At 37.4% G+C, this 58,289-nt stretch overlaps 8 protein-coding genes and 3 pseudogenes across 8 annotated transcripts; 4 read left to right on the forward strand and 7 right to left on the reverse strand.

The window, feature by feature from the left end:
* Positions 1 to 2,730: 2,730 nt before the first annotated feature.
* On the reverse strand, positions 2,731 to 5,875 carry LOC125207896 (heat shock cognate 70 kDa protein-like). The gene is made up of 2 exons (XM_048107409.2): positions 5,568 to 5,875; positions 2,731 to 4,411 (listed from the first exon to the last, which is right to left on the reverse strand). The coding sequence occupies exons 1-2, from the start codon at positions 5,779 to 5,781 to the stop codon at positions 2,784 to 2,786; spliced, it is 1,842 nt and encodes a 613-aa protein (XP_047963366.2). The 5' UTR covers positions 5,782 to 5,875; the 3' UTR covers positions 2,731 to 2,783.
* A 4,738-nt stretch (positions 5,876 to 10,613) lies between these two features.
* Positions 10,614 to 12,987, reverse strand: LOC125204106 (heat shock cognate 70 kDa protein-like). Its single transcript, XM_089064141.1, has 2 exons — positions 12,706 to 12,987; positions 10,614 to 12,491 (listed from the first exon to the last, which is right to left on the reverse strand). Exons 1-2 carry the CDS (start codon positions 12,917 to 12,919, stop codon positions 10,819 to 10,821), a joined length of 1,887 nt encoding a protein of 628 aa, XP_088920267.1. The 5' UTR covers positions 12,920 to 12,987; the 3' UTR covers positions 10,614 to 10,818.
* Positions 12,988 to 15,222: 2,235 nt separating this feature from the next.
* On the forward strand, positions 15,223 to 17,433 carry LOC148931430 (uncharacterized). Its single transcript, XM_089064782.1, has one exon. It carries the CDS (start codon positions 15,412 to 15,414, stop codon positions 17,431 to 17,433), a length of 2,022 nt encoding a protein of 673 aa, XP_088920908.1. The 5' UTR covers positions 15,223 to 15,411.
* An 804-nt stretch (positions 17,434 to 18,237) lies between these two features.
* LOC148931431 (heat shock cognate 70 kDa protein-like) lies at positions 18,238 to 19,573 on the reverse strand (annotated as a pseudogene).
* Positions 19,572 to 20,090, forward strand: LOC148931432 (heat shock 70 kDa protein 5-like). The gene has a single exon (XM_089064783.1). It carries the CDS (start codon positions 19,572 to 19,574, stop codon positions 20,088 to 20,090), a length of 519 nt encoding a protein of 172 aa, XP_088920909.1.
* A 1,211-nt stretch (positions 20,091 to 21,301) lies between these two features.
* Positions 21,302 to 23,457, reverse strand: LOC148931433 (heat shock cognate 70 kDa protein-like). Its single transcript, XM_089064000.1, has 2 exons — positions 23,206 to 23,457; positions 21,302 to 23,061 (listed from the first exon to the last, which is right to left on the reverse strand). Exons 1-2 carry the CDS (start codon positions 23,423 to 23,425, stop codon positions 21,386 to 21,388), a joined length of 1,896 nt encoding a protein of 631 aa, XP_088920126.1. The 5' UTR covers positions 23,426 to 23,457; the 3' UTR covers positions 21,302 to 21,385.
* A 7,880-nt stretch (positions 23,458 to 31,337) lies between these two features.
* On the forward strand, positions 31,338 to 47,498 carry LOC148931434 (heat shock cognate 70 kDa protein-like). Its single transcript, XM_089064784.1, has 3 exons — positions 31,338 to 31,551; positions 31,623 to 32,564; positions 46,735 to 47,498. Exons 1-3 carry the CDS (start codon positions 31,338 to 31,340, stop codon positions 47,496 to 47,498), a joined length of 1,920 nt encoding a protein of 639 aa, XP_088920910.1.
* Positions 32,968 to 34,549, reverse strand: LOC148931435 (uncharacterized). Its single transcript, XM_089064049.1, has 2 exons — positions 33,645 to 34,549; positions 32,968 to 33,563 (listed from the first exon to the last, which is right to left on the reverse strand). The coding sequence occupies exons 1-2, from the start codon at positions 34,404 to 34,406 to the stop codon at positions 33,021 to 33,023; spliced, it is 1,305 nt and encodes a 434-aa protein (XP_088920175.1). The 5' UTR covers positions 34,407 to 34,549; the 3' UTR covers positions 32,968 to 33,020.
* On the reverse strand, positions 38,464 to 40,442 carry LOC148931436 (heat shock cognate 70 kDa protein pseudogene; annotated as a pseudogene).
* LOC125224434 (heat shock cognate 70 kDa protein pseudogene) lies at positions 42,048 to 44,194 on the reverse strand (annotated as a pseudogene).
* A 77-nt stretch (positions 47,499 to 47,575) lies between the features above and the next one.
* LOC148931437 (heat shock cognate 70 kDa protein 1-like) lies at positions 47,576 to 53,386 on the forward strand. Its single transcript, XM_089064785.1, has 5 exons — positions 47,576 to 47,579; positions 48,721 to 48,942; positions 51,654 to 52,168; positions 52,406 to 52,426; positions 52,958 to 53,386. Exons 1-5 carry the CDS (start codon positions 47,576 to 47,578, stop codon positions 53,282 to 53,284), a joined length of 1,089 nt encoding a protein of 362 aa, XP_088920911.1. The 3' UTR covers positions 53,285 to 53,386.
* The last annotated feature ends 4,903 nt before the right edge of the window (positions 53,387 to 58,289 follow it).

A 58,289-nucleotide genomic window follows, 5' to 3' on the forward strand; every position in this document is an offset into this window, starting at 1 on the left:
GTTTTATATTATATGATTGAGAAATGGCTAAAGTATTTCAGTGAGATTCCAACAGTGTTCTTGATTGCAAAGATTTTGGATCCGAAATGGAAATTAGCCGGTACCTCCAAGATTTTAGATTTTTATTATAACAATTTGAGTTCTATTGATCTTACTCCACTTCAAGCCCTCCAAAATGATACCAATGACTCATTCGGAGTAAACCTATCCGAAACATTTCAAATAAACCTCCCGAACCGAGCTCTTATCCAACATAGCTTCGAATATAACTTGCAAGCTCTCTACACCGAATATGAAGCCAAGTATAACGCCACCCACCAAGTCAGATCTAGACCTACCTCTCATTCTCAACATCGCGATTTTGGATTCGGATTTCATTATGATGACCCCGATGCCCAATCCCAATTAGCCGATCTATACAGCTACAGCACCGGCGGAAGGAGCTCGAGTACGGTAAGTGAGTTAGATTTGTATTATGATTCACGCTTTTCCTTTAATGATGAAGGAATTCCTACTGCCGCCGCCGCCCAAATCGATGTCCTCGATTGGTGGGGAACACATGAAAAAGATTTTCCAATACTTGCATCAATGGCCAAGGAGATTTTTGCCGTTCCGGCTTCCACTGTCGCCGTCGAATCCGCTTTTAGTGTTGGAGCTAATGTGTTGGACAATAAAAGAAGTAGACTCTCCGCGGAAAATATGGAAGCCGTGATGTTACTTGACGATTGGTCCAAAGCTGACTTGAGAGAACAAGAGCCAAATTGGGACGAACGTGTAGAGGAAGCGCATCAAGACTTCACCGATGATGATTGATTAACATTGAACGCGCATGCCGCATAGGCCAACCGTCAATCGCCAAATAGGTAAGTAAGGTAAGAGAACTACGTGGACTTTGATTCCCTAATGCAATTGAGCATTGTGGATACGTAGGCACCTCAACTTAAATTTTAAATTTAAGTTGAGCTCAAGTCCTTTTTTCTTTATTTCTTTTTCTTTTTCACTTATTTCAACTTTAAAAATATACAATACAATTATTTAATTGTATTTGTATATACTCTAGTCGGTGATGAAGACTTCTCTATTAGACTAAATCCGGAAAACTTTTGTCAATTCTACCATAATTGTTGATTGTTAGACTAAACACACTATTTAAGGTTGAATTGTTAAAGGTGTCCTCAATTTAGTTAAGTAGAAACATCTCATTCGCCGACCAAGAGTATATATAATATACTTATAAATTTTTTGTTAAATATTTCTAGTATATTTTAAATTTATTGTGTAAGACTTCAAGTCTTTTGTAAATTGTAATGGTTATAAATAATTAAAAGTTTGTAACTTCTAGTTCTAGTCTAGTCTCGTTGACTCGTTGTAACTTGTAATATTTTGTACATTGTAATTGTTCATATTTATATCAATAAAATTGTAAATTTTATCCTTATTCTTTGAAATTTATTTACACGCCTTTTCAATTTCTATAGAAAAAAAAGCAAAAAAAAAAAAAAAAAAAAAAAAAATCCGAACCGCCGAACTGGACCGGAACCGCCGGTTTGCGCCGAAAACCGGCGGTTTTAAACCGCCGGAAAAACCGCCGGTTTTTTGAACCGGAACCGGAACCGCCGAGACCTTGGCGGGCCGGTTCAGGTTCACCAAAATCTTGAACCGTGAACCACCGGTTCCGAACCGGAACCGGCGGTTCCTGAACCGTGTGCACGTTTATTTAACGCAATGGAAGTTGTACCAAATAAATAATTCTCGATCTCGGCCATTTAACGCAATGGAAGTTGTACCAATTAATTTTTCTTATCTCTTTTTTAAATAGCCCGTCTACTCCTGGAGAAAAAATTCCCCAGTCTAGACACATCATTTGTCATAATGAATTGGTATGCCCAACAAATAATTACTATTTGACAAGTAAAACTCTAAAACAAGTTATATTCCAACTATGCATAACTGTACATGAAAATAATGGATGTAAATCTAAATTCAATTATTACTCTAAATTATGGAATTTTCCAAATTATTTTAACTTATGCCAATATACATACTCTCAATCTAATAGGAGTACAAGAGGGAGGGAGGATGAGGAGTATAGGAAGAAGGCTGATGCGAGGAATGCTTTGGAGAGCTACGCCTGTGACATGAGGAAAAACACCAGAGATGCAGCTAGGATTGGAGCAGCTGGCAAGAAGAAGATAGAGAAGGCTTTCGAGTCTACTATGAAATGGTTGAAGTTGAACAGACCGGCAGAGGCTGATACTTTCAAAGAGAAAATGGAGGAGCTTGAGATTATTTATGATCCCATTGTTGCCAAGATGCATCACAGCACTGTGCCCTCTTCTGGTCCCTTGATTATAGAATTGGATTAAGAGCAGTGAGCAGATGTGTAATGGCATGATCCTCTGCGGCGCCTTTTTTCTTTTTTGATGGAGATTGCGTTTTAGGGATGAGCTTTAATGCATGTTTTTATCTATTTATGCTAATCTAACTGCAACATAGAATTTCCTTTTGACAAAATTCACAAAGCAGATGAATTTAGGGAAAGAATTTTGAATTTGGAAGATTTGTTTTTTACTTCCAAGAATCGTAAACACGTGTTTTTATTTCGCATTTTTAATTAAGCTTGTCCGTTGTTCAAATAATAAAAATGTTTAATCACACAAGTAGTTGAAGATGCGATTTACCTGAACTTATATGCTCAAGAAGAATAAGGGAAAAAGAGAGCAAAAAAACTGAAGTCAATAATGTATCTTCATTCATGTTGTCTTTACAATCAATTTTCATCATTAATTCATGTTGGTGATGATGGGATTGAAAACAGCCTGGAGCTCTTTCATCTTGTTTTTAAAAACATCAGCCTCTGCATGTTTGTTGGATTCCAACCACTGTGTGAAAGATTTGAAAGCATCCTCCATCTTCTTCTTGTCATTTGCTTTGAGCTTTGCTGAACTTCTAATGGCGTTTCTCGTGTTGTAGGCATAGTCCTCCACATCACGCCTAGCCTTAACCTTCTTTTTGTGCTCCTCATCCTCCAACTTGTACCTCTTTGCATCCTGAATCATCTTTTCAATTTCTACCTTCGACAGCCTACCCTTTTCGTTTGTGATGGTGATGCTGTTCGTTATTCCAGTGTTTGTGTGCATCGCTGACACATTCAAGATACCATTCTCATCGATGCCGAAGCACACTTTGAATGTAGCAACACCTCTGGGTGCTGCTGGAATGCCTTTTAGCCAGAATTCACCTAGCAGATTGTTGTCTGTCGCCTTGCTTCTTTCACCTTCATATACCGTAAACCTCACACTGGTCTGATTGTCCATCGTTGTTGGAAAGCCATTTTTCTGCCACTTAGTTGGGATAGGTGTGTTCCTCGGAATAATTACACTCATCACATCTCCGTTGCATTCAATACCAAGAGACAAAGGAGTAACATCCAAAAGAACCACATTTTGCACCTTCTCATTGCCTTGTCCATTCAACTTGGCAGCCAACACAGCAGCACCATATGCCACAGCTTCGTCTGGATTAATGGTCTTGCGCACCTTTTTCCCACCAAAAAACTCCTGCAACATCTCCTGCACCTTCGGAATTCTACTCGACCCGCCCACCAGCACCACCTCATCCACACTCCTCCATTGCATCTTTGCATCACTCAGACATTTCTCAACCAGTTCTATACACTTGTTGAACAAATCCATGTTGAGCTCATTAAATTTAGCACGAGTGATAGTCGAAAATAGATCAATCCCCTCAAACAAAGATTCAATCTCAATTGGGGTTTCCTTAGTGTGGGAAAGGATCCTCTTGGCTCTTTCACAAGCACTTTTTAATCTCCTAATAGCTCTTAGATTCCCACTAATATCTTTACCCTTCCTTCTTCTGAACAATTTAATGAAGTACTCCACCATCCTGTTGTCAAAGTCTTGCCCTCCAAGATGAGTATCTCCTGCAATAGCCTTCACTTCAATGATACCAGATTCAATCATGGCCACAGACACATCGAATGTGCCACCACCAAGGTCGAAAATAAGCACGTTCTTAGCCACATTACCCACTTTATCAAGACCGTATGCGATGGCTGCAGAAGTAGGCTCATTGATGATCCTCATAATATTAAGGCCTGCAATGGCTCCGGCGGCTATGGTGGCCTGACGTTGAGAGTCGTTGAAATAAGCAGGCACTGTCACGACAGCGTTCTTCACTGTTGATCCAAGATATGCCTCGGCGATATCCTTCATCTTAGTGAGCACCATCGAAGAGATCTGCTCAGCAGAAAATTGTTTCTCATGTCCTTTGTAGGTTACCACGATCATAGGCCTATCATCAGCGTCAGGAATGACCTTGAATGGCCAAAATGTAATGTCACTCTGAACCGTTGTGTCACTAAATTTGCGACCGATCAATCTCTTAACATCTGTTTCAGAAATAATTCATGACAAAACAGCATGTTGTATACAACTAAAAATACAATATGCTTCCTTTTACATACATATATATCACTAGGGTCGTAAACAATGGCTAACTAATTAACATTCTCAAATTAAGACCATATCTTAGTCATTAAGACAACATTCTCAAATAATGCTACGTGGATTACATTTAAAATTGTAAAATTATTAAATAAACTTAAATGGTATATAAGTCAATTCTTATGTATGATAGTTAAAAATAACCACTTTATCTCTCCCATAATCATCTCAAAACTTGAAATTTACGTAACTCTCTCGATTTAAATTGTTTTATGAAAAAATAATATATCAAATTAAAGCTAATTCCATAAGGATTTTATCAAGATCTCAATTGCATATGTTTTGATGATGATCGTATGTGAAAATTTATATAATTTTTATTTTCAATTTTCGTATATGTTGATAAATAGATTTTATATCAATAAATGCATCAAACAATCTCAATATAATGCATGTACAATATCAATAAAACTGTGTTGATACTTTTTGGTAGTTGTGTTGAGATTCTCATGTTACTATGCTGATATTTGTAATACACAATATTAATATAAAATAAAACCGTGAAAATTATTATGTTATACTCCCTCCGTCCCTCATAATTTGTCACCATTTGACCCGGCACAAGTTTTAAGAAATGTAATAGAAAGTGAGTTGAAAAAGTTAGTGGTATGTGAGTCCTTCTTTTATATATTAGTTTTATAGTAAAATGTGAGTGAGAATGAGTTAGTGAAATATGGGGTCCACTACCAAAAATGATAAAAGTGAAAAGTGAAAACTTTTAGGAACGGACGAAAAAGGAAATAGACGACAAATTTTCAGGGACTGAGGGAGTAACATATTTACTATTTCACTCTTTTGTTAATATTTTATCTACTATTTTTTGAAATATATGATTTTTAATCTCATTCATTCATTTTAAGATCTAATGATGTAGCATTGGTCTTAATTGTGGACTGAATAGCATATGCATTTTAACATGACTCTATACCACACTACATAATAAATATGCAATATTTGAAGTTTACATGTTAATTATGTACACTGACCCTTTACTAGAAACATACGACATGAAGAAGGGGAAAATAAAAAGAGAAAACTAACCATAAACAGTGTTGATGGGATTATTGGCGACTTGATTCTTAGCGGCGTTGCCGATGAGACGCTCGAAGGCGGTGAAAGCTACGTAAGAAGGGGTGGTGCGGTTGCCCTGATCGTTTGCTATAATCTCAATGCGGTCATGCTGCCACGCCCCCACACACGAATACGTCGTACCCAAATCGATCCCAATAGCCCGTCCTTTCCCCCTTCTCGCCATTAATGATGCTAAAACTGCGTTGCAATTAAGAAAACTAAAATGTCAAAACGAATGATACTGAGCTGAGAGAAGCTAGCGGCCAGCTCAATTCAGACAACTTTAAATAATTAAACTGAAACACATATGTGTTCCCTTGACTTATCGATTTTGGCCTTTCACTCATTCTCAGCCGACTCTTCGCTGGCCTCTATAGTTCCCACGCCTTTTTTTTTTTTTTTTAAAGGATCAATAATGAGTCTTACCAACTGAGTTGCACTTCATTGTCTAATTTCTAGACTCTTTCTCTATTCAAAATTTTCATTTTTCAAATTTTTTTTTTATTGATATTTTTATCTTCTCTTAAAATGGAGAATTAAGTTTCCTTGACATTGTTGACCGCAAAATTTTTACTACTTTCTTAGGGTTTTTTATTTTTATTTTTTATCTCTTACTTTAACAATCGTGTATTAATTCTCGTGTTATTTCAAATGTATATATTTTTATGGGACCGAAGGAGTGTAATTTATACATGGCTCTCCTACCGGGCAATTATATCATAGAAAGCGTCACAGAATATAAAGTTTATGATATGTAATTCCATAAAATTAATAAGGACGTCAACTAGACTTTTTAAAAATGAAAAAACAACTAAGTCATGTCGATTATAACTAATACGGCTCTCTTACCTGGCAATTATAATTAATCATTGGAAGCGTCCCAATTGATGCTTTATTATTTGGTCGATCGAGCTTAGAAAAATCAAAGTCTCCCTTATTAGTTCGAAAGTCAAAATCTAAATAAACTCATAATTATTTAAACTTGTGATATGGAAAGGCTAGCTAATATGGAAACCGAAATAGCTAGCTCGATCGTGTTTTATCTTTATAATTCAACTACTAATGTCTTCACTATAAAAGCCTTCTCTAATTTTAATTGCTATACCAATAATAAAGATATTTTTTGACACTTTGGTGGTATATTTAATTTAAAAATACAAATTCATATATTTAATTATATTAAAAAAATATATACTTAACTATTTTTTACTATAATGTATTAAAAAATTACAGTAAAAACAATAATTAATTAATAGTATTATAAAAAATTTTAAAATGAGGATTTGAAGTTTGGATTTGTTACTGCTGAATCATTTTCTTAAATTCAACTTCTGATAAGATACTTTCCTACTTCTCCGGCTCTCCCAATTACTATGACTATGTGCACTAAACTAATTACTGTTAACTCTATTCATCAATAAAATTAAAATGCTTTACTTTAAGGTATCCACTATAGATGGCCGGGCCAAGCCACAAAGTGTGGCCAGGCCACAAAATTGTGGCCGGGCCACCAACTCCCATGTTTTCCACTATAGTGGACATGCCCAAGCCACACAATAATGTATTTTTTCCATTTTGTTTATATTTTAATTTTACTATAATAAAAATTGTTAGACTATAATAATTAAATAAAATGCATAATTTAATGAAAAGTAAATCGAAAACCAAATCTTCGTTGTATTATAGAACGGGGTAAAATTATACAACGAAAATTGTTTTAAAACACTAAAACAAAAACTAAAAAAAACACCGCCATCGCCGACTACTCGGTGTCCTCATCAGAATCCGCCGCTTCTTCTTCACCTGTTGCATCGTCACTGCTAATGCCATCGCCGTCACCACCACCGCCACCGCTCTGAGGTCCCGCCGCCGCCGTGTCCTCCCACCCGAACAATGCCCTCAGCCTCACTATAAGGTCGTAGTACATCATCTTGGTGGGCGGGTCGGTCAACTTCTCATACAAGGACAAGGTGTCCTAGAGTTGCTTCATCATCTGCACCTCTAGGGTGTTGTTCAACGCCGATGCGGCAGGTCCGGGGGCGGATGCAGATGGGCCCGCAGCAGAGTGTTGGGAGGCAGCGGCGGAGGCGGATCTAGCGGCTCGGATTGCGGACTGTTGATCCAGGGGCCATGGACGCCGGGATAGTGACGAGGGGGGCTCCTCCATAACCTCGTCGTTAAGGTCGAAGGTCCTTGAACCGCCGCTACTACTGCTGTAGTTGTTGGCCCTACCCCGTCCTGTACTCCTCGACCCAGAAGCAGACACGTCCTCGTTGATAGCTCTGAATTTTGGGGTCCCGCAGAACGAGGAATTCTGCCCAGTAGGTAAACTTTTTGCCCTCTTGCACATTGAACAACTGCATCAACATCAATTTTACGTCGGCTTCGCTGCAGCCACTCTCAGCAATGCGCATTTGGTTCTCGTATATACCTATGAACTTCCGGAGAGCTGTAGTGATCCTGCCGAACTTCTTCCGGATCTAGTCAGGTGCACGGTCGGCGCTTTCCGGCGGTTTGAATTCATTGTACACCACCAGGACTCGCCGCCAGAAGCATAAGTCGGTCTGATCCGTGCCAACTATGGCATATGTCGTTACCGCGTCCCACCACCTAGCAACAACAATGGACTCCTTCTCTGTGTACAGAACCCCTCGTCGACCACCACCGCCATCGCCTTCTCCGCGACCACGGCGGCCGCCTTGCTGCGTGCCACCACCATCGCGTTCTACGCGATCACCGCAGCCGCCTTGCTGCTCGCCGCCGCCATCTCGCGCGGATCCTTATGCAAATGCTATTGGATCTGTGATGTATTTGATGGTTAGCACTAGGCCTGATATTTCATATGCAGTTTCTTGTCTTAGTAGATATATGTCCAATCCAGGTCCTGTTCATTGGGAAGATCTTAAGTGGCTTCTTAGATACTTGAAGCAAAACATACTGGTTTGTGCTATTCTAAATGTGCTATTCTAAATGTGATGATGGTGTCTTACTAACTGGTTTAGTGGATTCCAATTATGCTAATGACAGAGATAAGAGGAAATCAGCAACCTCCTATGTGTTTACAGTTTGTAGGTCTTGTATAAGTTGGAAATCCCAACTGCAGCATATAGTGGCTTTGTCTACTACTGAGTCAGAGTATATTGCTATCATTGAGGCAATGAAAGAGGTTGTATGGTTGAAGGGAGTACTTTCTGAACTTCAGTTTGTGAAAACTTCTCATGTTGTGTTTTCTGATTCTCAATCTGCTATTCAGTTATGTAAAAATCATGTTTTCCATGATAGAACAAAACATATAGATGTAAGGTTTCATTACATTAGGGATATTGTAGAAAAAGGTCAAGTTTTTCTTCAAAAAGTGCATACAGATAAAAACTCAGCCGACATGGGAACTAAGCCCTTACCATTAGAAAAACTTATTTTCTGCATTAAAATACTTGCACTTTGATCTAGGATAGGTTGCATGTCCCGGAGGAAAGACCTCAGCCACCTTATCAGCTATGGTAAGGGTGGTAGTTGGCTGGAGGCATGAAGTCCTTTAGACTAATGGGAGTCAGCCCCTGTGGTGTCTAAAGGCAACCTGGTGGTTCCCAAAATGCTTGTGGACTTAGTCCTTTGGTGCTGAGGGATATGCGTTGTAGGCTGTGATGATTTTGACCTTAGCTTATAACTAGATTGGTTTCACTGAATAAAGTCCAAGGTGAAGTATGTTGGATATTGATGGACTTTCATTTGGGCTGGTTATTTATTTGGCCCATGTGTTATTGATTTGGGCTGAGCCCATATTACTTACCTCTTGCTCTACCTCTTGCACCAGATGCCGCCACGTGGACTCTCACCTGGATCACGGCCCTGAGCCGTTGGATTGTGGAGTTTGTTAGTTATGTGAGTGGAGAGACTCTTGAATCTCTCATTCAATCGAACCCTACTCTCTCTCTTCTCTCTGCAGATCTAGAACTCTCTCTCTTTGTGTGCCCTTCTTCTCCGATGGATCTTCTGCCATTCATGAGTGATCTTTCACGGTTTCTTCGGTGATTGACTAAGTGTGAGTGGTAGAGAAGGCAACTACTTCGGTTGTTGGGTGTGGTGAAGATCTAGGGTTTAGTGTGTGAGACTTGTCTGGGTGAGTTTGCGTTCGTGGTGTCCAGTCCCTGTGTGGTGGAGTTCTGTGGTGTTGGTATCTGCAGTGAGAGGTTGATCTCTGGTCAGATTTCAATGGTGCTCCCTTGGATTGGTTTCTAGTAGAATAGATCTGGTTATTGGCGGGTTTCTGAGCCATCTTTTGATCTATTCAGTTTCTCTCATGTTTCTTGTGTTAACCGGATTATCTCATTTGATCCGAGAGGATCTTATTTGTTGTTACTAATCCGTTTATCCAGTGTGCAGGTTATTAGGAGAATTTTGCTGATACTTCAAGAACCCTAGATTAGTATATTGGCTATTGTTATAATAGTTGATAGTTCTTTAGTTGTAATCTTGATAACTCAACAAAATCAGTCGCGTAGTTAGAGTTTGACTGAGCTCTCCTAATGAAGAACAAAGAGGTCTTGGTAAATAGTGAATCTGCACCTAATCTGATCCCTACACGCATTACATATGAAATACTACTTGTGCAGAAAGTTGAAAGGAAAACTCCAAATGGGAAAGAAAATACTGAAAAGGAGTTAGAAGAGACGGAGAATTTAACTGGAATTTGGGTTAATATAGATATATTGTTAGGTATTTGAAGCATTAGTATTTACCCAATATAACCTAATTTATCAAAATCAGATAATTGATTTTTTATTAAAAAGCAATCTAGATAGCAAGAAAGTTACTTTCAATTTATTGCTTTTATCCACAACTTCTATTTCTCTCTTAGACTTTATCCATGTTATCTACTCCATTTTCCTTTCATATTTTACTAACTATTTACTCACTTAGATCTGTTATATACTTTAATTAGTACTCCTTTAGTCTCACTCTAAGTGATACATATTTCTTTTATGTCCCATTCTAAATGACAAAATTGCAAAAATAGAAACATCAATCTCTCTTTATTTCTTTTTACTTGACTCATAAAATAACACTATATAAAACCTCGTTTTGAATAAAAATATGTCACTTAGAGTTAAACGGAGGAAGTAATAAGTATTTTACTTACAAAAAGAAGAAAAATAAAATTTCTAAAAACAAAGCTTGAATTAACCAAAACAAAAGGGAAACCAGCCAAACAAATCTTCCCTTAATCCACTTCTTCAATACTGGGACCACCAGAGTGCACGGTACTTTGGTGCATCTTAGCAACAATGCGATTATAAATCAGCTTAAGCTCCTCTAACTTCTCTTTGAAAGCATCAACCTTGGCAAGTTTGTTTGACTCCAACCACTTTATAGTAGACTCGAAGGCCTTCTCTATCTCCTTCTTGTCGCCTGCTTCAATCCCGGTTGCACTTCTGGTGTTGTTCCTCATGTCGTAGGCGTAGTTCTCCAAAGCACTCCTCATACCAGCCTTCTTCCTAAACTCCTTGTCCTCCCTCTTGTACTTCTCCGCATCCTCAATCATCCTCTTGATTTCTTCCTTAGAGAGCCTGCCCTTGTTGTTGGTGATGATGATCTTGTTCTTCAACCAAGTACCAATGAGCTCCGCAGATACACTCATGATACCATTTGCATCAATGTTGATGCACTCTTTGATTTTAGGAACACCTCTGGGCGCCGCTGGAATGCAGAGATTGAATACTCCTAGCAGATTGTTGTCTGTTGCCTTGCTTCTTTCACCCTCATACACCTTAATTACTACACTGGTCTGATTGTCTTTCTCTGTGGTGAAAGTTTTCTCCATCCTTGTTGGTATAGGTGTATTCCTCGGAATAATCACGTGCATCACATCTGCAGTGCCTGCAATACCAAGAGACAAAGGAGTAACATCTGAAAGAACCACATTCTGCACCTTCTCATTGCCTTCACCACTCAACTTGGCAGCCAACACTGCAGCACCATACGCCACGGCTTCGTCTGGATTAATGGTCTTGCACGCCTCTTTCCCATTGAAATACTCCTTCAACAACTCCTGCACCTTCAGAATTCTACTCGACCCGCCCACCAGCACCACCTCATCCACAATACTCTTATCCACGTTTGCGTCACTCAGGCATTTATCAACTAGTTCCATACACTTGTTGAACAAATCCATGTTGAGGTTGTTAAATTTTGCACGACTGATGCTCGAACTCAAATCAATCCCCTCAAATAGCATATCAATCTCAATTGGGGTTTCCAAACAGGAAGAAAGTATCCTCTTGGCTCTTTCACAAGCATTCTTCAATCTCCTTATAGCTCTTGGATTGCCACTAATATCCTTTCCATTCTTGCTTTTAAACTCTTTTACAAAGTGATTCACCATCCTGTTGTCCATGTCCTGGCCTCCAAGATGTGTGTCACCGGTGGTGGCCTTTACTTTAATGCTATCCCCATCAATAGTGGCTATTGTCACATCAAACGTGCCACCACCAAGGTCGAAAATCAGCACATTCTTAGCCATAGAGCTAGTACACCTTTTGTCAAGACCGTATGCGATGGCTGCAGCAGTCGGCTCATTAATGATCCTCATAACATTAAGGCCAGCAATGGCTCCGGCATCCTTGGTGGCCTGGCGCTGAGAGTCGTTGAAATAAGCAGGCACGGTGATGACAGCATCCGTGACCGTTGATCCAAGATACGCTTCGGCAATATCCTTCATCTTTGTGAGCACCATTGACGAGATTTCCTCGGCCGAAAATTGCTTCTCCTCCCCTTTGTAGGTTACCGCGAACATAGGCTTGCCGCCAGCGCCAGGAATGATCATGAACGGATAATATATAATGTCTCTCTGAACCGTTGCATCGCTAAATTTGCAACCAATCAATCTCTTCGCATCTGCACAATTTAACTAGTTGGAATAGGGAGAGAAGAGAACATAACAAAACTAAAGAACAAAACAAACAATGCATTGAATAAGAAAATATACTAGTAATTTGATTTGGTACTCATGACCCAAGATGAAAAGAAGAGAAACAGTATAATGATAGGAAGAGTAACTAAAGTCACCATAAAAGTGTTCAAAAGTATAATGAAGGAAGAGAACACTTACCGAAAACAGTGTTGATGGGATTATTGGTGACTTGATTCTTAGCGGCGTCGCCGATGAGACGCTCCTCGGCTGTGAAAGCTACGTAAGAAGGGGTGGTGCGGTTGCCCTGATCGTTTGCTATAATCTCAATGCGGTCATGCTGCCACGCCCCCACACACGAATACGTCGTACCCAAATCGATCCCAATAGCCCGTCCTTTCCCCCTTCTCGCCATTAATGATGCTAAAACTGCGTTGCAAATAAGAAAACTAAAATGTCAAAACGAATGATACTGAGCTGAAAGAAGCTAGCGGCCAGCTCAATTGAGACAACTTTAAATAATTAAACTGAAACACAAATAATGTTCCCTTGACTTGTCGATTTTGGCCTTTCACTCATTCTCAGCCGACTCTTCGCTGACCTCTATAGTTCCCACGCCCTTTTTTTTTTTTTTTTAAGGATCAACAATGCGTCTTACCAACTGAGTTGCACTTCATGATCTGATTCCCACACTCTTTCTCTATTCAAAATTTTTATTTTTCAAATTTCCTTTATTATTGATATTTTTATCTTCTCTTAAAATGGAGAATTAAGTTTCCTTGACATTGTTGACCGCAAAATTTTTACTACTTTGGTAGGTTTTTAATTTTTTTTTAATCTGTTACTTTATCAATCGTGCATTAATTCTCGTACTATTTCAAATGTGTATATTTTTTTGGGACCGAAGGAGTATAATTTATACATGGCTCTCCTACCGGGCAATTATAATTAATTATAGAAAGCGTCACTGAATATAAAATTTATGATGTCATTCCATAAAATTAATAAAGACGTCAACTAGACCTTTTATAAATGAAAAAACAACTAAGTCATGTCGATTAAAATTAATACGGCTCTCTTACCTGGCAATTATAATTAATCATTGGAAGCGTCCCAATTGATGCTTTATTATTTGGTCGATCGAGCTTAGAAAAATCAAAGTCTCCCTTATTAGTTCGAATGTCAAAATCAGAATAAAATCATACTCCCTCCGTCCCGGATAATTCGTCCCAGTTTTCCATTTCGATTCGTCCCATATAATTTGTCTCATTTCATTTTTACCATTTTTGGTAGTGGACCTCATATTCCACTAACTCATTCCTACTCACATTTTATTATAAAACTAATATATAAAGGTAGGACTCACATTCCATTAACTTTTTCAACCCACTTTTTACTATAATTCTTCAAACCCGTGATCCGAATTATCCAAGACGGAGGGAGTAATTATTTAAATTTGTGACATGGAAAGGCTAGCTAATATGGAAACGGAAATCGCTAGCTCGAACGTGTTTTATCTTTTAATTCAACTACTGATATCATCACTATAAAAACCTTATCAAGGCCTAAAAGTAGAGATAAAAATTACTTGTGTTGAAATTTTTTAATAAATAATCACAATTTATAATGCAAAAGAAAGCCTTCTCTAATTTTAATTACTATACCAATAATAAAGAGATTTTTTGACACTTTGGTTGTATATTTAATTATATTAAAAAAATATCCTTAAATATTTTTTACTATAATGTATTCAAAAAATTATAGTAAAAACAATAATTAATTAATAGTATTATAAATTTTTTTAAAATGAGGATTTGAAGTTTGGATTTGTTACTGCTGAATAGTTTTATTAAATTCAACTTCTGATAAGATATTTTCCTTCTTCTCCGGCTCTCCCAATTACTATGACTATATGCACTAAAATAATTACTAATAACTCTATTCATCAATATCATTAAAATGCTTTAGTTTTACTTCATAATAGAATTTATATATAATGATCAAATCTAATATGATGTTGGCAATAGACTTCACTTTAATGCCTCATTAATTGTGGCGGGCTGGAGGCCATAAACACGTTGAAATAGGGCTCACAAATTTGTACAAGTTCGATTTTTATCAAGTCGACTAGATAACAATCCAATCTAATAAGACCTAGCTTAAATACAACATGTCTCAAATATAAAATTTGCCTGCCATTTTGGTTCTGCTTGTTAATTAAAATCTGTTGTATTCCTCCTTGAAATTTTGTCAAGTACTACCTCCGTCCCTGAAAATTTGATACACATTACTATTTCGGTCCGTCCCTGAAAATTTGATACACTTCACTTTTAGGGTTAATTCTTCTTTTGTTCTAGGGTTTTAATTGCATTCCATTTTAATGAAGGAGAATAAATTTGTTCCCAGTTAGGGAGTGACGCATAAAGGTTATGCGTCACTCTTAATGAAACGCATAAAGGTTATGCGTCTTTAAGCAAAGACGCATAAGGGTTATGCGTCGTTAGGTGAAAACGCAAACAAAATTAGCGTTTTGGAGTGACGCACAACAGTTATGCGTCTAGGTTATGCGTCGCTGCATAGTGACGCATATAGATTATGCGTCTTTGCTTAATGACGCATATATGTTATGCGTCTTTCAGTCGGGTTTTAAGCAGCAGAGAGCGCAAACAGAACAGAAGCAGAAGCAAAAGCGAGGAGTCACGGGTGTTGGCGATTTCCGCCATTTTTCGACGATTTCGGTCGATTTTCATCATTTTCTTCATAAATTCTGGTAATTGTACTTCAATTTAGCTTTATTCATGTTTATTTTGCTTTCATTTGTTAGTTTTACCCAATTTTTTAAATTAGGGCTTATAGGAAAAATGTTCCTAATTGTTGTTTTTGGAAAATGTTATTGATGCAGAAATCATGCAAGTATTTGTGAGTTTGTATTGGGGTGGTAGAGTAGTTCAACTACCCCATATGGGTATTGGTTATGATCCACCTCGTGCGAGGAGCTCCATCGTATTAAATTCGTGTGTTTCCTATTCTGAATTGGTTGCAATGATATGTGATGCGATGAGAATAGATATGAACCAACACACTATTGAATTATTGTGGAGACAATGTATAATCTTTGCTTCCGGTATGAGTTATACATGTTCTGTGATTTGCAATGATGAAAGTGTAATGTTTATGTTCAACAATGCTCAAAATTCAAGTGGGTGTATTGAATTATTTGTTGAGTATTCATCTGTGAGAAGTTCAGAAATCCCACCAGTTGTTGATTGTGGTATTGGATCATCTGCGAGGGTTGAACTTTTGAGCTCAGACTGTGGTATTGGAATATCTGCTAGGGGTGAACATATGAACTTTGATCATAGTATGAATGAGCAGAGAGATGTTGTAGATGCTGTTGATGTTGGTGTTGGATTGAATGATGAGGTAGATGTTGCAGATGTTCTTAATGAGCCAACAGCATTATCTGAGACTGAGCCAGAACCCGATCTCTGTGATGGTGATGGTTCTTCTGATGATGGTGATGGTTCTTCTGATGATGAGATAATACCTTGTAAACCTGTTGTACAAGGTGAACAACCACTTCCAGAGTACAACACTAGGGGGTTGAAATTCTTTCGCAAATTACCAAGTGGTCCTTCTGGAGTATCTGATGATGTTGTTGATAATGAACACAGCAATTTGTATTGGGATGAGAAAGAGCCGCATCGGATTGTGTTGGGAACAAAATTTGATTCCAAGCTTCATGTGAAGACTGCTATAACTATGTGGAGTTTGTGGCAGGAAAAACAGTTTAAGGTCGTCGAGAGCAAATTAAGAAGGTGGCATGCCGTATGCAAATTTCCAGCAGGAACGACAACAACAGGTATAGGCATCATCAGCACCACCGACGCAGAAAAAGCGAGGGAATGTAAGTGGGAGGTTTCAGTTACACAAAGGGCTCATGACGATATGTGGGAAGTTAGAAAGTGGGTGGGTCGACATACTTGTGTAGGCCATCGTGCTAACAGAGATCATGCTAACTTCTCATCGGCAATGATTGCTCTGTGTATTCGACATCATGTGCGACAATGTGCCGATTTCAGGGTCTTCTCAATAATAGCTGATATTCAAGATAGATTTGGTGTGTCAATCAGTTATAAGAAGGCATGGTATGCAAAGAGAAAGGCTATAGAGTTTGTATATGGTGGATGGGAGGAATCATTCAGGCAGTTGCCAAGCTACATGTTTGAACTCCAGTCACAGAATCCGGGCACAATTGTTGAATGGAAGCACAACGAGTTGTTGAGTCAGAGACGTACAAATGTGTTCAACTATGTTTTCTGGGCATTTGGGCCTGCAATACATGCTTTCCAGAAGGCTGCACCGGTGTTAACAATAGATGGGACTCACCTCCGAGGAAGATTTAAAGGTAAGCTGCTAGTTGCTTGTGGTTTTGATGCTAACAAGACATGCTTGCCTATTGCATATGCTGTGGTGGATGAAGAAACCAATGACAGTTGGTCGTGGTTTTTGGATCATGTAAGAACTCATGTGGTGAAATACGAGAGGGAGGTGTGCATTATATCAGATAGGCATAAAGGAATCTTCAAAGCAATGGAGTCTGCAATCATGACAAGGCCCCCGCAGATACACCACAAATTTTGTTTGGTCCATGTGCGAGCAAATGTGTTGAAGAAGCACAAGGGCCCCAGTGTGAAGGCCAAAATCTGGAAGTTGGGGGTCAGTACTCAGGTACGTAAATTTGACAGAAGAAGTCGAGCACTATCTGATGTCAGCCGTGATGCGATGCGAATGCTTGATAGGATTACAAAAGAACGTTGGTCGCTATGCTACGATGGTGGACTTCGATGGGGGGTGGCCACAACAAACATGTCGGAGTGCTACAACAATGTTTTGCGGGGTGTTAGAGAGTTGCCAATTAGAGCCTGAATTCGCCGCCGCTGCCTGAATTAGAGCCGGAATCGCCGCAGGACCGCCTGAATTCGCCGCCGCTGCCTGAATTCGTGAACTGGAAGTGAGTTTGCTGTCTGTTGTGCTGCTTAAAACCCGACTGAAAGACGCATAACATATATGCGTCATTAAGCAAAGACGCATAATCTATATGCGTCACTATGCAGCGACGCATAACCTATATGCGTCACTAATGAGAGACGCATAACTGTTGTGCGTCACTCCAAAACGCTAATTTTGTTTGCGTTTTCACCTAACGACGCATAACCCTTATGCGTCTTTGCTTAAAGACGCATAACCTTTATGCGTTTCATTAAGAGTGACGCATAACCTTTATGCGTCACTCCCTAACTGGGAACAAATTTATTCTCCTTCATTAAAATGGAATGCAATTAAAACCCTAGAACAAAAGAAGAATTAACCCTCACTTTTACCATTTTTGGTAGTGGACCCCATATTCCACTAACTCATTTCTACTCACATTTTATTATAAAACTAATACTTTAAAAGTAGGACCCACATCCCACCAACTTTTTCAACTCACTTTCTATTACATTTTTTAAAACCCGTGTCGGGTCAAAGTGTAGCAAATTTTGGGGGACGAAGGTAGTATGTGATAAATAATTGCTTGTCACTACACATATTTGAAGGGAAATGAATAAACCAAAATGACAGTCATCTCTCTCACGAAAAAAGACATAAATAAATAGCTCTTATAACTTTAGAGTATTTTGGCCTAAAAATGTTTTTAAAAGTGCAAAAGTCATTCTAATGATATGAACGTTATATGATATTTTTTTGGAAAATAAGAACCGCAAATGATAAGCCATTACAGATTAAATCCGCACTTAATCCAATTCTATAATATTGGGACCAGGATTGCGTGGTACTTTGATTCATCTTCGCAACAATGGTATCATAAATACTCTTAAGCTCCTCCAACTTCTCTTTGTAAGCATCAACATTTGCAAGTTTGTTTGACTCCAACCATTTTATAGTAGACTCGACGGCCTTCTCTATCTCTTTCTTGTCGGCTGCACATCTGGTGTTGTTCCTCATGTCGTAGGCGTAGATCTCCAAAGCTCTCCTCACTTCAGATTTCTTCCTATACTCCTCGTCCTCCCCCTTGTACTTCTCTGCATCATTCACCATCTTCTCTATTTCTTTCTCAGACAGCCTTCCCTTGCCCTTGTAGTTGATGATGCTGATCGCCTTCTTCAACTCACTACCTATGTGCTCCGCTGTCACATTCATGATACCATTCACATCAATGTTGAAGCACAGTTTGATTTTCGCAACACTTCTCAGCGCTGCTGGAAGGCCTTGGAGTCTGAATTCACCTAGCAGACTGTTGTATGTCGCCTTGCTTCTTTCGCCCTCATACACATGGAACCACATATTCGTCTGATAGTCCTTGGCCGTGTGATAATATTTCTCTCTGCTTGTTGGAATAGTTGTGTTTCTCGGAATAAGTACATCCATCACATCTCCAATGCATTTAATACCAATTGACAAAGGAGTAACATCCGCAAAAACTAAACATTGCACCTTGTCATTTCCTTCACCATTCAACTTGGAAGCTAGCGCTGCAGCACCATTTGCTACAGCTTCGTCAAGATTAATGGTCTTGTGTACTCTTTTCCACCTAAAATCTCCTTTAACATCTCCTGCACCTTGTGAATCCTGCTTGACCCGCCCACCAGCACCACCTCATCCACGCTGTTCTTCTCCATCTTTGCATCAATCAGGCAACTCTCTACCAGTTCCATACGCTTGATGAATAAATCTAGGTTAAGTTCCTCAAACTTAGAATGTAATGGTCGAAAACAAATCAATCCCCTCAAACAACGATTCAATCTCAATTGGGGTTTCCAAACTGGAAGAAAGGATTCTCTTGGCTCTTTCACAAGCATTCTTCAATCTCCTTATAGCTCTAGGATTCCCACTAATATCCTTTCCCTTCTTGCTTTTAAATTCTTTTACAAAGTGATTCTCTTGGCTCTGTCATGACCGTACCTGCTTATTTCAATGACTCTCAGCGGCAGGCAACCAAGGCTGCTGGAACAATTGCCGGCCTAAATGTTGTAAGGATCATTAATGAGCCTACTGCTGCAGCCATGGCATACGGTCTAGATAAAGGAGGTGATGTGGCTAAGAATGTGCTGATTTTCGACCTTGGTGGTGGAACGTTTGATGTGTCTATGGCCGCTATTGAGGCGGGTATCATCGAAGTGAAGGCAATTGCTGGAGATACTCATCTTGGTGGGCAAGACTTTGACAGTAGGATGGTGAAAGATGCGGAGAAGCACAAGAGGGAGGACGAAGAGTATAGGAAGAAGGCCGATGCTAGGAATGCTTTGGAGGACTATGCCTACGGAATGATGAACACCACCAGAAGTGCAGCCGGGATGGCAGCAACCGACAAGAAAGAGATAGAGAAGGCTTTCGAGTTTACTATGAAATGGTTGGAGTCAAACAAACTTGCAAAGGTTGATGCTTTCAAAGAAAAGTTGGAGGAGATTAAGGTGATTTACAATCCCATCGTTGCCAAGATGCACCACAGTCCCAGGTCCAGTCCCAGTATTAAGAAGCTGATTAGTAGCATAAAGAAGTGGATTAAGAGGGTAATGCCATGATCGTGTCATCGTGTACGTGCATGGTCTCTTTCTTATATTTTTCTTTGAATTCCTTTTTGACAATTAGTAATTGATAATTAAGTATACAAGTTAATTTTAAATTATTAAGATTTAAATGCAAAATAATATACTGTGCTTGAAAATTGAAATGGCAACAGATTTCACACAATTTTCTACAGCCTTAGCTAGGGTTTTACGACTTCTTCGAGGGTTACAAGATTGCACGTTTTCAATTGAGAAAATGGAGAGCAAATACGATACTTTCTCCATCCATAAAAAATAGTTTTATTTTTCATTTTGATTTGTTCGCTTGTGATCTTTCTTTTTTTTTAGTAGTACTTGCAAACCTTTTTGAAATTTTTCCTTTTGCTGGAAGTCAACTAACGACCGCTTCAGAGGAAAAACAAATGAAAGAAAAAAACCAAATAGAAAAGAAAATAATAAAAAGGAGTTAGAAGACAGGAAGAAATTAGATAAACCCTAAACCCTAACTGATATTTATGTCGAATGTTGATATTGGTGGGTGTTTTAACTTTGAAGCATGAGTATTTTATGCTTTGTGCGATTTAGCCACTAGTATATCCTAATTTATCTAAATCAGATAATCAATTTTTTTTTAATCAAAGGGAATTATATATGGCATGATTGGTTAGGATAAATATTCTTTATCCAAATCTTGTTATAGGATGAACTTAAATGACAAAAGTGAACTCTCTTGTCGTGAGACATAAGTAGTATGAAGTTTTCAAATCTCAAATTTAATGATGTTTCAGATTATATTAAGATTAAAATTATCCTAAGCCCAATGATGGAGAAGTCCCCACAAGATCGCTTGCAGCCACCCACGGTTGCCGACTCCAGACCATCGTTCTCTACATTGAACTTTGTTCCTCCATTCGTACACAAAAAATTGTCTCACCTTTTTTTTTCATCCGTACACTAAAACTGGTATCATACTAAAAAACGAAAAGTTACTATTCAATTTTATTACTTACCTTTTATGTTTCTCTTATTTAATCTATATTTTTTATTTCTCACTTTTACTTTAAATGACACGAACCTAAACTTATCACTTTATTTACTTTTTTATTTCTCTTACTTTATCTCTTTTCACTTAACTCAAGAAAGAACACTACATAAAACTCGAGCCAAATAAAAAATGCACCATTGAGAATGAGACAAAGGTTGTAATAATTATTTTACTAACAAAATGAAGAAAAATAAAAATTCTAGAAACAGAGCTTTAACTAACTATTACCAATTCAAAAAAGGATACCAGCCAAACAAATCTTCCCTTAATCCAGTTGTACAAAACTGGGTCTACCATTGTGTACGGTACTATGTTGCATCTTAGCAAGAATGGGATTATAAATCAGCTTAAGCTTCTCCATCGTCTCTTTGAAAGCATTAGCGTTTGCAAATTTGTTCAATTCCAACCATTTGATAGTAAACGCGAAAGCGTTCTCTATCTTCTTCTTGTCTGCTGCTTCAATCCCGGTTGCACGTCTGGTGTTGTTCCACATGTCGTAGGCGTAGTTCTCCAAAGCATTCATTGCATCAACCTTCTTTATAAACTCCTCGTCCTCCCTCTTGTACTTCTTTGCATCATTCACCATCGTCTCGATTTGATCCCTAGAGAGTCTGCGTTTGTTGTTGGTGATGGTCATCTTGTTCTTCAACCCAGTACCAATGATCTCCGCTGACACACTCATGATACCATTTGCATCAATGTCGATGCACTCTTTGATTTGAGCAACACCTTTGGGCGCTGGTGGAATGCCTTCAAGATTAAATACTCCTAGCAGATTGTTGTCTGTTGCCTTGCTTCTTTCACCCTCGTATACCGCAATTGCTACACTGGTCTGATTGTCCTTCTCTGTAATGAAAACTTTCTCCATCCTTGTTGGTATAGGTTTATTCCTCGGAATAATCACGCTCATCACATCTCCAGAGCATGAAACACCAAGCGACAGAGGAGTCACGTCTGAAAGCACCACATTCTGCACCTTCTCATTGCCTTCACCACTCAACTTGGAAGCTAGCACTGCAGCACCATACGCCACTGCTTCGTCTGGATTAATGGTCTTGCACGCCTCCTTCCCATTGAAAAACTCCTTCAACATCTCCTGCACCTTGGGTATCCTGCTCGACCCTCCCACCAGCACCACCTCATCCACGTTTCTCTTGTCCACGTTTGCATCACTCAAGCATTTCTTAACCAGTTCCATACACATGTTGAACAAATCCATATTGAGGTCGTTAAATTTTGCGCGAGTGAAGCTGGTAAACAAATCAATCCCATCAAACAACAATTCAATCTCAATTGGGGTTTCCAAACTGGAAGAAAGGATTCTCTTGGCTCTTTCACAAGCATTCTTCAATCTCCTTATAGCTCTTGGATTCACCCTCATATCCTTCCCCTTCTTGATTATGAACTCTCTTACAAAGTGATTCACCATCCTGTTGTCCATATCCTGGCCTCCAAGATGAGTATTACCAGCGGTGGCCTTCACTTCAATGACATCTCCTGCAATCGTAGCCACAGTTACATCAACTGTGCCACCACCAAGGTCGAAAATCAGAACATTCTTAGCCACAGAGCTATTAGACCTTTTGTCAAGACCGTATGCGATGGCCGCAGCGGTAGGCTCATTAATGATCCTCATAACATTAAGGCCGGCAATTTCTCCGGCATCCTTGGTGGCCTGGCGCTGAGAGTCATTGAAATAAGCAGGCACGGTGATAACCGCATCTGTGACAGTTGACCCAAGATATGCCTCGGCGATATCCTTCATCTTAGTGAGCACCATTGACGAGATTTCCTCAGCTAAAAACTGTTTCTCCACCCCTTTGTAGGTTACCGCGAACATAGGCTTGTCGCCTGCGCCCGGAATGACCTTGAACGGCCAAAATATAAATTCTCTCTGCACAGTTGCGTCACTGAATTTGCGACCAATCAACCTCTTTGCATCTGTGTAACATAATGAGTACGAAATAATTCAACTAGCTGGAACAGGGAGAGAAGAGAACATAACAAAATTAAAGTCCAAAACAAACTATGTATTAAACCTAGAAAACAGTGTTTATAAGTATAATGATAGCAAAGAAAACTTACCGAAAATAGTGTTGATGGGATTATTGGAAACTTGATTCTTAGCAGCGTCACCGATGAGACGCTCGGCAGCCGTGAAAGCTACGTAAGAAGGGGTGGTGCGGTTGCCCTGATCATTAGATATAATCTCAATGCGGTCGTGCTGCCACGCCGCCACACACGAATATGTCGTCCCCAAATCGATCCCGATTGCCCGTCCCCGTCCATTTTCATTTACAGCCATTAACGACGATAGCAATAAACAGCAGCTCTACAACTAAAAGAAAGCAAAAATATCAAAAGGTATTCCAAAGAAAATGAGGAGTGATCAGATACTTATAATATATGGGGTGAGATAATAAATAGTAATATTCTTTTAAAATAAATAAAATCCAATTAAACTATATCAAATCAAATCCTAAATAAATAATTCTCGGCCATTTAACGCAATGTGTACCGATTAATTTTCTCGTCTCTTTTAACCCTTACTTTCATTGATTTCAAAATCTTGGAATTACGTAATTTTTGTTTTAAATAATTAAATCTTAATTTAACTAAAATCTAAAAGATTCATGTATATCTTTAGACTTTAGACTTGTAGTTATGAAACTCTATCCATCCGATAATCCCTTCTTGGCTGAGTTGACTCTCCTTCTAAAAGCTTATTCTTTGAATAGTAACTGCATTTGCATAGATAGTGATGAATAATAAATATTAAATACGAGTAATCCTTTAATAGAACTAAAAATCTATTTAAAAGGTTCAAAGAAATCCTATACGGCTAAATATCACAACCGCGTTCGCACTCACTAACCTCACTGGATCCGTCGCCGCCGACGAGAAGGAATATTGTGAGCGCCGCCGCATCATCGTAAAATTAGCAGTGAGAGAGTGTGAGTGAGATACTCCATATGATTAGATTTAGTTAGTATTTATATAGAAGTAGAAGAGATGATGATTGGTTGATGGACTTGCATGCCTAATAATTAATTCCAGTGTTTTGTAATGCAATATACAGATACCAATTTTATTGAAGATTTTAAGTTTTAACTATATATTGATGAAATGAATTTCACTTAGTAGTTTTAGTTTTAGATCCATTCAACAGTAAAAGCGCAAGCGGTGAATTTTTTTTTGTGTGAATATTGAATGTAAGTAGTATTTTCCCTTTAATTTGATTAGTTTATGTTTTTTATGGAGTTAACATATGAATATATTACAAGTGCACTACTAAGCGCGGGTTTGGAAACATAATTTCGCTCAACTAAAAATTGAACTTAATTAAACAATTTCGATTTGACAGTTTCAACCAAAATCAAATCAAACTGTACATTCTCCAAAACCTAAGTCATATTGAATCAATAATTTCAATTCTATTCGATAATTTTATATAGACCTCAAAATCAATGTAATCGCTCATTATAACAATACTTGTAAACATTCTCGAGTTTTTTCGTAAATGCAGCTTACACCCCACATGCACTAAGAATTACTAGAACATGTGATTTATTGGATAGTAGTAGTATAAAATTTTATCTTAACTCATTTTATAAGAAAGATACTAATATAATTAACTAATTTATTTTGTATGATGATGCGGTGGTAATGGCATGTGGTGGAGAGCACGTATAAAATTTAATCATATGGTTCGGTTAGTAAAATTGAATGACTATTTAATTCATAATATTATCTGGGATGGATAATCTCCCGTTTTAATTTTTATATCGCACCTTTACCCCATGCGATTAAATCGGTCAGGGAAGGATTAATATTTGGTTCCATTTTTGCCCCCATCCTCTCCTTCTTCATCAACCACATGCAGATACAGATCACACCTCTCAACAAACACTTTACTCTATCGATGCCAAGGTTTGGGGGCGATATTGGTGCTACACCAGCAAATTGGCGATTTTCATCGGCGGAGACACTAGAGATCTATTTGACAGATTATGGGATTAATCTATTCACATGTTAACACATAAAGGATGTTAGAAAGCAAATAACTCATGCTTAAAGAAAATATATCCTAAAACATGAATTTTACGGTTTGGAAATAACGAATTGATTCTCCAAAGAATCATTGATTACTTGCGCCTTTTCTATGTGATGATCTTCGAAACTCAACCACAAATATTCTAATCTATTCCCGAACTCAAGTTATGATTTTTGGGTGGGCAAAACTTTTCAAATTTAAAAGGATTAGACCAGAAAGAAGACAAAAAACTCTCAAAAGAAAAGAGAAAATTCGAAATTCTCCATAGAGAATTTTCGAAAATAATGAATGATACACCTCATGTCTTCTATCTAGTCTCCTTTATACCCCTCTGTCCCATTAGAAATGAAACGTTGCGAAAAATGGAAACAATACTCTTTCTACTTTTTCTTCTCTCTTACTTTACTCTCTCTTCATTAACTTACAAAACAATACTACATAAAATCTCGTGCTGAAAAGCAAATGTTGTATATTTAATGGCACGGAGGGAGTGTATAGTTATAATGGGCCAAATTAGGGATTCATGGAAATTGGACTGGGCTATGCCTGTTTGTCATTTAATTAAATTGCACCCTAATTTAATTCAAGCCCAAACATAATATTATAATCAGCCACTATAGTAATGTAATATTCACCTCCCATCCAATCCCAAATTAATTAATGTCCATTAAGATATAAATATCTATTAATTAATTAAAGTTTGCTACTGACTCAATTAATTAATATTGTACTCCCTCCATCCCACAAAAGATATCACACTTGTGGGATGACACGAGATTTTAGGAGGTTTTGTTTTGTGTGTTAAATGGAGAGAGAAAATATAATTTTTATATTCATGTGAGAGAGAACTTTTCAAAAAAGGGAAATGTGACATCTTTTGTAGGACAAACTAAAAAGGAAAGTGTGATATCTTTTGTGGGGACGGGAGGAGTATCTTATTTATTCTAAGAATGGACTAAGTTTGAAATTCTTATTTATTATTCATAGAATAGATTCCAACTGGCCAGTTTACGAATTATAAAATTTAATTTTATACACCCTCCGTCCGCGAATAGGAGTCCCGTTTTTCCATTTTAGTACGTCCGCGAATAAAAGTCCCGGTTCACTTTTACCATAAATGGTAATAGGGTCCCACCTTCCACTAACTCATTCCACTCACATTTCATTTAAAACTAATATATACAAGTGGGACCCCTATTCCACTAACTTTTTTCCACCCACTTTTCTTAACATTTCTTAAAACCCGTGCTGCCCATGAATGGGACTCCTAATGACGGACGGAGGGAGTACTTCTCTTGAGCACATTATTAAACTAGACTCACCTAGCGTACAATTCATTCAATAACAATACTAGCACGTCCAGATATTGATCACCACTACCCAAGATATCCGGATTCTTGAGTTGCGAAAAATCCGCACCATTTGATAAGTCAAAGTAGTGCATAACCATAACCAATATCTTATGCTCAATATTATGTCAACAATGATTAAGAAACAACAATCACGGAGACTATTTGATGCACTTTTTATTAGCACTATAAATGCATATAAGTATACAGAGTAGGAATAGTATAGCTAAATGTTAGTACCGGATAGCGATCCCAGGGATAACAGACACAAACTGGTTATCTTCTATTAAAACTCAATTACTATTTGGAGAACCGAAGATTTTTGAATTTTTGAAAACAAAGAACAATTTGAAAGCAATAAACAACTAATTGCAGATAAATCACAGAGATAAAAAGTATAAAGATAAGGGAATTTCAGGGATGTGCGTTCACAGTTATGGTTATACAAGTTCCAACTACAATACACTAACACAATTCTTACTTTGATAGAACTAGTCACCTAGTTTATGCTCATGTGATGCAAACGTTGGTGACCAACATTAGGGTTGTCAATCCTAAATACGTAACTCCTAAAAGCTCCTAAGACCCTTGAAAATTCCTCACTCTCAATTAACAGTGTCGTTTTAAAGGAAGCTAGTTGTAGTGTCTATTAAGTGGATCTAACTCGTCAACCTCCACTCACGATTATGTAGCAAGTTATATTAAATCATCACAGAATGTGTCATTCAAACGTGAAGCATTATCCATTAACTTAAGGAAGAAACAAAATAAGAACAAAACAAATATTAAATAGAAAAGGAATTGTATAACCAAAGTCGTTACTAACACATCCCTAGAATCCTATGAATTTAGTTACACATGATTGAATAATCTAAAGACATAGATTGAAGAGAAAAAAATTGGAACATAAAACTAAAGCAAATAAAACTCAAAGGTAGAATCCTTGTAGTTTTGATGTTCTTGAATCCTTCTTCAACTCATTGCACAATGAAGCACTCTAACTTTTAAACTCTGGAAAATATGTTGCAAAAAGGTCTCTAATGATGAAGCTTGAGGGGGTATTTATAGGGGAAAATCGCCCCTTCTCAAATAAGGAAAATGATTGCAAAATATGGTTAATCTTGGAGAGAAAATTAGGGCAAATCTGCTAGCCGCGTTTTTGTGGCGGACCGCTGCACCATGGCCAGCGGTCGCCATGCACTGATCCGAGGCTTCTGACTCTTGGGTGGCGGTCGCCACGCATTACCCGGCGGTCGCTGGGCATGTCTTCAATCCATGCACAAATTTCCCGTAACAGACCACTACAGATATGGCGGTCGCCGGCAGTGTTGCAGCGGTCGTTGGTCGCTCCCAGAAACTCCAGATTTCGTACTTTGCGTTTTGACTCCCTTTTTAAGCTCAAATATGCAGCATGGATTAACGCAATCAAATCAAGCAAAGCTTATTAGTGCACTTTCATTACTAACTCGTGGAACACCTTGAATTCATACACTCACATATGGCAAACTTCCAAAGATGGGAAGTGATTCTTTCTCTCACTCTCAAAGGTATAAAGGTTAATGTGTATAAGCACTCAAACCATGCATCATGCAAAGTTTACCATAGGCTTATTCAAAGTCAATCCCTCATCTACTTAATGTGATTAAGCATCAAAAGTTCGAAAGGTTTTTATTTTTTTTTGTAATGAAGGTTCTTTGGTAGGTGAGAAATATTTGGCTAAAATGTGACTCAAAAATAAAAAATATCCCAAGTAGAGTAAAAATGACTCCACTTTTCTAATAACCTAAGACACTTTTGACACTAATTTTTCTCCTTCAACTCACTTTCTAAGTTTTGACTTTTTTTCTTTCTTTTCAGAACCTTTCTTTCTTTTTCTTTTTTTTTTTCTCATAAACATCCTTTCTAAATCAAGAACACATTTTGAATTTTCACTATTTCAAAAACTTTTTAAGCACACTATTTTTTATACTTTCCTCCTTATCTCTCCAATTCCTTTACAAAAGATATTAAAAACTATACTAACCTGAGGAATTGTCCCCATTTATTTTGGCTTTCAAAGAATATGCTTAAAGGCTCAAAATGGGCTCCAAAGAGAAATTTTTTTAAATTTTGAGAGGGTCAAAAATTTAGGTATAAAAGTAGCTAAGAAAAGATGGCCTAACATCCTCCGAAATCTACTTAAACACTATGTAAACTTAGGCAGACTAGGAGCAGGTTCTGGAAACATATACATGAATGCAGATAAATCACACATGAGAGGAATTAGGCTCAAATCTCACAAGGTATAAGCATGATTCAAGGCGAACAAGCAATTCACTAATTATGCACCTTTTCATCAAGCCATCAAATCAAAACGTCAAGCCATACTTAAACATGGATGGAATTAAAATATCATCGGCAACTCGGTCTAATGTGTCCCTAAGCATGCGTGTTTCTATGTTCTTCATGTTAATTTCACGACATGGATTCGCCATTGGGAATTTTAATCAAAAATTTAAACTAAAAAACTAAAACAAAGACATAAACTCACAGTCCACCACTTCATCCCCCCAAACTTATTTACAACAAAGTGTAAAATAAGTTTGTAGAGTCAGTTAGGACGTGAGTAAACTACTAAAAAGAAAATATACCCTGAAAATTTTCGCGTAGAGGTTGGACGGGGCGAAAATTCAAAAAAGTTCAAAAAATAGCACTGAAAATGCAACTGTGCGGTGGTCGCCGCGACGTGTCTTTGTCTCCGCTAATCGCCAGCGGTTGCCGGAAGTGTTGCGGCAGTCGTCGAATGCCACCTGAAGCTCTCCAGATTTCCTACTTCGCGTTTTAACTTTCTTTTTAGGCTCAAATATGCATATTTCTCCCAAAGCATGTCAAAATACCAAAATAGATAAAATATGCAAATAACGGACATGTAATGAAACTTTGACATTAAAAACAGACCAAATAATAGCCTTAAAACCGTGCAAAATCCGAGCGTATCAAGCGGTCGCCGGCGAAGGTCAGAACCTGCGAAAATTTTTCAAAGACATGAAAATTAAACACAAATAAAAGGTACACAAAAACTTAAGAAAAAATTGTCAAAACATGAAAATAAATTGTTTTAAAACAAAAACAACTAATGATTGCTTATTTTTTAGTAAAAGGTCTGTTTTTATTTATTTTTTGGTGTTGAAATGGAGCTTAATTGTGATTGCTTTTATAGTAATCGTGAGGGCATTGCCACATTGGATTAAGATTGTGACAAACTAGAATTAATTCAATGGTGAAACTAAAGTCATAGATTAATGGTAAATTATTAAGAAGAAAATACAATGATGATTATGTGAATGGGAGATGAAAATAGAAGTCATGTGTTTAGTCAAATTCAAATATAGGACTGATATTTCTTTGTGATTTGAGCGTTAAACAGAGGACCGTCGTGGGCAACCGGCCCTGAGTCACTAACTATTTTTTACTTACTCTGTCCCATTAGAAATGAAACGTTTTTATTTTTGGTTTGTGTTGGATTTGATCGGAGATAATATTGGTTGAAGATCGCAAAGATTGAGCAAGAATTGATATGTGTATTCGAAATTGGGAGAGAAAAGAATTACAACTCAAATTGGGGAAAAACACGTTTTTTAGCTAGACTCTCTCTACTCACTTGCTAATTTTGTTTTAAGCTAAGCAGCTAAGTAACTAAAACAAATCCTATGGCTAGGATATAATCCTAACTAAACAATCAATCTAACGGTCCATAGGCTTTCCCATCTGATTTCTTCAACACTTAACTTTTCCCTTTGTTTCTTTCTGCATTAGTCATTGCATCTAAGCAATTAACCTTTACAGTTTGTCCCATTAGAAATGAAACGTTTCTAAAAATAAAAATAATACTCTCTACTTTTCATCTCTCTTACTTTACTATCTCTTTATTAACTCACAAAACAACACTACATAAAATTTTGTGCTAATAAGAAAATGTTGCATATTTAATGGGACAGAGGGAGTATAATTTAATTTACCTTTTTCCTGATATTTTACTCTTTCTTTTTCAATTCGCTATTATATTATTAGCAATACGTTAGGGATATTTGATTGAACACTAATTAGTTTGTATGTTTTCCTTTATACGACTAATTCATCAGTAATTTATTGTAAATTAAAAGATTAGAGTCTTGACACAACTAGAAGAAAGTATCATTATATTAACTAGGAAAATAAATACTCCCTAAATACTTCCTTTATACTCCTAATGCCGGACGGATAAAAATGGTCAACCGGAATTCCTAATGCCGGACGGGGGGAATACTATATATCAAAACTACTTATGGGATTTAGAAAATTCTAATTTATAGAAGCAGAGTTAATTCCTCATGTCGTAGGCGGAGACTGCTACGGTAGATGTCCGGATGATGGACGAGCTCTCATCCGTGGACAATAGGCGTTAGCCGATCGCTAGCCTATGGGAAGTCCAATTTTTCCCCCGACGAGAGATTAGCTAGCCGATTTTTTTTATTTTTTATTTATTTATACTATACATTTACAACTCATTGCGCTCCAGTTTTTTAATACAGTTTTGATAAACACTAACAATTAAAATAAATTTTCGTATTTGTGAATTTATTTGCTTGGCTAGGGCGTCGGTTAGCCTATTGCTGGATTGTGGGAAGTCCGCGCCCATGGTGGATGTTCTAAGGCATTGGGATTTTTTCTTTTTTTATTTATTTTGAATATGAAATAATTAATCCTAATTAAAACTACAAATCTATTTAACAGGTTCAGAGAAGTCCTAGTTGATTGTTTGACAGTTTCAAAGAGCTTCTAAACGGTTCGCATCAATGGCCGGAAAGGGGGGTGGAAGGGCGATCGGGATCGATTTGGGCACGACGTATTCGTGCGTGGCAGCATGGCAGCACAACCGCATCGAGGTCATAGCCAACGATCAGGGCAATCGCACCACACCCTCTTGTGTCGCATTCACCAACAACGAGCGTCTCATCGGAGAAGCTGCCAAGAATCAAGTCGCCAGTGCTCCAACTAACACCGTCTTTGGTTTGTTTTTTCTCTTCTGTGCACTTATTATCGCTTCGAATTGACATATTAATTGTTACTTTGCTTCGCAGATGCAAAGAGGCTGATTGGACGTAAATTCAATGATCCAATGGTTCAGAGTGACTTGAAACTCTGGCCATTCAAGGTCGTTTCTGGTACTGGCGACAAGCCTATGGTCGTGGTAACCTACAATGGAGAGGAGAAACAGTTTTCAGCTGAGGAGATCTCTTCAATGGTGCTCTCCAAGATGAAGGATATCGCCGAGGCCTATCTTGGTTCATCTGTAAAGAATGCTGTCGTGACTGTACCTGCTTATTTCAATGACTCTCAGCGCCAGGCAACCAAGGCTGCTGGAACGATTGCCGGCCTAAATGTTGTAAGGATCATCAATGAGCCTACTGCTGCAGCCATCGCATACGGTCTAGATAAAGGGGGTCTTGTGGCTAAGAATGTGCTGATTTTTGACCTTGGTGGTGGCACGTTCGATGTGTCTGCGACCACTATTGAGACCGATATCATTGAAGTGAAGGCTATTGTGGGCGATACTCATCTTGGGGGGCAAGACTTTGACAGTAGGATGGTGAATCATTTCGTAAAGGAGTTTGAAAGGAAAAATGGTAAGGATATTAGTATGAATCCGAGAGCTATTAGGAGATTGAGAAGTTCTTGTGAAAGAGCCAAGAGAATGCTTTCTTCCACTTCCCAAACTAATATCGAGATTGAATCTTTGTTTGAGGGGATTGATCTATTTTCAACCATCACTCGTGCTAAATTTAATGAGCTCAACATGGATTTGTTCAACAAGTGTATAGAACTTGTTGAGAAATGCCTGAATGATGCAAAGGTGGAGAAGAGTGGCGTGGATGAGGTGGTGCTGGTGGGCGGGTCGAGTAGAATTCCGAAGGTGCAGGAGATGTTGAAGGAGATTTTCAATGGGAAGGAGGCGTGCAAGACTATTAATCCAGATGAAGCCGTGGCGTATGGTGCTGCAGTGTTGGCTGCCAAGTTGAGTGGTGAAGGCAATGAGAAGGTGCAGAATGTGGTGCTTTCAGACGTGACTCCTCTGTCGCTTGGTGTTTCATGCCATGGAGATGTGATGAAGGTAATTATTCCAAGGAATACACCAATCCCAACAAGGAAAGAGAGGAAAGATTTCTTCGCGACACATGACAATCAGACCAGTGTAAAGTTTGGGGTGTATGAGGGAGAAAGAAGCAAGGCAACAGACAACAATCTGCTAGGTGAATTCATCCTTCAAGGCATTCCAGCAGCACCCAGAGGCAGGGGCGGACGCAGAAAAATTCGACTGTAAGGGCTGAACTTCACTATATATTTTTTCACGGTTAAACATAATATATATAATTATACAATATAAAAATCGTAAAAATGGAAAAATGCATATATATTTAATACGAAGTAGTCCAAAATATATCTAATAAAAAGAACATGTCATAGCTGCGGTTTTACATCTAAAGCGGTGGCAACTGAATTCTACGTGTTCTCATCGATTGAAAGCGTTGCAAGATTTTTTCGTTATCAATCGTTGAAAACAGGTCCTTCTCAATGTACACAATTAAACTATCATTCATCCACTCATCTCCCATCCGATTTCGCAAGTCGGTCTTGATAGTCTTCATTGCAGAAAATGCTCTCTCAACAGAAGCAGTAGCAACAGGTAAAACCAATGCCAACTCAATAATCCGATAAACCAACGGAAAAACCAAATGCTTACCACTTTTGACCATTTCCGTAGCAACATCTCCTAAGTTGCTTAAGGCAGCAAATTGAGGATCACATCGTACATTAGCAATAAAATTACTAAGTTGAAGTGGAAGACGTGAACACTCATTTGCAGAGAAGTCCTCGTGATATAAAGTAGCAAGACGGATTACTTGATCATCATTGAATCGAGAGAAAGAATTTCTTGGATCAAGACATGATATGCATCCTAGCAACTCGGTGCTAGCTTCAGAAAATCGATTATTCATCTCTTGTATAGTTAAATCAACAACCTTGACATTGCAACCATATTAACATAAATAATGATACAAAAAATATATGTATAGAAGACTTGAATGAGAATATTATAGTACCTGATTAAAAATCTCTACACGATAATGATGCAAATTCGTGATCAACTCTGCTCCATACTTCTTATAGCCACGGCGTGGTATGATTTCATCCATATCAACTTGTGAGATATTATGCAATTCACAAAACTTTGTTGCTTGATCATGCATGTCTTCCCATCCATTATCTCTAAAACATTGCAACTGATGTTTCACACTTTGGATCAAAGATATGGCTTGGATAATATTTTGATCTTTCTTTTGCAAGGAAATGGACAATTCATTGGTTATTCCCAATAAATGTTTCATCAAATGCAAAATGAAAACAAACTCATAATTATCCATCCTTTCAATCAATCCTTCAGTGGTACTTCTGTTATCACGGAGAGTAGCATCGTCACGTACAACTTCCAACACTTTCTCAACCGAAGACCACATAGAACATAGACGAAGCAATGTACAGTAATGTGAGCCCCAACGAGTGTCTCCAGGTCTTACCAAACTAGTTTCTTGATTTTTACCTCTTCCACTTATGACTTCTCCATCATTAAGTTGTTCAACTAATCTTTCATGTTGCAACTGCCTAAGTTGATCTTTTCTCTTGCAAGATGCCCCGACCATATTCACAATCAGGGAGACATAGCTAAAAACATCCTTCACAACTCTAATACCCTTGGCAACCGCAACAACAATCAATTGGAGTTGATGAGAGAAACAATGAATATACATGGCATATGGATTTTCTTGCAATATTAAGGATTTCAATCCATTAAACTCACCCCTCATATTAGAAGCTCCATCGTATCCTTGCCCTCTCACTTTAGATAGAGATAAATTATGCTTCACCAATAAATCATCAATAGCACATTTCAAAGTATGAGAGGAAGTGTCAGTTACATGCACGATCCCAATAAATCGCCCAATCACATATCCTTCGTTATTCACATATCTTAAAACAACTCCCATCTGCTCCTTCATTGAAACGTCTCGAGCCTCATCAACCAAAAGAGTAAAAACTTTATCTCCAATATCATTAACTATGGCAAGTGTGACCTCAGAAGCACAAGCATTTGCTAATTCTTTTGAATTCGTGGTGAATTCATTTGATTGTTAGCAGGAGCATTTGCAAACAAAGTTTTGGATACAACATCGTTAAGTTCACTAAACCATAGAAGCAACTCAATAAAATTACCTCGATTTAAAGAACTACTTGACTCATCATGTCCACGAAATGATAATCCTTGCTTTAAGAGAAACCGAGTCACATTCAATGAGAGTGTCAACCGAATGCGATATGCAACTTCCATCTCACGAGTATTTGACCGTAATATACTTGCCACACTGTTCCTTTGATCTTGAAAAGCTTCGAACTGAATTCTAGCATGATTATGACAACTATTCACGCCTCCAACATGATAATTGAATCTTTCTAGTGCATTTTTCCAGTTGCTACAACCTGTCTTTGTAAAAGCATCGTCTGATTGTCGACCTCCTTTATCTGATTTCTTGAAAAGGTAGCACCAAAAGCAAAAAGTTGCATCCTTTGATACACTATACTCTAGCCATGTATACTTTTTAAACCAAATATCTTGAAAACTTCTTTCTTGAATACCATATTTCTTTTTTTCATACTTATGTCCAATTGGTTGACAAGGGCCCTTATTCAAGTACTCTCTTCGTACTCTATCACGAATTGAAACATCGAACTCTTCAATTGGCTTGCGTTTTCCCGGATCACTAACAATATCATTCAAGTTCAACTCGACTTCCCTTTGGGGCTGATTTTCCATTGCTTCAGCAATGGGTTCACTTGGAGAAGAAAATTCATCCCGACGCTTTTTTTTAAAGAAGCGTTCCATCCTCTACGGTCAACCTAAGCAATAATGATCGATTTACAATATTAGTTTATATCCATAACTCCATAAGATACTATAACTCCATAAGATACTATCAAGTATCAACACTCACTAACATAAACGGTATTCTATACGACAATCACAAATATTAGCTTGAAACTAACCATTGTTATAAATTTTTTGGCTTGCATCTATTCTATCAAAATTTTACAAAAACAAGAAATAGAATATAAAATTAACAACTTTAATAAACTCCTTACCTCACAATTTGTGTAGAATTTGAATATTAATTTCTCTAAAGTTTCAAAGGCTCAAACCCTCCTTTTACAAAGTATCGTTGTCCGTTTCTGTATCGCCGCGCGCAGCTCCATAAACTTCATAAAACCCTTCTGTTTCTCTTCTTTAATTTTTTAAAACCTTATAAATGGGTGCCACTTAAAATTCACGCACCTTTTACTTAAATTTTAATTAAAAAAACGTGTCACTTTTAAAAAGTGATAGTAGCACTTTTAAAAAATGCATTCTCCTTTTTTTTAAAACAAGTAGTGGGGTCCATTTGACTTACTTTTATATAGGAAGAAAGCTGAAGCGAGGAGAGCTTTGGAGGACTACGCCTACGACATGAGGAACAACACCAGATGTGCAGCCGGGATAGGAGCCACCGACAAGAAGAAGATAGAGAAGGCATTCGAGTCTACTATTAAATGGTTGGAGTCGGACAAACTTCCAAACACTGATGCTGTCAAAGAGAAGTTGGAGGAGCTTAAGCTGATTTACAATCCCATCGTTGCCAAGATGCACCACAGTCCCAGCCCAAGTATTAAGAAGCAGATTAGTAGTATTAAGAAGTGGATTAGTAGTATTAAGAAGTGAATAACGATCCCATCGTGTGCATGGTCTCTTTCTTTTTATTTTACTGTTGAATTCCTTACAATTAATAAATGATATAATTAAGTATACTTGTTACTTTTTAAATTATTATTATAAATCAAATGCAATAATACTGTGCTTGAAATGGCAACAGATATCGCACTATTTTCTACAGCCTTAGCTAGGGTTTTATGACTTCTTCGAGGGTTACAAGACTCCACGTTTTCAACCCAGAAAATGGAGGCAAATATGATACTCTCTCTGTCCATGAAAAAATAGTTTTAATCCTAACCCCAATCATGGAGAAGTCGAGATCGCTTGCTGCCACCCACGGTTTGCCAACTCCAGACCGTCGTTCTCTAAATTGAACCTTTTTTAATCTATTCGTACACAAAAATTGTGTCATCTTTATATTTTTAATTAATCCACTAAACTGTTCTCATACTGAAAATCAAAAAGTTACTCTTTAATATATTACTTACTCCACCTTTCACGTTTCTCTTATTTTATCAACATTTTCTTTCTTACTTTATCGCATTTCGTATTTATCTTTCATATTTTATCAATTTTGTATTAAAACTCATGTTGTCCATACTTTTTTCTTAACTTAGATCCAGATACTCTTTCTGTTCCACTCTAAGTGACATTTTTTTTTTTTTTTTATGTCTCACTCTATATGATACAATTCCTAAAATATGTTTACCACTCTCTCTACTTTTTTTCTTTCTTTCTCTTACTTTATCTAGTTTCACTTAACTCACGAAACAACACTATATAAAACTCGTGCCAAATAGAAAATGTTTCACTTAGAATGATACAGCGCGAGTAATACTTATTCAACTAACAAAAAGAAGAAAACTAAAAATTCTAGAAACAGAGCTTTAACTAACTATTACTAATTCAAAAATGGATACCAGCCAAACAAATCTTCCCTTAATCATATTGAGAAAACGATATGACTGAACGTCAATTGAGAAACAGAGCTTTAACTAACTATTACTAATCCCGTCGTCTGCGCATGACTGAACGTCAATTGAGGGTATGTTTGGTTTGCAAGATTGTATCCCGTATTAAATTAATAGTGTGTTTGGTTCATGAGATTAAGTCCTTCAACTCAATCCTAGATGGATAATCATGGGATAATTAGTTTTAGCTAACCCCCTATAACTAAAATAATCTCACAACTCAACAACCGAACACCACCTGAGAAAACGATGAGTAAACGATGGACTATATAATTCGCATTACATATGAATTACTACTTGTGGAGAAAGTTGAAAGGAAAACTCCAAATGGGAAAGAAGATACTGGAATTTGGGTTGATATAGATCTATTGTTGGGTATCTGAAGCATGAGTATTTACCCAATATAACCTAATTTATCAAAATCAGATAATTAACTTTTTATTAAAAGGGAATCTAGATAGCAAGAAAGTTACTTTCAATTTATTGCTTACCTTTTATATGTTTCTCTTATTTTATGCACAATTTTCTATTTCTCTCTTACACTTTATCCATGTTATCTATTTTCCCTTCATATTTTACTACTCCCTTCGTTTCGCCATAGTTGAGTCATTTTACCATTTCGAGAAGTTTCTTCATAGTTGAGTCATTTCCATATTTGGTAACTTTTTTCTCTCTCTTACTTTATTCTCTCTACTTTATTCACTTTATACTTTATTCTCTCTACCTTTTCCTCTCTCTTACTTTTTTATCTATTTATTTAACACACCCAACCTTCATTTCTAAAACTCCGTGACCAAAAGTTCCGCCTCAACTATAGCGAAACGGAGGGAGTAATTATTTACTCACCTAGATCTGTTATTTACTAGTACTCCTTTAGTCTCACTCTGAGTCATACATATTTTTTTTATGTCCCATTCTAAATGACAAAATTGCAAAAACAAAAACATCAACTCTCCACTTTTATACTTTACTTCTTTTTACTTTACTCATAAAATAACGCTACATAAAACCTCGTTTTGAATAAAAATATGTCACTTAGAGTTAGATGGAGGAAGTAATAAGTATTTTACTCACAAAAAGAAGAAAAATAAAAGTTTATAAAAACAGAGCTTGAATTAACCAAAAAAAGGAAACCAGCCAAAAAATCTTCCCTTAATCCACTTCTGCAATTCTGGGACCACCAGAGTGCACGGTACTTGAGTGCATCTTAGCAACAATGCGATTATAAATCAGCTTAAGTTCCTTCAACTTCTCTTTGAAAGCATCAACCTTTGCAAGTTTGTTTGACTCCAACCACTTTATAGTAGACTCGAAGGCCTTCTCTATCTCCTTCTTGTCGGCTGCTTCAATCCCGGTTGCACATCTGGTGTTGTTCCTCATGTCGTAGGCGTAGTTCTCCAAAGCACTCCTCATACCAGCCTTCTTCCTAAACTCCTTGTCCTCCCTCTTGTACTTCTCCGCATCCTCAATCATCCTCTTGATTTCTTCCTTAGAGAGCCTGCCCTTGTTGTTGGTGATGGTGATCTTTTTCTTCAACCCAGTACCAATGAGCTCCGCAGATACACTCATGATACCATTTGCATCAATGTCGATGCACTCTTTGATTTTAGGAACACCTCTGGGCGCCGCTGGAATACCTAGGAGATTGAATACTCCTAGCAGATTGTTGTCTGTTGCCTTGCTTCTTTCACCCTCATACACCTTAACTGTTACACTGGTCTGATTGTCCTTCTCTGTGGTGAAAGTTTTCTCCATCCTTGTTGGGATAGGTGTATTCCTCGGAATAATCACGTGCATCAAATCTGCAACGCCTGCAATACCAAGAGACAAAGGAGTAACATCTGAGAGAACCACATTCTGCACCTTCTCATTGCCTTCACCACTCAACTTGGCAGCCAACACTGCAGCACCGTACGCCACGGATTCGTCTGGATTAATGGTCTTGCACGCCTCCTTCCCATTGAAAAACTCCTTCAACAACTCCTGCACCTTCAGAATTCTACTCGACCCGCCCACCAGCACCACCTCATCCACACTACTCTTATCCACCTTTGCATCACATAGGCATTTCTCAACCAGTTCCATACACTTGTTGAACAAATCCGTGTTGAGGTCGTTAAATTTAGCACGACTGATGTGCGAAAACAAAACAATCCCCTCAAATAGCAATTCAATCTCAATTGGGGTTTCCAAACAGGAAGAAAGTATCCTCTTGGCTCTTTCACAAGCTAATACACCTCTTGTCAATAATGGCTATCTCCGTCAATAATGGCTACAGTCACATCAAACGTGCCACCACCAAGGTCGAAAATCAGCACATTCTTAGCCACAGAGCTAATACACCTCTTGTCAAGACCGTATGCGATGGCTGCAGCAGTCGGCTCATTAATGATCCTCATAACATTAAGGCCAGCAATGCCTCCGGCATCCTTGGTGGCCTGGCGCTGAGAGTCGTTGAAATAAGCAGGCACGGTGATGACAACGTCCGTGACAGTTGATCCAAGATATGCTTCGGCAATATCCTTCAACTTAGTGAGCACCATTGAGGAGATCTCCTCGGCAGAAAACTGTTTCTCCTCCCATTTGTAGGTTACCGCGAACATAGGTTTGTCGCCAGCCCCAGGAATGACCTTGAACGGCCAATATGCAATGTCTCTTTGAACCGTTGCATCACTAAATTTGCAACCAATCAATCTCTTCGCATCTGCATAATTCAAGTAGTTGGAATAGGGAGAGAAGAGAACATAACAAAACTAAAGCGCAAAACAAACAATGCATTAAATCAAGAAAATATACTAGTGCTTTGATTTGGTACTCATGACCCAAGATGAAAAGAAGAGAAACAGTATAAACATATGTATAATGATAGGAAGAGTAATGAAAGTCACCAAAAAAGTGTTTAAAAGTATACACTTACCGAAAACAGTGTTGATGGGATTATTGGCGACTTGATTCTTAGCGGCGTCGCCGATGAGACGCTCCTCGGCTGTGAAAGCTACGTAAGAAGGGGTGGTGCGGTTGCCTTGATCGTTTGGTATAATCTCAATGCGGTCATGCTGCCATGCCGCCACACACGAGTATGTCGTCCCCAAATCGATCCCAATTGCCCGTCTATTTCCATTGCCAGCCATTAATGACGGTAGCAGTAAACTGCAGCTCTGCAACTAAAAGAAAGCAAAACGCCTAAAATATTAAAAGGTGTGTGTAACGGAGAAATGTTTTAAAGGAGTGTGAAATCGGATAATAATATTTTATTTATTCATTCTTGTTTCATATTCCATATATATTAAAACAAGGAGTAAGATACCAAAAAAAATCTTCCAAAGAAAATAAAACAAATTTAATGCATATTTATAATACTCCTTCCATTCGATCGTAGTAGAGTCATTTTGCCATTTTGATACATTCCTTAATAATAGACTCATTTCCATTTATAGTAAAAGCCAACACATTTTTCGACACCTGTTTTACTCTCTCTTACTTTTTTCTCTCTTTATCTCTTTACTTTTCATTTTCCACTTTATTCTCCTTTTACTTAACTCAACTAATACATTTTTTCTTAATTTCTGTGTTGAAAAGAAGCACCTCCATTACTATGGTACCGAAAGAGTATATGAGATGAGATAATAAAAGGTATTCTTAAAAAATAAATAAAGTCTAACCAAACTAAATCAATTCAAATCAAATCAAATCAAATCCAATCCTAGAAAAGTAATTCTCGTCCATTTAGTTAGCGCAATGGGAGTTGTACCAATTAATTTTTCTTATCTCTTTTTTAACGCTAAAAGAATAAATTTTACTTTTGTTGATCTCAAAATATTGGAACTGCGTAATTTTCGTTTGAAATAATTAATCTTAATTTTACTAAAATCTAAAAGATTCATGTATATCTTTACTTTTAGAAACTCTATCAATCCCATAATTAATTAATTAATTAATTAATCAACCCTAGGACTCCTTTCAACCTATGCTACTTGACTCTCCTTCTAAAAGCTTATACTTTTAATTTGTTATTGCATTAATTTGTCATACTTCTAATTTGTTATTGCATTTGCATGGATAGTGAGGAATCAATAAATATTAAAGACGCTAAGATCTTCTACTAACGTTTATGTCAGTGGGAGTTGTAGCAATTAATTTTTTCTTTTCCTTGTTCTAGATTTGACGAAGGGTATTGTCTCTTTCCTTTTATTTATCGGTTGGATTCCTTTTTGATAACATGTTGTCAAATGGTAGAGTGGTTAATGCTTGAATTCAAGTCAACCATGGCATGGCTTCGTTCACTTATAATATCATTTTTTTTTCATATTTCCATGATTCAAAATTTTACAAAATTCGTCCATAATTTAGAGAAATAGCACAATGAAATTCAATTAAAAAAGACAAAGAATAAATCTTATAATAGATTTTATTCGATATGTATTATAGATGCTAGAATTTTCTTTCATAATCCTATATCATATTTAAAGCCATGGGAGTTGTTAGCAATTTGTTTTTCATTTTTCTTTAACAGACATACATTTTCGTTTGGAATAATTAATTATAATTAGCACTAAGTAGACGTTGAGACATGACATTGAGCAAATAACTCCTAGAACTCCTTTCAACCTGCGTTACTTAATAAAAATCAATATGATAAAATTAAAGATAACAACACGCAGGATCATCAAACTTCAAGTAAACATGAAATAAAATCTTGATAGATAAAAGTAAAGACACATCATCAATTTAAATTCTTAATCCATATAGGTGATGATGGGACCGAAAACATACTCGAGCTCTTTCATCTTCTTTTTATAATCATCAGCATGTGCATGTTGATTGAAGTGTCGCCACTGTTTAAACGACTCGTAAGCATCCTCTATCTTCTTCCTGTCTGCTGCTCCGCGCTTGGCTGATCTTCTAATGGCTTTCCTCATGTTGTAGGCGTAGTCCTGCAAAGCATTCAACGATGCAACCTTCTTCTTATACTCCTCATCCTCCAACTTGTACTTCCTTGCATCCTGAATCATGCGATCGATTTCAGACTTAGACAACCTACCCGTGCTGTTGGTGATGGTGATCTTGTTCTTCAACCCGGTACCCATGTCCTTTGCTGACACGCTCATGATACCATTCGCATCAATGTCGATGCACACTTTGATTTTAGGAACTCGTCTGGGCGCCACTGGAATGCCTAGGAGATCGAATTGGCCTAATAGGTTGTTGTCTGTTGACCTGCTTCTTTCACCCTCATACACCTTAATTGTTACACAGGTCTGATCGTCCTCACTAGTAGTAAAAATTTCCTCCCTCCTCGTTGGGATACATGTATTCCTCGGAATAATTACTGACATCAGATATCCAGTAACTTGAATACCAAGGGACAAAGGAGTAACATCCAAAAGAACAACATTCTGCACTTTGCCCTTGCCTTCACCATTCAACTTAGCAGCTAGCACTGCCGCGCCATGTGCCACAGCTTCATCTGGATTGATGGTCTTGCACATCTTCTTCCAATTGAACATCTTCTGCAATAGCTCCTGTACCTTTGGAAGTCTACTCGATCCCCCAACCAACACTACCTCATGGATGCGGCTCTTTGCCATCTTTGCATCTCGCAAACACTTCTCCACCTGCTCCACACACTTGCTGAATAAATCAATATTAAGTTCATCAAATTTAGCACGAGTGATAGTAGAAAAAAGATCAATCCCCCCAAACAGGGCTTCAATCTCAATTGTGGTTTGAAAAGAGGATGAAAGGATCCTCTTTGCCTTCTCACAAGCAGTCACCAGTCTCCTAACGCCTCTTGGATTCCCACTTATATCCTTCCCCTTCTTGCGCTTGAACTCTTTTATGAAGTGTTTGACCAATCTGTTGTCAAAGTCCTGGCCTCCAAGATGAGTATCACCGGCAATAGCTTTCACTTCAAAGACTCCCGCCTCAATAGTCACCAATGACACATCAAAGGTGCCACCACCAAGGTCAAAAATCAGCACATTCTTTGGGACAAATCTAGTAGACTCTATATCAAGACCGTATGCAATTGCTGCTGCAGTAGGCTCATTGATGATCCTCATAACATTGAGGCCAGCAATGGTTCCAGCATCCTTGGTGGCCTGACGCTGAGAGTCGTTGAAATAAGCAGGCACGGTCACCACAGCATCCGTGACAGTTGATCCAAGATATGCCTCAGCGATATCCTTCATCTTAGTAAGCACCATTGAGGATATTTCCTCAGCTGAAAACTGTTTCTCTTCCCCTTTGTAGGTTACCGCTATCATAGGCTTGTCACCGGCGCCTGAAATAACCTTGAATGGCCAGAATTTCATGTCACTGCGAACAGTTGGGTCACTAAATTTGCGACCAATCAGCCTCTTTGCATCTGTATAACATGAGTATGAAACATTTCAACTATAGTTGAAGGGAGAGAAGAGAAAACAACAAAATTTAAAGAAATAAAAAAATGATACATAAAATTAAGTAAATAAACTTGTGTTTCATTGGATTAGTATTGTCTGCTCCTGCCACACACATACACAAACCAATATTGGCTCTTCAATGCTTACAAATTAAACACACAATAAGAAGTTAACACAATTATTATGTATGGCATGATAATCAAGTTGCAATATGAAACATGTGAAGTTACCATTTACTTTTTTCCAGAGGGAAAAGAAAACTGACCGAAAACAGTGTTGATCGGATTATTGGCAACTTGATTCTTAGCAGCGTCGCCAATCAGGCGCTCAACGTCAGTGAAAGCTACATAAGAAGGCGTTGTTCGGTTACCCTGATCATTCGGTATGATCTCAATGCGGTCGTGCTTCCATGCTGCCACACACGAATACGTCGTCCCCAAATCGATCCCAATTGCCCGTCCTTTCCCCTTTCCCGCCATTTCACTACAAGTAAATGAAAATATCAAAACATATATACTTCAATAGTAATCGAAAAACGTGTAGCTCTCACGAATGAAATCAAAATGCAGCATACCGTGAGAGATAAGGAACTAAGAAGAGTGTGTTATGTAAACAAGATGAAACACCTAATTCAAAAAAAAAGCCCTTATCAGATATGTTCGGCAAGGGATCTCTCGATCAACATATATAAGAGCATTAAGTAAGTAGAGTAAGGTCTTCTCTTTGTCTTCCATCGTCTCTCCATCTTCCATTGGATCTTCAAGTCCCCCCTCTCCCACCATCAGCATCGTCTCTTCATCTTCCCAAGTGTAACTCATGTAACAATGCACAATAGAAAACATTTTAGGATTAATTTGTATCCCTTTATTTAACACACTAATGCATATGGAGTATATTAGACCAGCGTTAGCAAATTAATTGTTTGCACAATAGAGAATATTTTAGGATTAATTTGCATCCCTTTATTTAACACACTAATGAATATGGAGTACTCATTATTAGACCAGCGTTATTAATTGTTTGCACAATAGAGAACATTTTAGGATTAATTTGAATCCCTTTATTTAACACACTAATGAATATGGAGTATATTAGACCAGCGTTAGCAAATTAATTGTTTACCAAAAATTTATAGCTTTATTCTTAAAACAGTATAGATTGTACTACCTTCGTCCCCTAAAAATAAGAACTTTTGAAAGAGCACATGTTTTAATGTTAATTGGTTAAGTAACAGAGACAAATGTGTTAGTATAAAATAAGTCTAACCTCGTTGGAGAAAGAAATATTCTAAAATATAAAGTTTTAAATTTTAGAGAATAGACAAAAAAAAAGAGTTTCTGTTTTTAGGGACTTATGGAGCATTTCATCGTTGTATAGTTATTGTACAGGAAAAAAAGTTCTATTTTTCACTACAAAGTATATATGATATTTGGATTAGAAAAATAATATTCTCTCATCTAATAATAGTATCACATTTCCTTTCTTTTAAAAAAGTCTCTTTTTGTATTAACATAAATATAATATTTCCTTTTAAAATCCGAGTCAACATTGACTCCTATTATAGGACACAGGTAGTATTAATTTAGTGGCAATATCAACTTTTTAGACTTTGAATTTAACAAAACCACTCATTAAAATATTAAAGACATAAATTTGGCTTATCAAAGATATATGGAGTTTATGCATGGTTAAGTAACAACATAGGGAGGAATGATATGCTACATACCTTATATGGGCTCCTTATGTCAGCACCACTCTCGTTTGACACACGTTTAGCGTCGTTCGTTTCGATTTATCTATTTAGTTTAACTCTAATACATTAAAAAATGTTATTTCAATTTTTTATTTCACAAAATTTATAAAAATCAAAGCTTGATTTATTATTTTATTCATTTATTTGAAATTATAGAGAAATCGAGCAAATCGAGCTTTGATTTTTATGAGTTTTGTGAAATTAAAAATTGTAATAACATTTTTTAATGTATTAGAATAAAACCAAATAGATAAATCGAAACGAACAATGCTAAATGTGTGTCAAACAAGAGTGGTGCTCATATAAGGAGCCCACATAAGTTATGTAGCATATCATTTCTCACAACATAGGTATCATTGTATAATTATAAAAAATAATAAATGTACATACAACACATAAAACTTATTACACTAAAATACATTATGTTTAGCAATAAGAATATAGGAGTAGTATATTTTATGCACTCACGTATATATAATAGAATTAATTAAGATGGAAAAGGTACCGCGCGAGTATAAGAAGGCATCAATTAAAGGATTTATTTTGATATAGAATTATTATTATTTTTTTGACTTTATGTATGTATTGAATACATAAATAAATAAATAACAGATTCGCATTAATTGTTTAATTCTGATCGCGTTACCATGACTAATTTTTCTCTTAACTCATTAACTCATCTAAAGCTCATGGTTGTTGATTAGGAACTCCGAAAAACTTAATATGAGTTGTAATTTTAAAAATTTTGTGATATTATAAAAATACTTAATCAATTATAAATGTAAATCGAAATATTGTCCAAAATCTGTAACTTTTCTTACGATCATAAATGTTGACATCTTGTTCGCGAGAATTATGAAATTTCTATTTTTAAAATTTCTCAAGATTAATGTTTCCATCAAAATCGATTATAACGTGCGTCTTCTTTCATTGTTTGATTTGGGGAGTTATGGTAAAATTGTTTTATTTGTAAATTATTTTTTCGTTTTCCAAAATCTACTTGGATTGGTCTGCTAATTGAATATCTTGGAACTACATATACTTTCGTTTGAGATAATTTATTAGAACTTACCTATTTAAAAGATTCAAGTATATCCGCGTTGAGTTATTAAAATCTATCTCTCCCATGATTAACGAATAAATTAAATCTTTAACAAATCCTAGGACTCCTTTTTACATGTGCGCTATTTAACTCTCCATTGAAAAATATCTAGGTTTTTAGATCCTTGTTCAAATTTTCACGGTTTGCATCAATGGCCGGAAAAGGGGAAGGCGATGAGAAGGTGCGGAATGTGGTTGTTTCGGATGTTACTCCTTTGTCTCTTGGTATCGGAATGAATGACGGTCAGATGTCCGTATACATTCCAAGGAATACACCAATGCCAGCAAGGAAGGAGAAAATCATAAAGACGGTTAAAGACAATCAGACGAGTGCAATGTTTGCTGTTTACGAGGGCGAAAGAAGCAAGGCGACAGAGAACAATATGGTGGGCCAATTCTGGCTCAAGGGCATTCCAGCAGCGCCCAGAGGCGCTGCTGAAATCAAAGTGTGCTTCGGCATTGATGAGAATGGCGCCATCAATGTGTCAGCGGAGCACATAGGGAGTGGAGTGAAGAACAGCATCACCATCGCCAACGACAAGGGCAGGCTGTCTAAGAAAGAAATCGAGAGGATGATTGGGGATGCGGAGAAGTACAAGAGGGAGGACGAGGAGTATAGGAGGAAGGCTTATATGAGGAATGTTTTGGAGAACTACGCCTACGACATGAGGGACACCACCAGATCTGGAGGAGGGAGGATTGGAGCGGGCGAGAAGGAGAAGATAGAGAAGGCTTTCGCGTCTACTATGATATGGTTGAGGTTGCACAAAGCGGCAGAGGCGGATGCAGAGTGTTTCAATGAGAAGATAAAGGAGCTTAGGAGGATTTACTTGCCCATTGTTGTGAAGATATTCCTCAGTCCTAGCAAGCAGAAGTTTGTTACTATTAAGAAGTGGATTAAGAGTTTAAGTAAATGCTTGGCTAAGTAGTAATGGGATTTACTCAAATGATATGTACACTTGTTTGTTTTGAAATTATTAAAATTTAAATGCAACAATATTGTGAAATGAGTGATAATAATGTGAAAATTCCTTAATTACATAAAGGAAGCAATAGAAGGATACAAAATTTATAATGAACTAGGCTCTTTGTATCTTTCTCAGCCAACTTAACCATTTGAGCTACAGTAGTTCTCTTTTCATTAACTATAATTAAATATAGTCCTTAAAGTATGTATTCTGCATCTTTTATTTTCCGTATTTCACTTTCTATTTTCGATCACAAAGCAACGATGAAATTTTGGGTCCGAATTTCTTAGAAGAAGGCTATAAGGGTGTCTCCACCGGCGCCCCTCCCATTCGCCCGTCAGCGACGTCCGACCGGACGGGCGCCGTAGGGAGCGGGAAGGGCGCCACGCCCGTCCCGAGTGCCCCTTCGAAGGGCTCGCCCCTCGCGTCGACGTCCGACCGGACATCCGGAATTTTTAATTTTTTAAAAACTCTATAAACAGGGCTCCTCCAACATCATTTCATTCACACCACTTGTGTTGACAAGTTTCTCTCTCTAACCTCTTTTTTCAATTATCTATAATGGCGAGTAGTCGTGCGGGTGGTAGTGGCGGAGGCGCTAGTGATAGTGATGGCTTTAGTGATGATGAATTGGATCTCGGTGTGCAAGAGGCGATTGATCGACGGATCCAGCAGAGGCAGCGGTGGCGGCCGTGCCTCGGCCGATCCATCGCCGACGGCATGTACCCCCGGACCACATTGCTGCACATATTCAGTTGTATGAGGACTACTTTGCTCCGCAGCCGCGTTTTGGGGATGCCTTATTCCGCCGACGTTTAAGGATGCATCGTCCTCTGTTTATGCATATCGTTGGTGCATTAGAGAGAAGGTACGAGTTTTTCAGGATCAAGGAGGATGCGGCTGGCAACCCCGGACACACGCCAATACAGAAGTGTACGGCCGCAATCAGGCAACTGGCGTACGGAGGCCCAGCCAACATGTTCGACGAGTACCTCCACATTGGGGAGTCTTCAGCCGTCGAGTGTCTGTTGGAGTTTTGCGCGGGCGTTAGAGCGATATTCGGGGATCAGTATCTTCGGCGTCCGAGCCCCGAAGACTGCCAGCGGTTGATTAATATGCACGGGTCGGTGCACGGGTTCCCTTGGATGTTGGGCAACATCGATTGTATGCATTGGGAGTGGAGGAACTGCCCCACCGCCTGGAAAGGGGATACACACTTCCGGGATCGATTTGGGGACGACATATTCGTGTGTGGCAGCGTGGAAGAACGATCGCATTGAGATTATATCAAACCAAAAGGGCGACCGGATTACGCCATCTCAAGTCGCTTTCACTGACACCATTCGTCACATTGGTGACGCCGCCAAGTCTCAAGTCGTCAATAATGTCTCCAACGTTGTATTCGGTCAGTTTTCTCTTCTAATTTCCATTGCTGCGAAATTGTACTCCCTCCGTCCCACAAAAGATGTCACACTTTCCTTTTTAGTTTGTCCGACAAAAGATGTCACACTTTCCTTTTTAGTTTGTCCCACAAAAGATGTCACATTTCCCTTTTTGAAAAAAGTTCTCTCTCACGTGAATATAAAAACTATATTTTCTCTCTCCATTTAACACACAAAACAAAACCTCCTGTGTCGTCCCACAAGTGTGACATCTTTTATGGAACGGAGGGAGTATTTGTATTAGATCTACCACCAAATATATTGCCCAATGAAATAAAATATGAAAACCAATTACAGTAGAACCATAATCTTACGGATTTGATAACACCTATTCTATGTATCAATTTCCTCAATTTGTAGATTGCAAATTAACAAATCCTAAAAGCTCAAGTCTCTCTGCTATTATTACTTAATGTGTCAATTTCCCCTTCATCAAATTAAACTACTAATCTCCCGATTATTATAGTAAAATCAATATTCATTCATAAGATACTTATGGTAAAATAATGTCTCCTCAAAATTTGCAAGTCTCCTTCTAGAATTAAATGAACAACTCCTAATAGTTTCTAGGATTTAATTCTTCAATCAAAAGCTAATGTCACTCGACTATTATTGTTTAAGATGTCAATTTCTCCTTCAAATTAAACTACTAATCTATCGATTATTGTAAGAAAATAAAAAATCATTCATAAATGGCCAATTAAATAAATGTAGAAGCACAAAATCTTCAATCAAAAGCCTAAGTCTCTAGACTATTATTGATTAAGGCATAAATTTATCCTGTACCAAATTAAACTACTCATCTCTCAATTATCCAATATGTAAAACTAATGAATGAAATCCTACAACTGATGGTTCTTCCACTTGACTCCTAAAACCCTGAATTTTTGGCTCCTAAGGCGTGATAATATAGGGAGAAAAGACTAAATGGCTGCTATTCTATTACTAAAGCTGAAATTCAAGCAACTATGAAAGGTGAGATTGCTTAAAGAACACTAGAACATAGTAAAGAAATGCTGAAAAAATGAAACCAACAAGAAGCATACAAAAACATGCAAATTTGAACCTGGCCAGACAATGAAAATCACACAACAGTTGGCTATTTTGCAACAAGATGTGTCACCTCTGTTCTCTTCCACAAAATCGAAATCAACAAGGAATTGAATAATTAAAACCTTAAACAAGAAATGAACAAACAATAAAACTAATCAATAAGTGAAAAACTGAAAATCCAACAAGAACATAATATTAAAATATTTTTTGGTTCTTTCCTATTTCTTCAACATCCTTGAACACAAACTAAAATAAGATATAAAATAAATATAAACTCAAGCTTACAACTAGATTATAACAAATAAAACTAACAATTAAAGGCACTGAGGACTTAGCAATAACTACTACTCTGTTTATTCCATGTGAATTGAGTCATTGTTCTATTTTGGAATGTTCCAAAATAATCGAGTCATTCTATTTTTGACGAAAAATATATTCTCTTACTTTATTCTCTCCATCCCTCTTACTTTATTATCTATTACTTTATTCACCATCCATTTAGCACATCATTCTTAAACTCCTTGGTGAAATGAAATGTCTCAACTAACAAGGAACTAAGAGAGTACTTTAATATATTTTACAACACTCTTAACTGTGGAGTTATGTTGGCAAAAGTACCACCAAATAGTTGCTACAAAAGAACTAGAGCATTTAAACACTACAAACTACTACAACTTTATCCTATCGTGAGCAAAAGATCCAAGGTTGCCTTGAGCTCGGAACCCTCTTCTAGAGAGAGAATAAACTAAACTAGAGATAAGTGCAAAAATGATGGTGAACGAAAAAGTTGTTCGCACACTATGTAAAGTTCCTTTTTTTTAAACACATCTTCCAAGCTTTAAATGTTATGCCCGCTTTTTTATCCCAAAGATGTGGTGGGCGTCTTTAGCAAAAATAGAGTAGCCCCTTTGGGTGTATACTGATGGTGGCTTCAAGCATTTTGGCGTCAAGTCCAAATTGACAAACTAACAGCTTAGGCAGTTTGTCATTCTTTCATTTTTCTTTTAATTTTTGCTTCACTCCATCACACTGCCTTTCTACCATCCTTTTGTTCATAAGCTCCATTCACTGCCAAAATGAGCATCTTATCATGCAATTATTCAACAATATAGTGCAAAAATGATCAAACCCAAGTTTCAAAAACTAGCCTATTACTAGGGAATTATGAGGGTGAAGGATCAAAAAGGATTACAATTTGTCTAACAAAGATTACCTAACTTAAACATCTAGTTTTACTTCCACTATTTAGATTTGATAAGATCCTAAACATGCTCTAAAAACAAAAGTCATGCACATTGATCAAACCACACATAATGAAATAAAGGCTCAAAAATCTCACCCGGTAAAAGCACAAGACAATGTAAACAGACAATTCACACTTGATAAAAAAAAGTGCAAGCTACTAGCCAAAAAAATAAGATTTTGAAATTTTAGCTTAAGATGAAATACACGGATTGTAAATTTTGAAATTAATTAACATAAAGCTTAATATAAGACAGAGAGATAAGATTTTGAAATTTTAGCTTAATATCATCATTAGCAACTCTCTAAACTCATTGCACAAGTTACTTTTTCATTCCTATCAATCTCTATACTCCTAATTGAATTAAATCTTACACAGACGCAAAGAGGTTGATCGGTCGCAAGTTCAGTGACACAACGGTTCAGAAAGACATTGCATTTTGGCCATTCAATGTCATTTCTGGTGCTGATGACAAGCCTATGATCGTGGTAACCTTCAAAGGAGAGGAGAGACGGTTTTCAGCTGAGGAAATCTCCGCAATGGTGCTCAGTAATATGAAGGGTATCGCCGAGGCATATCTTGGATCAACCGTGAAGAACGCTGTCGTGACGGTGCCGGCTTATTTCAATGACTCTCAGCGTCAGGCCACCAAGGATGCCGGAATCATTGCTGGCCTTAACGTTATGAGGATCATTAATGAGCCTACTGCTGCAGCCATTGCGTACAGTCTTGATAATGGGGGTAATAGTACTGTGGCAAAGAATGTGCTGATTTTCGACTTTGGTGGGGGCACATTCGATGTATCTATGGTAACGATTGTGGCAAATGACATTGTAGTGAAGGCTATCGCTGGGGATACTCATCTTGGAGGCCGGGACATAGACAACAGGATGGTGAATCACTTCAGGGAAGAGTTTGAAAGGAAGAATGGTAAGAATATTAGTGGGAATCGAAAAGCTATGAGTAGATTGAGGAATGCTTGTGAAAGAGCCAAGAGGGATCTTTCCTCTGATTTCGGGACACAAATTGAGATTGACTCATTGATAGATGGGATTGATCTGAGTTCGACTATTAGTCGTGTTGTATTTGAGGACCTCAACATGGATTTATTCGAGAAGTGTATGGAGCAGGTCGAGAAATGCTTGAGTGATGCAAAGATGAAGAAAAGCAGTGTCGATAAAGTGTTGCTGGTGGGGGGGTCGAGTAGAATTCCGAAGCTGCAGGAGATGTTGAAGGAGTTTTTTGATGGGAAGGAGGCATGCAAGACCATTAATCCGGACGAAGCTGTGGCATATGGTGCGGCAGTGCTGGCAGCCAAGATGAGTGGTGAAAGCAATGAGAAGGTGCAAAAGAAATTTTTTATCGACGTTACTCCGCTGTCACTTGGCGTTAGAGTTGTAGGAGATGTGATGTCAGTAGTTATTACAAGGAACACAGAAATCCCAACAAGGAAGGAGGGTATTTATGTGACGATCGAAGACAATCAGACTTGTATGAACCTTCTGGTGTATGAGGGCGAAAGAAGCAAGTGTATTGATAACAATCTGCTAGGTGATTTCTCGCTCGATGGCATTCCAGCAGCGCCTAGAGGTGTTGCTGAAGTCAAAGTGTGCTTCGACATTGATGAGAATGGCATCTTGAATGTGTCAGCGGAGCACGTGGGTACTGGGTTGAGAAACAAGATCACTATCACCAATGACAAGGGCAGGCTGTCTAATAAAGAAAGAGAGAGGATGATCATTGATGCATTGAGGTACAAATTGGAGGATGAGGAGTTTATGGAGAAGGCTAAGGCCAGGTCTAACTTGGAGGACTACGCCTACAAAACGAGAAACGCCATTAGAAGTGCAACCAAGCTCAAATCAAAACACAAGAAGAAGATGGAGAATGCTTTCGAGTCCTTCAAGAAGTGGTTGGAGTCCAACAAACATGCAGAGGTTGCTGATTATGAAAACAAGATGAAAGAGCTTGAGACTGTTTTCAATCCCATCATCGCCAAGATGAATTAAGAATGAAAAGTGATGATTGGCAGGATCACATTGTCCGGATCGTTTCCGGACTGTCTATCTTTACTTCATAGTATTCGTGTTCCAGGATACTTGGTTTAAGTGTTAGTATTAATTTATTTTCGTCTGTTTTGTACTCCTGTACTTTTAATTATAGTTTCCTCTATTTTGTTAGTTTCTTCTTTTCTTTGCTCTTTCTTTCCGTGTTAAGATCGAGAATATGCACTCTTTATTAGCACTAAATAAACCTACAAGTATACAGAGTATATATAATATAGCTAATGGTCAGTACCATATATCAAACATAGGGAAAACTATTACAAATTGTCTATCTTCTACTATGCTTCTTTTACTATTTGGAAAAACAAAGAGATTTGGAATTTTGAGAATTCCCGGGATGTGCTTTCACAATTATGGTTATACAAATTCCAACTACAACACCATAGGACAGTTCATACTTCACTAGAACGAGTTACAAATATATTGTCCATACGGTACAAAGTGGATTACAGACACTAGGGGGGGCGTCAATCCTAGATTAGTAACTCTTAAAAACTCTTAAGACTCCTAATGTTCTTGCTCTCAATTAACAGTGTCGTTTTAAGGGAAGCTAATTGTAACTTTAACTAAGCTCTTCTAACTTGTAAACCTCCTCTCACGATTATGTTGCAAGTCAATAGATCATCACAGAATGTGTCACTCAAATGTGAAACAATTATCCAACACATAGAATAGAAGCAAAATAATGAACAAAACAGATAACTGAAGTTGTTACTAACGCATCACTAAATTCTATTAGTTTAGTTACACATAATTGAATAAGCTAAAAATATAGTTTGTAGGGAAAACAAAGAAAACATAAAACTTAAAATGATAGAACCCAAAGATGGAATCTTGTAGCCTTGATCTGCTCTTTGAATCCTCACTTCAAACGCCTTTGATCTTGATGATTAGTGAAAAGACTCTCAAATGTTATCTCTGGAAATTATGCTGCAAAGCGATCCTATTGATAAAGCTTGAGGGGATATTTATAGCCTTCATGAGAGGAACAGATTTTGTATGCGTGTCGTATGCACGTGTCCCTTCCTATTCAACAAGATTTATATGTTCCCACTTTCCAAAATACTATTAATTAGTATGTGGTAAGTTAGGGTGTCGAACCCACGAGGAACGGTAGCATCTGTTATGCATTTCCACACTTAGAAAGATTTTGGCGATGCCGCCACGCTTTAAATTGGGGGTGGGAACTAAACTATAAAATATAAATAACACTTAAGCTAGGATTGAGAACTAAAAGCGCAAATAACATGCAATTAAAAGAAAGCATTTAAACTGGAAAGCAGACTGGGCAAGTTGGTAAACTGGGCAACTTAGCAGTGGCAAAAATATAAGAACATTTCGGAAATGAAAAGAGAGCAGCAACTTGCATGAGCATCCTAAGTTTAGATAAGCAAAAGAGACTAAGTCCAAAGGCTAAGGAAAATAAACTAAGTGTTGGCTCCTAAAAGAAAGCTAGGAAACTAGGATAGTGACATGTTCAAAAGGTTAACTTTAAACTCCTAACTAATGTGACTAAAAGCTGAAATGAAAAGGAGGAAAGAGAGTTATAAATCTGATCCTAAAAGACATATTAGATGGGAGAGCTAAAAGGTGAAAGGTGATGGTACTTGTGTTCCCTTAAGGCTATTGTCCAATGGTTAAAACTAGTGGATAAAAGTTTCTAACTAATGGGTCTTTATCTAAACTTGTAAAAGGTGATTTCTCTTCTACTCCTACACTAAAAGGCACGAAATTATGGAGGAGAAAGAGAGTAGATGGCTGCTACATGATTGAAAATACTAGAGAAACACAAAATCATCAAATAAACTACCTAAACATGCATTGAAAACACCAAATGTAAAGCTGAAAATTAAAGCACTTAAACATGATGAAAGAACCTTAAAAACACAACAACAATGGTGGAAGAAATACAAGACAAGAAATTAAGCAACAAACATTAAACTTAAAACATGCAAAACTAATTAATCTAGGTGATTTAAACTCTAAATAAGAACACAACCTTTTTTTTTCCTTCTTTTCTTCTTGAAACTTTCGAAACTAACAACTAACTAAAACAATTAAAACTGAACTAAAGACACTGGGAAAGATTTTTACTAAGCAAGAAAGGTTTAACAAACACTAGAACAACAACAAGATAAAAATCAAAAATGAACAAGAGCTAAACTTCAAAGCACATTAAATACACAAACTCTTAGAAAAATTACTACTTGAATTGAGCTTTTAAAACAAGAACAACAACAATAACTAAGATTGAGATTGGTCCAAAAGAACTCCAAAAGCTAAGAACAAGCAACTAGAGAAATAAACACTACTACTAAATTACTACTACTTAAACCCATGGTGAACAATGATCTTGGCAGCCTTGAGTTTGAGATCTCTCTTCTTAAGGAAGAGAAAAAAGTTTTCTAGAGAGAGAATAAAATAAAACTAAACTAAAGAGTGATAAAGTGACTAAGTCTTTTTAATACATATATCCAATAAAAGATATTCTCCTTCTTTTTCTCTAAAAGGGCAGATATGGGTGTGTGTAGCAAGTGAGAGTTGTCCTTGATAAGTGTGTGGAAGTGGCTTTAGTCATTTTCCCGTCAGGTTCAAACTGGCCAGTCCAACAGCTTGGGCAGTTTGGGTCTTCTTTGCCTTCTTTCTCCACTTTCTTCTATTCCTTGTCATTTTGCCCTCTTTTTTTGCATGTTTTCCTCTTGATGTCTTCATTAAGCAGCTTCCAAACATAATGATCCATTCCCTGCCAAAAGAACATTTTTTTCATGCAAATATTCCACTAATAAGTGCGAAAAGTGATCAAATCCGAGTGATGAAAACTAGCCTATCACTTCACTTTCGTGCACCATAGCTTCTGCCTCTCGATCAGCGGTCGCTGCACTTGTTTCAACGATCGCTAGTGTAGCTACTGGATCTCACGGATAAGCACCACCCAGCGGTCGCTGGGCGTGTTCTTTTTTTCAACCCAACTTTTTCGAAGCGGGCCGCCGTCCGCTGGCTGAGTTGTAGCAAACCGCTAACTGCCTCGAATTCCAGTTTTCTATCTTGAACTTTTTGCTATTTTTTTAGGCTCTATTTAGCACATTTCTCAGAAAAACACGTCAAAATACCAAAACTGATATAATATGTAATTAATGGACGTGTAATGCAGTTTGACATTCAAAACGGACCAAATAATAGCTTTAAAACAGTGCAAAATCTGCACATATCAACTCCCAAACTTGCATCTTTGTTTGTCCTCAAATAAAACACAAAAGAAACATATTTGCAAGGATTTCATAAGGACTAGATGTCGTAATTTCCTCTATTCATGGAAAAGATAAATTAAGCATGAACTAACTTGTGGAACACCTTAATTCATGCACTCACAAGATGGGAAGTGTATTTATCTCTCACTCACAAAGTGTAAATGACAACGTATATAAAGCACTTAAATTATACATCATGCAATGTTTACCATAGACTTGCTCAAAGTCTAATTCCTCATCCACTAGATGTGATTAAACATCAAAAGTCCGAAAGCTCTCTATTTTGGTTGTAATCTAGGCTCTTTGGTAGGTGAGGAATATTTGGCTAAAAAGTGACTAAAAATAAAAATCCCAAGTAGAGTAAAATAAACTCCACTTTTCTTGTAAACCCAAGACACTTCTTGACATTTTATTCTTCCTTCAACTCACTCTCCATGTAACATCTCGGAATTTAGAACCCTAATTTTTGAACCCTAGAATTAAATGTTGATCACGTGGAATCAAGAATGCATTTATTTCACGTGGTGATATGATTGATTTGAGTCTAGGGTTTGTGTTGAAAGTTTGAAAAGTCAAACTTATTGATTTAATGATGTGGAATGTGATTTATTAATTTGTGAAATTATGTGGTAAATTAATTATGTAAGGGTGAGTGAGAATATTAGAGAAAATTTCCATAAATACTTGTCACCCTAATTCTTGGAATTTTCGAACCCTAGACCCCTTTGAAGATAAGTTCTATTTCTTCCGGAATTTATTTAATCCTTGGGATTTTTATTTAAATTAAATCCAAAACCCAATTATTTCCTTGTTTAAAGATGGAAAAATCAAGCTCCCTTATTTTTCTAGTGATTTTCGAAAATCACTATATTTGGGAAGGAAAGAATTATTTTATTTTATTTGGTTCCTTACTTGATTTCCTTCCATACCTAGAATTTAATTATTCTACCAAATCTTTCCATATTTCAAGAGAACCTTACCATACCTTATTTTAGTTAATAGTCAAAAATCCATACCTTATTTATAAGGCATAGTACACGCCTATTTTCGATGCAAGAGGGAGAATTTTTATTTTTATTCTACTCCATGATATTTTATCCTACTTGGAAAATATACCAAAAACAAAACCATGGCTAATTACCTAGCCATATTTTCGAAAATTAGGGGAATATTGTCATAGTCTATTTTTGTTAATTCTTCTTCCCTACTTCACCATATTATTTTATTCTATTTATTTATAAGGCAAAAGATCTTACCAAATATTCTATTCTTATTACCTAAAGATCTCATTGGACTCTATAAATAAGAACCCAAACCCCAACCCTAGCCCCCAAATTTTCGAAACCCCCTCCCCCATACACTCTCTCAATTTCCTTCCACTTTACTCCATTAATCCTTCGTCTTTTGAGAAGAAATTGAAGTTTAATCTGAGGATATTGAAGAACCAAGTCTCTACTTTGTTTCTACCGATTGATTTTCTCTAAAAAGGTATTTTTGTTTAAGAGTTATGTTGTTCTTCTTCTACCTCTTCTTTTCTTTTTCTTCCAACTGATTAAATCGGTATTCTTGAACCTTCATGCATATTAATTGGGCGAGAGTGGGATAAAAAGGGGTGTATAAATATGTATACATGTGGTGTGTGTTGTGCGTGTGTGTGTGTTGGCGTGTGTGTGTGTGTACCGAAGTGTGTGTGTGTGTGT

This window comes from Salvia hispanica, chromosome 2 (assembly GCF_029641045.1).
Source record: "Salvia hispanica isolate PSC_SH4W2 chromosome 2, Shi_PSC_v1, whole genome shotgun sequence".
NCBI lineage: Eukaryota > Viridiplantae > Streptophyta > Magnoliopsida > Lamiales > Lamiaceae > Salvia > Salvia hispanica.

Excerpts from the sequence above, each read along its gene's own strand:
- LOC148931432 (XM_089064783.1), top strand. The coding sequence starts at position 19,572 with ATGGCATACGGTCTAGATAAAGGAGGTGATGTGGCTAAGAATGTGCTG.
- LOC125204106 (XM_089064141.1), bottom strand. The coding sequence starts at position 12,919 with ATGGCGAGAAGGGGGAAAGGACGGGCTATTGGGATCGATTTGGGTACG. Across the intron at positions 12,492-12,705 it reads TCCCATCAACACTGTTTTCG|ATGCGAAGAGATTGATTGGT; the intron begins GTAAGTGTTCTC and ends TAAATTGTGCAG.
- LOC125207896 (XM_048107409.2), bottom strand. The coding sequence starts at position 5,781 with ATGGCGAGAAGGGGGAAAGGACGGGCTATTGGGATCGATTTGGGTACG. Across the intron at positions 4,412-5,567 it reads TCCCATCAACACTGTTTATG|ATGTTAAGAGATTGATCGGT; the intron begins GTTAGTTTTCTC and ends TTTCTGAAACAG.
- LOC148931437 (XM_089064785.1), top strand. Across the intron at positions 52,169-52,405 it reads GGGACATAGACAACAGGATG|GTCGAGAAATGCTTGAGTGA; the intron begins GTGAATCACTTC and ends TGTATGGAGCAG. Across the intron at positions 52,427-52,957 it reads TCGAGAAATGCTTGAGTGAT|ATCACTATCACCAATGACAA; the intron begins GCAAAGATGAAG and ends TTGAGAAACAAG.
- LOC148931434 (XM_089064784.1), top strand. The coding sequence starts at position 31,338 with ATGGCCGGAAAGGGGGGTGGAAGGGCGATCGGGATCGATTTGGGCACG. Across the intron at positions 31,552-31,622 it reads TCCAACTAACACCGTCTTTG|ATGCAAAGAGGCTGATTGGA; the intron begins GTTTGTTTTTTC and ends TTTGCTTCGCAG. Across the intron at positions 32,565-46,734 it reads GTTGGCTGCCAAGTTGAGTG|GGGAAGGCGATGAGAAGGTG; the intron begins GTGAAGGCAATG and ends TGGCCGGAAAAG.
- LOC148931435 (XM_089064049.1), bottom strand. The coding sequence starts at position 34,406 with ATGAGGGGTGAGTTTAATGGATTGAAATCCTTAATATTGCAAGAAAAT. Across the intron at positions 33,564-33,644 it reads GTGTAGAGATTTTTAATCAG|GTTGTTGATTTAACTATACA; the intron begins GTACTATAATAT and ends TGCAATGTCAAG.
- LOC148931430 (XM_089064782.1), top strand. The coding sequence starts at position 15,412 with ATGCAAGTATTTGTGAGTTTGTATTGGGGTGGTAGAGTAGTTCAACTA.
- LOC148931433 (XM_089064000.1), bottom strand. The coding sequence starts at position 23,425 with ATGGCTGTAAATGAAAATGGACGGGGACGGGCAATCGGGATCGATTTG. Across the intron at positions 23,062-23,205 it reads TCCCATCAACACTATTTTCG|ATGCAAAGAGGTTGATTGGT; the intron begins GTAAGTTTTCTT and ends TATGTTACACAG.